This window comes from Coturnix japonica, chromosome Z, assembly GCF_054131305.1.
Source record: "Coturnix japonica strain WE chromosome Z, WE-NBRP24, whole genome shotgun sequence".
NCBI classification, from domain to species: Eukaryota; Metazoa; Chordata; class Aves; order Galliformes; family Phasianidae; genus Coturnix; species Coturnix japonica.
In genome coordinates this window covers 50774461-50835408 of record NC_140702.1, presented here as the reverse complement: position 1 = coordinate 50835408, position 60948 = coordinate 50774461, and the positions used below count along the sequence as shown (strand labels likewise).

At 41.9% G+C, this 60948-nt stretch overlaps 1 protein-coding gene across 1 annotated transcript; it reads left to right on the top strand.

Annotated features, from left to right (window-relative positions):
• The first annotated feature begins 2018 nt into the window (after window positions 1-2018).
• ENC1 (ectodermal-neural cortex 1) lies at window positions 2019-14846 on the top strand. Its single transcript, XM_015848863.3, has 3 exons — window positions 2019-2199; window positions 6732-8543; window positions 11777-14846. Exon 2 carries the CDS (start codon window positions 6743-6745, stop codon window positions 8510-8512), a length of 1770 nt encoding a protein of 589 aa, XP_015704349.1. The 5' UTR covers window positions 2019-2199; window positions 6732-6742; the 3' UTR covers window positions 8513-8543; window positions 11777-14846.
• The last annotated feature ends 46102 nt before the right edge of the window (window positions 14847-60948 follow it).

Below are 60948 nucleotides of genomic sequence, written 5' to 3'. Positions count from 1 at the left end.
TTTGGACCAGGTTAATTTGTTGAGTGTTTATCCCATGCTAACTAGGCAAGCACTTCAGTTATGAATGTGTTCTGAGCTGCATTTACAACCAGAGCTACCTGGTCCTAACACCTCTTCAGGAGGGACTAGAGGTGGTATGGATGCTCTTTGTCTCCTGAGCATGAAAAGTAGTTCCCATAAAGACATGCAAGAGATCCACTGCTGTGGTTTGTAGAGCTTCCAGTTGTGGAACTGACAGAAGACTACTGAGTTCATCTTTTCCTTCTCTCTCTTCTCCCACCAGTAGCACTGTTTCACACAGTGCATGTATGCTGCTACATGCACACAGAAGGGGCTGTCTGGCTCTATGGCTGTTTCTCCAACAGGAAACATGTTGCTTCATCCAATTATTCTGCCCTCATTAACCCCAACAGATTCCTTGTTTTATGGAGGTCGCTCAGAGGATTACTGTCTCATTTCAGTCACTCAGAGCACTGCCCAAATATGCATGCCATGAGCAGCTGCATAAGCCTTACATATTGTCCTCTCTACAGAGTTTATTTTCCCCCCACCATTCTTCATCACTAGGAGCAAAAACAAACTCACATAAAAGGTGTGGCTGCTGAACTACAGCCTATCTAATACTGCCATCCCATTTCTGTTTTTCACTCCTGGTGATTGTTTTGCCTGTGTGGAGGGAGGAGAACAAACCTGACACTGTATGAAATTATGTGACCCCATGTTTTTAGTTGTAAGGGATGACAACACTAGACTATGCAGAATGCACCATAATGGAATTTGTTCTACTAGGGCAGGATTTGGCTGGAAACTCTGTTTTGTTGAAGGAAAAATGGGAGAAAGCAGGATCGGATCTTGTGGAACATGATAGGACAAAAGGAAAAACCCAGATTCATAACATGACAGCCCATGGTGCTAGAAACATCAGCCATGAATCCAGAATCCACTAGTGCTTCTTGACTGAAATGAGCACTAGATCAGGCCCTCGTGTCCATGAATACCCACTGTATAAGGTGATCCGCAGTTTCCAAGGGCTTCTCACACCTAGGCAGCGTTGAAATACACTTTATTACATATAGATATGCAATATTTTTAATCTTGCAATCTACAGAATTTCATGTCATAATCAAACTATTGTAAACATACATACGAATGAAAGAGATTACTCCTTCACCTGCTCTTTGTCTAACTGAAATCACTGTGCTTTGCTGTTATCCCCAGGTTCTCCAGAGCTTCAGATGTGTCCTGCTGTATCCTGAGCTCATGTTTATCTGCAGCATTGGAGTGCAGCAACAGGAACACAAGTAACCATACGCATGTTAGAATTGCTTACAGTGGTGGGTTTTTTTTCTGACAGAAGAAACGGTGATGTTTCCTTATGAGGAACAAATGAACTGTGCAAACTGTTACATGCAGCTGTGAGCTGGTGGGGGTAAACTAATTGTTCATATCTTTCTTGAAGCATCTTTAGACTAACGCCATCGCTGCAAGTAGCAAAGAGTAAATCAGCAGCACAACGCCATTATGTAAACACTGCTGTTGTGTCTGTGTTTATTTTTCACATCAGCCTTTTGCACATGTGTGTTTTTCTCATACTTCGTTAACTAGTAAGTAACTAAAGCCGGGCGCAGTTTGGTGCAGCACCCCCCGCATTATCCGCGGGGCAGAGCCAGCAGCTGGTTACCTGCAGCTGGATACCGGCAGCTGGTTACCTGCAGCTGGTTACCTGCAGCTGGACACCGGCAGCTGGACACCGGCAGCTGGATGCCGGCTTCTGCCCGCACCCGTGCGGCTATTCCTGTGCCCGCACAGCGGAGCGTGCCCACCCGCACAGCCCTAGAGGAGCGGCGCCGGGACACGCTGCACCTTCCCCGGAACGCGAACTCCTCTGACAGCAACGCTGCGCGGCGCAGCCCGCCGCCTGCCCGCCCCCTCCCCGTCCCTCCCCCGGGTGTCACCCATCCGCTTTGCATAGCCTCCCCGCCCCCAGCGCATATACCCCATCCCCGCGCCGCCGACGGGGCAGAGCTGCGGCCCGGCGGTGCCAGCAGCAGCTGATCTTTCTCTCGTCCTTCTCTCCTCCTTCCCCACCGCGGCCCGCCTCCTGCTGCCGGCACCACCTCCGTCGGCCGCCTCTCCGCACGGTCGCCTCTCCCCTCCCATGCTTGGAGGCCGAGGGACGCCCGCTCGGCAGCAGCCGCTGTAAGTCGGTGCCCTGCAAGCCGCGCCATGAGGGAGGTGGGAGGTGGGAGGGCAGCGTGGGGTGCGTGCAGCCGGGGTGGGACGGGGAGGCTCTGCGCCCGCTGCGCCGCATCCGCTCTCGGCACCGCTCCGTCCCTTCCTCCTGTCCGCAGCGGGGAAGCGGTTGGTTGCCGGCACTGGGATCGGGTGCCTCCGGTATCGGCGGTCCTGCGGAGCGCCGGGTGCTGCTGCGGGGCTGCCGGGCTGCCTCGCCGGGCCGGGGCATCCATCGGCTGTGGCAGGAGCGGAGGAAGGACCGGCGCCGCGTTGCTGCCGGAGCTGGCAGCGGGGCTGCTCTGGAGCAGAAACTTTTCCACGTGGTTGTTGCTCTGTAAAGAAAAACAGATGCGCTTTGACTTCTCGCACTGTTTCTGCATCAGTTTGGGAAGAAAACCGTGAATTTTTATTTCAGAGTGGGGGGTTGTTAAGGCACACCGCGATGGAGTGAACTATAGGGAATTTAGAGCTGGGTTTCTTTGTCTGCGTGTGGTGAGCAGCGTTGCATTCCTCGCAGGAGCAGCGTGCTCTGCTTTCCATCTTACTGCAGGTCCTGGGGAGCCGCTAAGCTTGTGCTAGAGGAGTTCAGGCAGGATCAGGACTCGGCTCAGCGAGACCGACAGTATCGCCGCGGGGTTAGCAACTGAAAGCAGTATCAGTCAGATCAATGGGATGTATGGCAGATTTCCTTTTCCCCAGCAGTTTCACTGATTCTGCACTAAAGCTTCACCAGCCCCAAGTAATTACAGACCCGTATGAAAACGAGTCTATCATCTTGGCTGTGTCGGTAATTTGAAAATACTTAATTCTTCATTTGATTTTTAGGTTGTGACCTGCACGCTGCAGAGCTGCAAAGAAGTAGGGCAGGGAGTCTGTTGTTCAGTTTTAAAGTCGTGTTTACTACAGGGCTGCTGTGACGAGCAGCCTGTTGAAGTGTAATTATAAATCAAAGTCTTGGTTGAACCTCTGTTCCTAGATAAAATCTATATCTGTAATTTACTGACCGCTTCTTGTTTTTTACATACTAATACTATTATTTCTAAGGAAAAGCCGCCTGAAGGGAGTTGACTCATTTTATTCAAGATGAACATTTGCTCACTGACTGTAAATTACCTCCGCTGAAGTATTTGAGGCTTGCATAATTTCCAGCACCAAACGGAGAAATCAGAGATGTCATTTATACCATTTAACATTCTTGTATGATTCTGGATGGAGCTAATTGTCAGGAGCTGCAAAAAGATGCATTCACAGAAACACTGCTCGTTAGTGAATTATGATAATTGCTCTTAAGGGTTCATCCATGTGTGAGCTCATCTCAGCAAGCACGGAGGAGGAAAAGATATGTGTAGATACAAATCTTTGTTCTGTTTGGGGAAGTATGTTAACTTATCTTAAACGTGAACTGGCATACCTTGAATTCTTCTCAGTGGATGGCATTGTGATGATAGAGTGTTACCCGAACAGTTAAAGACCACTGCAAGTGCTCCATAAGAAATGGCTTTACTCACTGAGGGACCAAGTCTTCACCTTTAGTGGGGTGAAATGTGACTGCCTTACTGTAGCTGCATTTCTTATTTATTTATTTTTTTTAACAGCAGTGCTTCTTACTGGGGCTGTGGGTGGGCTTGGGCAGCATGCAGCAATCTGTTCCTACCTTCCACAAGCGCTTTTAGCTCAGTACCCTCCAATGTCTGTGTAGTTGCCAGGTGAGTTTTTTTAAGTCTGTGTCTATTTTGTTGTGGTTGTGGTCTCATTCCAAGTGATCTTTGCTAGTGGTTCTTAGCGGACTGTAGGTGCTGAATGTTTGCAGCCTCTGATGTGAACTTTACCTGCCCTAATACTGAACCCTAAGTGCATAGTGAGAGGGTTTCTGCATTGTATTTCCGGATGTACTGTGGAGATCTTGGCATGCCAGAGCTGTTTGTCTGCACCTTCCTTTGGCTGGGACAGGGAGCAGGGGGCATTGAACACCATCGTTGCATACTGGTGGCTCACAGTGAGTGTGTTCAGCTCCCATCCCACAGCCTGGCAAAGGAGGCCTTGCAGGTTTATTTCCTCAGTGTGAGGAAAGCTGAGCTGTAGAGATCCAGCCAGTGCTGCGTACTGCATTGTGATGGCATTTAAAAAGGTAAGACGCTTGGAAAAGTTATAAAAGCTTTTAGGGGATTCTTTGTTGGTAAATGGCTCTTCCCACCTGTCTCCCCACTGTTTGTGTATATATACTCTAAGCCATGACCCTTTCTGTAATCCTTCATTTCCAGAAGGTTTCAGCCTGAGAGTGTATGTGGTCAGTATAATCTTTTTGGTTGTAAATTAAGTTGGTAATTTTAGCCTGAGATTAGTGTTGAAGATCCTTGAATAGCATCAAAGTCAGACACCGTTCTCCTTGCTAGCTAATAGAATTGTTTTAAAGGTAATTTCATTTTATCCTATGAAATAATTTGCATTGAGGAGATGTACCAGCCTCCTGAAGCTGCTCTGTATCTTGGTGCTTGGTATCAATTCATTCTGTAGGCTGGTGACAGGACCAGAGTTTTAAAACACCTTTCCAAACTTTTGTGTGTCAGGTACTCGGGTTGTGGCTCTGATGGGAAAGGATTCCTATGAGCTTTGAAGGATTTTGGACTGAGCACTCTACACTGAACTTTATTGCTTGCTCTTTTCAATCCCAGTTGAAAGGTACCAGGGAAGTCATTTTCCATATTAAAGAAAGTGGGTTATGGTAGTTTTGCACTAAGGTGCCTCTTTGTTTATTAATTCATGTTGGTTTGAAGGTGGGTTTGATTTATTATTAATTTTTCTTCCTCTCCTGCAACTGAAGTGAAAGGTGTGTCACAAACTTTTTGTTATATGTGACAAATTGATTGTTCTGCATGTTATTTAAGCAATGCAGAATAGTACTGGTTGTGCTGCACATGTGGCAGAGTGTGTATATCCTCCATTATGCATAAATAGGAAATTCTGAAGTCTGTTGTCCAAGTGAATCATGTATGGTTTTGATTTTGTTGAGGGTTCTGAACCTAGAAAAACAAGTGCATTCATTAAAGATTTTGTTTTTGGTTGTTTGTTTTTTTGAGGCTCTTGTGTCAGCTTGAAGCATGAAATGTGGGAATAGAGTTGTATGGTTGTGTACTGCTTAAACATGCTCAGGAATATGAAAATGTGCAAGTCTGTGAGAGAGGGAAGTACATCCACATGAAAAACCTCTGCAGGTGGCCCCAGGTCATGCTCTGACTTTGAGCACTAGGAGATTCCCAGGTAGGCTCTTGCCCTGATCCTTATTTGAAGGTGCAGTGAATGGGACTCTGCTTAAGAGAGTATCATAGCAATTAGGGAAGCCTGGTTCTCTTCTTTCTTCAAGCTTCCTCTGCAGTTTGGAGTGAGAAGAGAGGTTATAACAGTAGCAGTCACAGCTATAGTCTGCAATGGGCTCTGTATGCTTCACCTATTCGTTGCAATGTGTTTTTTCAGCCATTAGCTCTATATAACTACCAGTATTCTACTCTTCCTGTGTACTCTGTGCTGTTTGGGCACAACTCTTAGTGAAATCTGGAATCTTACTCCAGTAATCATATGTAACCCTGCATATCATGGCAGATAACAGGAACATTCACCTGATAAGGACTGAGAAGCACAGTGCTTGTCAGGAATAGAACTGTATAGGATATATTCTTTTCATCTCAAAAGCAGCCAGTAGCAGTCGATGGCTTGTGCTCTGAGTACCTGGCTCTTGAAGTAGCCACAGTATGGTGATGCCTTGATGACTTCATCTGGCAGTGAAAACATCTTTCTGCTGACTCTGCCTGTTGTGTGTGCTGTATCACTGCAGCAGGCGGCCACTGGCAGAGTTCAAGATGTAATCTCTGAAATCCAATTGTAATATTATTATTATTTTTTTTTTAAAGATTTTGCAAGTCTAAACTTATGATCCTTGTTAAGTTTTCCTTTTAAGGTTCCCCTTTTCATTCTCCGCTGTTGCATATGGAATTGTTGTAACAAAGCAAAGCTTCCTAATGGGATTAGTAGTTTTTTTGTTCATCATGCCGCTTTTGACATTCCTTAGGTATTCTGTCTGGTAGCTCTTCCTGCTATGATTCAGTACAGGAGAATGTTTCAAGCATGTGCATATGTACATATGTAATGAATCAGCTGGTCTAGATTGGGGAAGGGTGAGAAAATCAGCCCTGGTTCCTTTTCTTTCTCCTCTGACTTACTTGCTTACTGTAATGCTGTGGAAGTTGGAGATCAGGTTTCCCAAGACAAACCTGCTCTTGGGCAACAAATTTAGAGTATGTCATTTATGAAACTCATCTTGCAAAAAATAAACACATGCCAGAGGTACATGCAATTCTCTGTCCAGTCATCTACAAATTAAGCCTTTTTTTTCCTCCCCCCATCTTATAGTGAATAAGATACACTTCTTGTAATGTAAAAAGAAAATGAATTAAACTCTCATTAATGTCATTAATATATATATTTTTTTTCTTTGTTTGTAGGTGTGGAGAAGATGTCAGTCAGCATGCATGAAAATCGCAAATCTAGGGCCAGTACTGGCTCCATAAACATATACTTATTCCACAAGTCATCCTATGCTGATAGTGTTCTGACTCACCTGAACCTTCTGCGTCAGCAGCGTCTCTTTACAGACGTTCTTCTCCATGCTGGGAACAGGTCGTTCCCCTGCCACAGAGCTGTCCTGGCTGCCTGCAGCCGCTACTTTGAAGCAATGTTCAGTGGAGGACTGAAAGAGAGCCAGGACAGTGAAGTCAACTTCCATAACTCCATCCACCCAGAGGTCTTGGAGCTGCTTCTGGACTATGCGTATTCCTCCAGGGTTATCATCAATGAGGAGAACGCAGAGTCGCTGCTGGAAGCTGGCGACATGCTGGAGTTCCAGGACATCAGGGATGCTTGTGCAGAGTTTCTGGAGAAAAACCTTCATCCTACCAACTGTCTTGGCATGCTGCTGCTGTCAGATGCTCACCAGTGCACCAAGCTTTATGAGCTCTCTTGGAGGATGTGCCTTAGCAACTTCCAGAGTATCAGTAAAAGTGAAGACTTCCTCCAGCTGCCGAAAGACATGGTAGTGCAGCTCCTTTCCAGTGAAGAATTAGAAACCGAGGATGAAAGGCTCGTGTATGAATCAGCTATCAACTGGGTCAACTATGACCTGAGTAAGCGTCACTGTTACCTGCCCGAGCTACTGCAGACGGTGAGACTGGCCCTCTTGCCAGCCATATACCTGATGGAGAATGTGGCAATGGAAGAACTTATCACCAAGCAAAGGAAAAGCAAAGAGATAGTAGAAGAATCGATACGATGCAAGTTAAAGATCCTGCAGAATGATGGAGTGGTCACTAGTTTGTGTGCCAGACCCCGCAAAACTGGCCATTCGCTTTTTCTTCTGGGTGGCCAGACTTTCATGTGTGACAAGCTGTACCTGGTAGACCAAAAGGCAAAGGAGATCATTCCGAAGGCTGACATACCGAGTCCACGGAAAGAGTTCAGTGCTTGTGCCATAGGCTGCAAAGTCTATATCACTGGGGGACGAGGGTCAGAAAACGGAGTCTCCAAAGATGTGTGGGTATATGACACCCTTCATGAGGAGTGGTCAAAAGCTGCTCCCATGCTGGTGGCTCGCTTTGGCCATGGCTCTGCTGAACTGAAGCACTGTCTGTATGTAGTAGGAGGACACACTGCAGCGACTGGATGCCTTCCAGCTTCTCCTTCAGTATCCTTAAAGCAAGTAGAACAGTACGACCCTGTGACCAACAAATGGACCATGGTTGCCCCGCTGCGAGAGGGAGTAAGCAATGCAGCTGTGGTCAGCGCAAAGCTGAAGCTGTTTGCTTTCGGAGGGACCAGCGTCAGCCACGACAAGCTGCCCAAAGTTCAGTGCTATGATCAGTGTGAGAACAGATGGACGGTGCCAGCCACCTGCCCCCAGCCTTGGCGCTACACTGCTGCAGCTGTCCTGGGTAACCAGATTTTTATTATGGGCGGAGATACGGAATTCTCTGCGTGCTCTGCTTACAAATTCAACAGTGAGACATACCAGTGGACTAAGGTGGGAGATGTGACAGCCAAGCGAATGAGCTGCCATGCAGTGGCATCTGGAAACAAGCTGTATGTTGTTGGAGGCTACTTTGGCATTCAGAGATGCAAAACACTGGACTGCTATGATCCCACTTTGGACGTATGGAACAGCATAACAACCGTGCCCTACTCGCTGATTCCCACGGCGTTCGTCAGCACATGGAAGCACCTCCCCTCATAATTGTGTGTGTGTTGCAATTAGAAATTACCAGGTAAGGAACAGCAACTTTGAATTCCGCTGTAATAATGCTTTTCACACAGCTTCCAATCTCCGCTCTGGGGGGTAAGTATGTGCAGTCCAGTGGTGCAGCTGGAGCAATGAGGTACGTACTACTGGCCAGAAACCCACCTGTGATAAAGCAGGTGCTTCAGGTGGTTTGCCACACTCCCTGCATCCAATTCTCCTCACAGGACCTCTTGCTGCACAATTTAGATGTTGGAAAATGTTATTTTTCTAGGCCTTGTCCTTGTGGGGTAATGCAGATGATATTTTGGAAACTGATTCGTGCTCTGCTTTTATATGCCAAATGCATGTTAAACAAGGGATCGGAGCTGTTCTCCTGACTGCACGGGTCAGGTCACTCTGCACATCCAGTAGCAGGGACTGTAAATTCTGATTTGAAGTGTGGTAGTGAATTCAGTTGCACTCCCAGGCGGGCTGCATGCTTTCCTCTTTTGGGAAACTTGATGTCTTACATCTGTGAGAAGTGTTTTGCAAGGACTTCACATGAAATTCACTGTCTCATCTAGATAGCAAGGCTGCACCTAGCTGGGCTAAGGTTGAATTTCTCCCACTATTACACTTTGAAATACAGATATTTTTTTCCAAAGTAGTTACGGACATATATGTTGGGCTGCATACAGTGTCAGGAAGACATATAATTAATATTGCTGGCTGAAATAATTACCCGTCTATAGCACATACTGTTCCAAAACAATGTAATTACACATAATGGGCCAAGCTCTTACAGATGCAACTTCAGCATTGTATCTTCTCCTAAGCAAGTCTCAGTTTCCCTGTTTGGATATTGTGACCATCCAGTTTTTAGGAGAAGGGGAGAAAACATTCATTAAAAAATAAAATAAAAAATAATCTAAGTGCCTATATGCATCACCAGTGTTCTTCAAAACTGTTTTCTTTTGCTCCAGACTACTGCTTGTTTCAACTGTTTCTAGCTTTTCCTAGTTTTTATCTTTCCAAGAGTTACATCACATTAAGTTGCTGATATTTTCCAGAACTGTTAATCTGTTTTGCAACGAATCTGTCAGACTCCCCTTAGTGCTGTGTTGCTCTTTCCCCCCTGGCTCCAAGACATCAGGACAGAATCACCATTACCGCCAGCCAGCCGAAGGAACGTAGTGGTTTGCTTAATCCTAAATAATCCGTGTGCCCCATGAATGGCAACTTCTTTTTCGATTTGAACTGTGTGTATGTAATGTAACCACGAAAGCAGTAAGGCTGGAAGGAATCAGGCAAATACATGCAGCTGAAGTAATGACATGAGCTTTGCTTTGGCGTTTTAGTTCCCCACAAGTCCAGACTGAGGTGGGTTCTCCAGACAGCAAAAAGAACACTGTGTTTGGAGACCCCCAGGGTCCTTCTGTCTGGGACCCTGATGGAGAGGGGGGAAGCTTCATTTCTGTGCCATGGCTTCCCCCCTCACTGGTGAAACATCTTTACGTCTCCAGTCGATTTCTATTATTACTTACTTTCAGTGCTTCTCACTGTTACCAGAACAGTAGTATTGAATGCCCGGACTGAGGTCTGAGCCAAGAAAAATATTGACTTATTCTTCTGAGACTGACTTAATAGTTCTAACGTTTACAGCGCCTGAGACAGCGTGTTTTATTTTGAAAGCCCATCCTCAGAATATAGTGGTGCAAAAGCTTTCATTTGCTTTGCAGTATCTTGTTAAAGCCATTACTTTGGCTTCACTGACACACAAGATAACTGGATGAACGCAGCCACAGACTGAAAGTCTCTCCAATTCTGTGTGCTCATCCAGCAAGTGCATTTTTTTTTTCCCACTGACTCCTGCTGCTTTGTCAGTGGGTGGGAGGGACAGAAAGGAAATTACTTCTGATTACCCTCTGTTTTCATGGCGCTGTGTGGCCCCAGTCTGACAGTTTTTAGGAAGACTTTAGTCTGCTTTGTCCCTTTCTTCCAACTTGGGGCTTTTGATTAGGTTGGAAATATATATATATATATTTCCTTTTTTTTTTGAATCATTTATATACATTTTTGTTTTGAAGTTCATTCCGTTACGGGTAAGGTTATTTTGGCTTCAGAGCTGATTTGTGTGTTCTTCAATGGGAAGAATGACAAGCTGCCCTGAGGAATGTCTAGAAAACACTAATCAACACTAAGAGCAGAAGCTTCTTTGGATGTCATGAAGATAGTTAGAAGCCCACAGCTGCAAAAAAGGCACAATTCTTTGGGCTGTTATGTGGGCTACTGCATTTCCAGTGTGTGCTCCCTGTTATACTTAGACATAACAGCTTGAGAAATACGTGTTACCTTCAAGCGAACTGAGTTTACTGCAGCTCTTCGGCATTGTAGTGGTTTGGATTTGACTCTGAAATTGCTAGCAGTGCTGTCAGAAATGACTGCGAAGAAGCTGATGGTGTTCTGGAACCTGCCATTTTAGTGCAGCTTCAAAGTGAAGATGGAGAGCACAATCTCAGGATCCAAAGGCTGAATTTTTCATTCAGCAATCAGTTTTTATAAAAGACACCAGGATGGAATTATTGATGCGTGGTGCGCTGCTGTGTGAAAAGGAATGAAGCAGGTTTCTGCTCTAATGAATAGCAGAGATGTTTTAAGTAAGGGGATTAATATGTCCTTTTCTATACCATGAATAAATTCAATTTAGAGTTCTTCATGGTGAATGGGAGCATTGGGGTGAAACGCCTTCACCTCCCCGTTTGCGTGACTCCAGCCAGGTTTGCTGTGGCCCAGCGACAGAAGGAACTGTTCAGTTGGGCTTCTGTGGGAGAGAAGTTGCACAAACTTCACTTAAAAGAAATCCACAGGCATGTAGGTGGAACACAGAAATGCTCAGGGATGCAGAGCTCATCACGTTAAGCTGTATTTGGCCAGTTTGATGTCACTTTCAAATGACTGGGTTTATAACTGAAGATTTAACTGACCCATTTCAGTAGCTGAGTGGGATGGTTTATTGAAGTGGGCTAGTAAGGCAAATCTGACCCTAAGTAATTGTGTTCATGGATGGTTTATTTATCAGTAGTTGGAGCACTAAGGTGGCAGGGGGTGGAAAAGCGCATCAACTGGATTGCGTCCTAAGCCTAGCTGTTAGGTTTTCTTTGACATCTAACAAAAACCTTATGATACGTTGACTCAGCAAACACTTTTATGCCTTTTTTCTCTCTCTCTCTCTCTTTTTTTTTTTTCTTTTTTTTTTTTTTCTTCTTCCCATGCTTTTAGTTTACTCCACTGTTTGGAGAAGAGAATTGGAACCTTGGATCTGGATAAATGGTTTTAATGAAGAAAAATCATTCAGCATCTCTTGCATTTGAAGAAAATCATCCGCACCTTGTAAATTATCTAAACTAGACATGAAGGAATAGGAGGAAGAAAAACTGTCTTCAGGACTTCAGCACATGATTTAAATACAAATGAATGAACCTATGATCTGGACCTTGTGCTATTAATTGTGGATTAATGCCAATCTTAACCAGTCCTTCAAAAGAGAGAAAGAAGAGACAAGACTTCTCTGAGCAGTGCAGCACACAGCTCCCTGTTTTTGTGTACTCTGCTGTTTGTGTGAGAAATTTGAAATGGTTGTCACTCCCCTTTGTGATGACTCGAAGCGTCAGCGCCAGCTGCAGGGTAGCAGGCTGGCTCAGAAGCAGCGGGATGAAGGGAGCTGTGCTGCTCTGGGGGACTCTGCGTGCCAGGGGTGCTTGTCTGTGGGCAGTGCCTACAGCATCTCCTGGACCCTGCAGCAAATGACCTCCTACTAGTGGAGGAAGAGCACAGTGGCAAAATCTTCTTGCAACAGTGGGGAGCAAAAGTGGTACCCCCGAATGCTTCTTGTTCCCTTTCCTCCCTGTATTTATGAGTAACCTGGACTGTCCTATTCTTGTTACGTTACTTGTTGTAGATACAGTTATTTATTGTTCTGTGCTTGCATGCTGAAACAATGCCTGCAATTGTCTTCATGTTGTAAGGGCTTGTGTGAATCGTTGTATGTTTTGCACATTTTGTGATTGCTGACTTGCTCTGCTGCACAAAGAAAGAAAACTGTTGGGTAACGGTGGGAGGGAGGGATGGCTTCCCGGTCAGAAATGGAAGGATTACAAAGCAGGATCTTACTAAACACACGTACTAAAGGAAGAAGCCATGGAAGTCACTTTCTCATGCCACCAACTCCCCGGGTTGCATGTGGTGCATCTTGTAGGTGGTGTCCTTGCTACATTTCATTTGCTGGTCATGCCTTTCAATTTCTTATCCGGAAATAGCCAAAACCATGTGCAGCTCTCTCTTTGTGCAGCTCCCTGATTGCAATGCAAATACTGTGGAATAGCTTCTGGATACCAAGCCCAGATGAAGTCATTGTCCAAAGTTATTTATTTATTTATTGGATTGGAGAAGGGGATACCTACAGTCCAGCCACATTGACCCTAGTGAGTGGAGTGTGGCTGATTCAGAACCTCAAGATATGTTAGAGATGAAGTCTTAAATGCAAGAGCAGCAATTTTGCACTGACCGGATTGCCTCATCCATCTGGATTTCAGATGATGACCTGAGTGGGCAAGAATCAAAGACCCAAGTGCTCTAGCAAATTGTCATGGGGATAGAAAACGAATTTCAAAGCTCCTAGTCTTAAAAAATAACCCTCAGACTGTTCTGCCTTTTTCTTTTCCATTGCCAGGTATGTATATAAACACTTGGTTGCTCAGACTGTCCGATAGAGCCCTGAGAAACCAATCTTCTAATTTTTTAAAGAGATTTGTTTCTTATCCGTCTGGTCTTGAGAGAGTTTTTGAAGCTACTTTTTTCCTTCTGGATTTCAGAAGCTTATTTTTCACAGGTGCTTTCTTTGCCGGATTCTGTTACAAAGCATGTATGGTACTGTGTTTTTTCCCTAAATGTTTCTGGAGCCCAACTTGACTGGCACATTCAGTAACATGGTTGGTGTGTGCTGCAGTATAAGTAAACAGCTGCATGCGTGCATGCAAAACAAAAATAGTCACATTGGTGATGCTTGCCTTTCTTTGTGACAGTGGTGTAGCTGTAGTTGTGAAAGCTGTGTCATCTGAAAGTATTTACACTGGTCACTGGAAGTTTCTCTGTGCTGCCTTATGTTTGACTTGCTGTTTGGAGTAGACCTTTACATTTCAGAAATAGAGTACTTGGAGTTCTGTGAATACTCAGACAACATTGATTAGCAAAGGCATTAGCAGCTTCTTTTAAGGGTGAGGCCCAGTTAGATGCAAACAGTTATAGTTCTTCTAGTTTAGCTGATCTGTTGAAATGATAGATTAACAAAGTGTTTAAACCCACAGCAATCCCCCCACCCCACATCAGCTCCTTTCTACTACGTGGCTTTGAGCAATAGAAAAATGTCTTAGATAGGATAGATCTCCTTTCCACACCCCTTTGCATGCACGGGATGCCCTGCTGCCGGCTTGAGCCACTGGTGCCATGCATCTCAGGGGTTGTGGGCACCAAATGAGCTGTCACGTTGGACACCTGTGTTTTGCATGTCCGCTCCCAGGTGTCACTGACGGTGTAAAGCATGGGGAAGTGAGGAGCCAGGGCCCCTTTCTTGAATCAGGGCATCCAGATTAGAGACTGTCTTCCCTGTCATACTGTTGAGAGACCAGGTGCAAAGCCTCTCTGCACCTTAATTCTCAGCTTGTGGCACGAATCTGCTCTGTGGCACTACGTGGCTTCCAAAAGTGGGATAAGCCTCCTGCAGCTGTTTCCAAGGTCTGCTTTCCTGCCCTTTGTATTAGTTCCTGTGGGTAGGCTGGAGGAAGCCGGAGTTGGGGTGGGCAACTGGGCACTCGCTTGGAGCTGGTGTGGGAATCCCGGCGGCGTGCTTGGCCATTCCAGTCCTGTGCACAGCCTGCGCTTTGAAGTGAAGGCGGTTCACAGCAGAGTGCGCACAAAACCCTTGGCATAAGACAAGAAGGTTCCTCTTATTCTGTGGGCTGGTTGCTGTAGAAACATGTAACAAAGGACAGCCTTCCTCTCCTGGTATAAATGTGCAGCCCCTTTTCTCTAGGTCTGACACCTGTCTGAATAAGAGTGATTTGAGCAGAATAATGTTCTCTTTCCTGGCTGCTGAAGAGATGTGGTTCGTGTACTAAAAGGAAACTGTACAAGTGAAGAAGTAAAATGTCCATGGTGTGGTTTGTTGTTTTTTTTTTTGTTTGCTACTACATTTTAAGGTTTTGTAAAACTTGCGTTTTTGTTTTGTTTTGTTTTGTTTTTCACAATGTGAAACTGAAGGTCAATAAATTATTAGAGATTTTCTCTCCATGGATCATTTCTTTTAAGCGTTGTCCCTTCCTTCCATCCCCCCTGATGTTTTGAATCCATTATAACATCCTTTTCAAGTCTTCTTAATAAAAAGAGGTCAACAATATGTAGTTTACTGCTTTGGTTTAAGCTTCTGCTTCACTTGCACTTCCCTTCCCTTTGTTCTATTCTGCTGCTGTTACTATGATCAGTATCTCAAAGTTCAGCAGTTAAACCTCCCGAGAGCCTCAAAACATTTAGGAACAGGAAATGCAAGTTTGCTGGTACTTGCTGCACAGTTCAGGCTACTGCCTGATACGACTTGGAAGCGGTATTAAGCATCTTGAATCCTTCATAATTATTTGCCAAGAAAAAATGCTGGCTGTGTATTAAACATTCCAGTTGTTATATATAACATACACACAGAGCCAAACCCTTTGATCTCTTAAGCTCATTTACATTATATATATATATATAAATATATATATATATATGCACACATTTATTTATTTACATATGCTATTGATTTTCCACATTGCCTTAGTACCTCTCTGCCCTCAAATATAACTTAATGTCCAAACCTAATACAGCATTTTGCAGGGGCATTAGTGCACACCTTTGTAGTTCAGTTCCTCAGGTCTGCTATGTGCTGGCCTGCTTTCCTGTGTAATGGAACTTTTGTTCAGTCCATTGGTTTGGAGCAAAGGAACAAGACCTTCTCTCCTTGCTTTTCACTGTCAGCTGTCCCATCCTTTTGCTTACTGAGTTCCAAAGAAGGAAGGGAAAGAGGAGATGTCCATGGGCTGTAGCACAGAGCAGGGATAGAGCTGATGCTACTGGACATCCAGTATGTGCAGTGAGACTTCAAGCCTTCACACCTCTGCAAGACATACAAAATTTACTCCCCTCCATAGTATGAGAGGCAGCAACCTGCAGTGATATCCTGGCCTATCACATGCGTGAACCACACAGGAATACAATGCCTAAAAGGAAAATTTATTGTTTATTCAAACCTTTAAATTTAGACATAGGTGTGGCATGTAATAAAGTGCCAGCTCCCTCCGTGGATAACACTTACACAACAGGGCCATCTGTCCTGAGTGTGCTTCTTTTAACAGCCTGTGAATTTTAAAGTATCAGTACTTGTTGGAAATGGTATATTTGAATATGAGATTCACCCCTGAGACTGAGAAAGTGCATAAGGCACAACTGAGTGGTAAAATAAATGAAAAATCTCTTTCATCACCAAGTTTAGGCTCTGCTTCTGGCAGATACCATGGATACCATGGGAGACAATGTGTACTCCTTCATGTGCCCTATTACCCTAAAAACCTTCATCTATATCTCTGAAGGAGGCAAAGCCACTGGAATTTCTACCAGGACACCTCCTAATATCATTCTTCTGTTATCAGACGTTTCGTAAATTACTTCATACTTGCGTACTCAGTGAAGTCTGTTAGATATTTTGTAATTGCTGTGCAGAATTTGTGGGTCATATGCCATGCTCTGATTCAGAAGCAGAGTTTATGGTTGGCCATACTATTTAAATGCTGTTGAACATTTATGTAAATCAGAATCACACACATCAACTAATATTTGATGCTTATATTTTACAGGGTCTCCCATCAGATTTCAATGCATCCAATCACACTACATCTCAGCAATGGCTTTGGGACAAAACCACTTCTCTAAGGGCAGGGAAGCCTGGCTGGGCTGCAGGGGGCTGTGGGATGTCCCCATGTCCTGTCATCCACTGCATCCTGGCATCTGTCCACAGGCAGAATTTGGGGCTGCTGTGTATGACTGCTTTGGGAACTCACCTTTGTGTTTACAGGGATATTGTCCTGCAAGACTAACAGGAAGGGTCTTGCCACAGGATAGAGTTAAGTGGTTTGACTTTCCAGATAGTGGTCTCAAGCCAGGGACAATGGTTCTGCCAGCAGGAAGGTTGCTGTTTAGCCAAGGAGAATTGATAGGAAGCAGCCAAGTTTAGGGCACAGCTGATATTAGAGCTGAATCATGGTGTTATCCCGCTCTGCAGTGCAGAGGGGTGCTGAGCCAAAGGAAGAAAGAAGCAGGTCTAACTGTTAAGGCAGTCTGATTTCTTATCTCAGAGTAGAGCCATCTTACCTTACAAATACTCAATTTCCATGTAAGGTGCTGTGGATAGTATTTGCTTATAAACTGCTGTTGAATATGGTCCAGGGACTGTATCCACCTGACTAATAACCCTCAGAGCATCTGCCACTGTCTCTCTCTACCTGAATAGGAGAGCTTTAGCCCCTTTTTGATGGGGCTCATGGCTGTCAGCTGTTTGAAGCTGCATTTGGCTCCACTCTGCATCTAGCTGTTTCTGGATAACTTTGCAAAACCCTGGAAATGCTCGTGTCATAAGGTAAGATCAGATGTGTTGTGTTAGCGAGTGTTTTGTCAGCTTTAAAAGAGTTAGTCATCAGTGCTGTGTATGTCCTCCCTGGTTTAGCTGAACCATGCCTTTCATCTGTGATCCTGGATAAAAGGTTCTGGGACAGATGGATACATGTGCTCCTGGTAAACATGGCTCACAGGCCTCAAAGCACCCCCTGTGTCACTGCAGGTCTTTTGTACAGGAAGTGATCTGCTGCTATGCCCTGTCAGCAAATTGGCTCTTGCTGATAGAAATGCCCCTCTCCTCCATCTCTCCTTTAGCCACAGAGCAAGCCAGCCTTACAGCCCTGCTCCAGCGAGTGTTGCTGCTTCTTTCTTGCTTAATTCTCTCCTCCCGTCTATTTTTCCTCACCTGTTGTGAACCTATAAGTGCTTTTTGCACATTCCCCTTCCATGCTCAGTTTGTTGTACAAACAAGGGACTTTTCCCAGGGTGTGACAGGAGATCACCACTCCCTGCACTGGATGCTGGGCAGCAACTGCAGGCACTGCTGGAAGCAGAGAGGGAGAGAGGCAGCTGGGAGAGCTGCTGCCCAAGAGAAGCATGGGGTGTGCAGATGGAGACATTCATGGAGCAGTTTGAAGCAACCTACAAGGGCCATCAGTTCTAACCCCTGGCTCCACACAGGATTGCTGAAAATCAGACTATGTCTGAGATTGTTGTCCAGGTGCTTCCTGAGCTCCAGATGCAGTTTTTCTTTCCAAGCATTATCGCTTTCTTTCACCACACACAATTCATCTGAGTGTTTCTTTTTAAATGATGGCCTTATCTAATATTTTCATGAAATATGACTACTGATCAAAAGCCCATTGATATCTGATCCCTCTTGTTCTCAGGGACGGGCAGGGTGTGCTTGCCTCAAGGTTTTACCCTGTTCAAGGCTACTCCCTGTGCAAAAAGCAAGGAGAGATGGCACTGTCTCTACCAGCTTTGGTGGACAAGCAACTCCCTGGAACAAGCTGGAACTTTACAGCTCCTGTGGGTCCCAGGAAGTCCCACCAAGCAGTCCCGCAGCCAAAACCAACCCAGAGCCCCAGCACACACTGCCCTCTCTGACTGCATTTTATGCCTTGCTCCTTCTTTGGTCCTTGGAAAAGTGAGTCATCCTTCATGCTGCTCTCATTCATTTCAAAGCTGCATTGAAGAAAAACGCTTATGACTAAAAAAATAAAAATAAAGGGATATTTCTATTTATGTGGGCTTTATTAATTCAGAGGTAAAGGCACAGGATGTATATAACACCCAAAGTTATTTTAAACTTAGTTGAAAAAGAAAAAAAAAAGATTCATTTTCATCTTTAAAAGAGAGAAATATTTTTGGTTAATAGCTGTTAACATTTTGGCCAATATAGTGCCATACAGTTCCCTGTCCATCTCAACTGCATCTTGTAACCAGCAAGCATGTCTGCATGTTTCACACCACATGGACCGAGTACTCTTGTTGAATTCAAGTGGGTTTATTAAGAGTGCATAAGGTTAGCATGTGTGACGTGCAGGACTGCAGCTGCACAAGTAACAAACAGGTTGATAATGTAGGGCACAGGGTACTGATGTTAAGGGATTGGAGAAGGCTGAACTTAGTTTTAACCTTGCTTTCAAGGGCGTAAAATGTTACTTGCATAGATTACCTGCTTTTAACAGCACTTGACCTACATTAGAGAAGCAACTGAGAGCAACTCAGATGACTTGGGAAATCCTAATACCAAGGATATGAACATTACAGCTTTAATAGTTTTATGCTCCCATCTTTAGAATTTATTTAGATTCTTTGTGCAGTATTAGTTTCCGTACAGGATAAAATACAGACATGTAATATGGTTAACTCCAACTTACCTTGTCTACATTGATATGTGTTAGAACAATAATGTATAATTAGAACAATATTGTATAAATTGCTTTCCAGCTTGCTGCCAAGAATTGTAGTGGCAGGCAGGGATATTGCATTACTACTTCTCTGAGTAAACAGAAAGGAACTACATTGTGACTTTTCTAGCCCACTCTGGGCTATGATTGAAGCATGAGATAGAGAGACTGAAATTAATTTTTTTCCATTCTTACATTCATGACAATGAGTGATTCACCCACTCTCTGGTGCTCTTGAACACCATCAGCACCTCTGATATAGGTGTGCTTCGCGAATGGTCTGTCAGCACTAATCATGGCTCAGGATCAGTTTTGTGGACAGTGGCTATGGTCAGGTTGGGAAAGACAAATGTTCCTCTGGTTCAGCACTTCTTGTTTTTCAGGTTGTGTCTGTTGCTCCTTGTCCTGTCACTGGGCACCACTGTGAACAGTCTGCCTGTCCCCACACCTTACCATCAGGTTGTCGATTGCATCTTTTCTATTAATTCTGTTTTAAGAGCAGACAAAATTTCTTCTGTCTTCTTTCTTCAGGATTTCTGCTATATGAACACTGGATATATTAACCAGGTATGTGGGCTTCAGAGATGTAATCTGCCTCCATTTAAATATACATTTCCAGAATGTCATAAAGATCAGTCTCTTCATAATAAGGCAGACACATAGAAATCACTACTATTTCATAGGCAAGATTTATCTTCCATGGTCAAGGTACATAACACACTCTTATTTCCCTCTCCTCTCCTCTCCTCTCCTCTCCTCTCCTCTCCTCTCCTCTCCTCTCCTCTCCTCTCCTCTCCTCTCCTCTCCTCTCCTCTCCTCTCCTCTCCTCTCCTCTCCTCTCCTCTCCTCTCCTCTCCTCTCCTCTCCTCTCCTCTCCTCTCCTCTCCTCTCCTCTCCTCTCCTCTCCTCTCCTCTCCTCTCCTCTCCTCTCCTCTCCTCTCCTCTCCTCTCCTCTCCTCTCCTCTTCTCTTCCCTTCTTTCTTCTTTCTTTTCTTTTTCTTGGTTGAGATCTCAATTCTGTATCTTTTTGATAACCTAACACCCCAAAAGAGATTGGCAGGACATGAGTATGTGAAATAGAATGGAATGTACATAGGCTCACGGTCAGCTAAGTATAAAGCCTGCTGATAGTGCACTGTTATGGCACCAGTGTATTACAAGCAGAGACAGTGTTGCTGCAAGTTATAAAGTGACAGTATAAGAGACTTTGTTAGGAAGAATAAGTATATGAGCAGGTGGGTAAATAAAGCATTATGTTTGACATAGAGAGTGACAGAAATATTTTATTCACTAGCCTATAGAGATAAAATGCAGATCACCAAGAAACAATTCAGCCCTTTTGCAAACAATGATTTCAGATCTAAAATGTTCTGTTATGTTTTAGATCTCCACAGCTCTGCTTTGGAGTCATTCTCACAAAAGCAAGAACGTGTTCACATTGCTGCATAGATGGTAAACACCTGTATGTTGTGGGAGCTCTCTTCTGGGGAAACAGCAGTGATGGCGCTGTTGGGATTTTTAAGGCTGAAAGAACATTTTTGTTTAACGGCATAGTTGTAGCCAAAAACTTGATATTTCTCTAAGGATCTGGATTAAGTTCTGTTTGGCCTCCACGTGTTATTAGCTAAATCATCAAACCAAAGCTACAAAAGCAATTTGCCATGCAGGCAGGACAGGCTGTCAGATGGTTAACCACTGGTTTACTGGTAAATTAAAAAGTTAACCTGTGCTATAGAGCAGAGAGAGAGAGAAACAGTTGCTTGTGTTTTTTCTTGTCTGTGCTGCTGGCATTGAGTTAGCAGTTTTAATAATAGCTATCCAAAAAAAAAAAAAAAAAAAAAAAAAGAAGATGGAAAAAATGTGAAATTTGCCTCAAGTACAGCCATTGCCCACACACACTCAATCATATCTCTGAATATAAGATTTCCAGAGCAGAGAGAACTTTATAGAGAACAACTTTTGTAGATTCAGGACACATTTATTATCTTCTGTGAAGTGTATCCACATCCTTCCATTTTTTTCCCCATCACAGTTTTCATCAAAAATTAGTTTCCTCCAAGAACGTGAAGGACATTTCTTCAAGATATCTACAGTTTCACAAAAATGCTTAAAACTAGTCTCCCATTTTTTTCTCTTTGCATTAGAAGCATAAATCATATTGCTATAGGCATTAGCTACAAAAGGGTTAACGAGCTGCAGAGGCTTGGTAGGAGTATCTGATCGGTGCACATCCAATCTCACTTTCCTCCAATCAAATATGGCCTCTATGTGGTCCTCCCAACAGCTTTTCAAATTCTCTGCTAGAGGTATTCAGGAACTGGAATGTCTGTGCTTGCAAGGGAACAATCTCTGACTTGCTGGAAACATTGAATTTGGCATTTAAATTATTTGAAAAATCGGTCTTTATTAGCATAAGAAACTTCAAATCTTAAGCTCTTAAGCTGCTATTTCTTCCTCAAATATTACTGTTTTAAAATCTACAGGCATGTTTGCATGCTCTGGCATTACAGAAGGCCATGTCCACTGGTCAGGGAGACTGGTGCCTGACTGCAAAATCAGTGAGATTCCAACTCTGAATGTTATCACTAAAAATCCTAAATATACATCCATTAGAATCAAATAAAGCGTGTTTTGGTTTTCTTTGTTCGTTTGGTTGGTTGGCTGTGGGTTTTTTGTTTGTTTTTGTTTTTCCTATGAAGACTGGAAGTAACTGTCTGTTCTTATCATAAAATCTCTACAGGACAAGAAGTCTCAACTGTCTGGAGGCAGCTGTAACTATATAATTTAGACTCATTATCTTGTTTGTATCCTGCTATTGCCTTTAGGTGTTTAGTTGTTACAAAGCAATGTTACAAATCTCATGCATCTTCTGTATTTCCAGGAGTTGCTTGGAAAACAGCAAGTGATAGCTGGGAAATGAAATTCATAATTTAAGTGACCCACCCAAGGATATACAACCAGTCTGATGTGGAGCTGATCAAAAAGATTGCACTGTTTCATCAGCAAACAAGCAAGAGCCTAAGGACGCTTCCTGCTTTTCACTGGACTCCTTTCCTTAAGTTTTAGAGGCATTTGTCTGGAGTAGCCCTCATGATATAAACTCTTTTTTTCCCCACAATTATGAATTTTTATGTAGCTGATGCTTAATACTTATATTTTCTAAATGCTGAAAATGTGTTTTGAGTAGAGGAGTGCTTTCTGTTCAGTTCACCATTGAGTTTTGAATTGTCTTGGTGGAAAGTGGCTGCCACTGCTTGACTGTACCTGCTGTCAGCATGGAGGAGTTCAGGCAGTATCTGGCTGCTTCTGTAGGACATCACTTGGTCATACAGAGGGGATGCTCTGTGACCTCTTTGTGCTCCATCTTTGTTAGGCACTGCTGGGAAATGTGGGAGAATTTGGGATGAAAGCGAAAGGGCTGATTCTTTCCCAAAGGAGAAAGAAAGGGCTGAGAAAGTAGTGGGATGAGGAAAGGCTGTGAAAGGTGGCCTTCATCAGCATCTTTCATCTCGTGATTGATGCCGGGCGTTGGAGTGACTTACACAAACAGAGCAAGCTGATGTGAAGGAGTTGCATGGCACAGCACTTCACCAGCTTTAACCACAGTAGGGTCTGCTTTTTGTGATCAGTCTTTGGTCAGTTAATTACAACAGACCATTACCTTAGGAAAGCATGCAATGAAGAAGTAAAACATCCTGTTACAAGCACAGAACCTGTTAACCAATCAATAATGTATATAGATCCGTAATAGCTAGGAAAATGCTAGTTGGCCCTGTCAGAAAGTATGCCAAGACCTGTTGTAATAGTTAAACTCTACAGATTAGTGTTTTAATGTACTGGCAAACGTGTAGCCCATGGGTTGTAGTTTGCTTTGCCGTGGGAAAAGGCTGAGTTGTCAGTCCTTCTTCTCACCAGGGGAGAAGTGACGACAGCTGAAGATTTACTTGTCTGTCACACTTCCCTTGTATGGATGAGAAAGGAGTCCAAGGGGAGGGTTAAATAAGCAAAATGACTGAAAGGAGTTATGTGGGGAGGAGGCTGAGGTAGAGCTTTCCAAAAGCTGACCTGCCTGGAAGCAGCCAGGAGCATGTGGAGGATAAGGAGATGTGCAAGTGGGAGGAGAGTGACATTAGAACAGGTCTGCAGGAAAAATAGATGGATGTGAGATGGCAGGAGCCAGGAGCAATGCAGAGGGACCACTGAAGACCAGGAGTACGAACACAGTCAGCACAGAGCACCACCATATGAGGTGCCTTGAGTCTCTGGAGTACTTTGCATGTCTATTCCAAAATGCTCATCAAGATTTACGCATAAGAACAAAAAGCCGTTTTTATCCTAGTTTCATGGCTATCTGCTTAAGTTACTGCAGTAGTTGAGAGCTATTCTCATGAAACTGTTTTATAACACATGGTTCTTGCAGTGCACAGTGCTTTGACCTTCGTGTGCAGGAGATGGGGCAGGAGACTGCATTGCCTCCTGTACTCTCCATGGAAGGTTAGGACCACCCAAGCAGGAGAGGGCACTTGTGGGAAAGGAAAACTGGTGTGCGTGGGGAGAAGAATTGGGAATGGGGATTTTAGAAAACTTCATTTGAATCAAAGACCCATTATACTCATTTCCTCAGCTTCTCAAATCAAAACATATCAGCCTGTGTGTACATGTGCATGTGTAAATACAGGTGTATACCTACAAAACACTCCCTGCCCTCATCCTTAGCTGTCCTTTGAAACACCTGTGTATGCTCATCACACTGCTTGAACTCTCTGGCTGATAAAGATGCTGTATGAAGCTATATAGGGCAGGACAGACGTGCACTGGAAGTGAATAAATCATTCCAATCCCAACTGTAAGGTAGATTTGTACTATGAAATTAAATATTATGCAAGCCTCAAGAGTCCTACATTCTTGGGAAGGATGCTGGAGATTTTTTTTTAACAGTGGACTGGAGAGAACTGCCAAGTCTCTATAACATAGTGGCTAGATCCTAACTTCTGTTTGTGGCCTGAGCTGACTGAAAGCTGTGTGGGAGTTGATAACATGATAATAAATGTGAGGCATTAAGCCTGGTTGAGGATCAGAGCATCTTAAATGAAGCAGCAGCAGCTTGTGCTTGAACTGTACTAACCCAAGTACTGTGTTGTTTGTTGGCTTGGGGCAGGAGAAGGACTCAATCCTGTCTGACACCCAGCAGGCAGCTCAGCACAGGACCTGCAAGAACTTACCTTTAACTGATTGGATACATTAGCAAAATATTTTAAGAAAGTGGATTTGGAAAGTGTGATTTTGCAGACTTTGCAGTTTAATGTAAAGACTTTAGTATAGCCCAAATCTGTTCCCCTGGCTGAAATATCCATGTGATGTCCACTGAAATGTTTCCCAGAAATCCAATGGTTTCTGATTTACTTGTTCTTGTACCGGGTCCAAAAGGGGAGGATTTATGCTCTGCATTGATAAAGAGAGTCTTATATATATATATACAAGGTAATGTCTTCAGTACAGAGTCACATAGGTGTGAGATTTAATTCGTCTTTTCCCTTACATTATGATCTCAAGTGGCTACAAAAGAAGTCTGTGGCACAGGAAGGAAACAAATCTTTCTCTTCCAGAGCCTTGAATGGCACTCACATTGCTGGGCCACCTTTACTCAGTGCTTAGAATGGAACATAGCAAAATTTATTTAAAGTCAAATAATGTTGACATCCAAAGACACCATGTAAGTATTTACCTCTTGTTCAGCCTGACAGTCATTATGTTTTGCTAATACTACAGATGTGATAATCTGCCCCTTACAGTCCTTCCCCTCATACTTACTGGAGACTTGGAGTACATGCAGGGTTCCCAACCTCACTGACAGTACAGTGACCTACCACGCAGCCTGCAGCCCAGCTGAGGGTAAGCCCAGCTATGACTGAGAGGCCATTAGGAAACATACACTTTCTTTCTCACCCTCAGCTATATCAAAGGAAACAAGACATTTCAAAAATACAGGCAAACGTGAACTAGTGGATAAATTAACACTTTGTTCCTAGTTAGAACCTAACCAATAATTTCAGCCTTGCATTCTCAGTCTTTTTTTTTTTTTTTTTTTTTTTTTTTTATGTCTGTTCTGAAAGGGCTTAAGAAACAGTCTTTAATTAACTAGTAAATAGAGTCTCATGCCACTGAGTAGGAGATTTAGATGATCCCTTTAATTACTGGAACCAGATTTAAGTTTGATTGCAAATACCAGTTTGCTCCCTGTTGGAGCGATGTGAAGGGCTGGTAAGGTGTTACGAAAAGCTTTCATTTGCAACATCCTTCCATTCCAACCGAAGCTGCTATTACCAAAGGGAAAACTTGTTTAAGTTTGTGTATCTGTGTAGTGATGTTTTTTTGAATGGTAAAGGCAAGTGAAGCTGGATTCACATGATGGCTCATGAAATTTAAAGCAGCCTCCTTTTTATGGCCAATTTCTCGTTATTACGTGATTAATGCCTTACAGTGTGTCTTTACAGTTCAACTGTACAAGCAGGAAGTTAACCAAAAGCCCTGTTAGATTGAATGGATGCTCAGGGTCAATGTCTGTAAGTAGTTCCAAAAACTTCCTATTGAATAATATTTTTCTAGGACTCCAGGCGGTGAGCTCCTTCTCTTGCCTCTCAAGTAACCACCAAAGGTTGTCAATGTACTGCTACTTTCCTCCCATGCTTTGGGGCCCCTGCTTAGATGTATAAAGTTATGTTAATCCTTCTCCTCTCTGAGCTCTTCCTTGTTGGAATCATCTGGTTTAAATTTTGCTTACCTGCTTAGTGTGAAACAAGTCTTCTCTGCCTGACTGCATCAGGAAGTCACAAGTCATTAACAACTTATGTTAAAGTACCTGGTGGGAATATGCACTTTGCTTACACTGATATGTTTTTCTTAGGTGGGAAAAAGATTGGACTGAATGTTACAAACCGAGAATGATGACTGAATTGAACAGATAGCTATAGGACTCTGCCCTGCCTCCAAAATAATTTACAGTTGCCTGGAGAAAGTCCAAAATGATGTAAAATCCATTTGAAACACCAGATTTCCTTGAGCAGCAGCTTCCCTGATTTCAGTTACTTGCTCTCAAAGCCAGAAGTTGTTAGAACAGGTTTGACCAGTTACTGCAATTCAGAGAACAGTTTAAATAGTTATATACTAGTGTTGTTAGATGAATCTGTGTGAAAATACCCCTAGTGCCCCAGTGCTCTCACTCCTGCTTTTTCTGTTACTTGTGGGTATCTCTCAGCCAGCGCTGCTTTTGAATGCAACTTGAAAACAGATAGTAAATAATGGTCTGAGGAGAAGAATGCTTTCAGCTCCTACTAATGACCAGATTGTGGAAGGAGAAGAGAAGATCAATGAGTATTGTGGGACAGGAAAGGAACAGAGAGGGGCACTCAGAACTAAATGGTGGGGAGCAATGTAAAAGGAGGAGAACCAGGCCTGCTGGCTTCACATCATAGCTAGAATTAATGTCTTCAGTATCTCTTGCTATTATTAAATAAAACAAAAGCAAGATTTATTTCTTATTGTTCTAATACCATATGTCTAGATATTCTGTCCCACAGAACAAGATCTGCCTGGTGCATGGAGATGTTCCAGCATGGAACAAAAGATGACTCTTATGCCCCAAGCAAGATGTCTAACTCAGAGGAACAAACAGTGAGGACTGTTAGATATTGGAGTGAAATAAATTAATGTAAAGATGAAATGCAGATACATTTGGTGACTGCCTTTACTCTGCTGCAGAGGGTTTATGATCATCAGGACAGAGCTATTGATTCTTTAAGGCTCGTTTTGAAATCTGTTGCCAAGTACCCAGTTGTGTGAGTTTTTAGGGGACTTGATGGCAGTGTCCTATTTTCTATAATCATCTCAGACCCAGCTGCTCAAAGCAAAAGTGCAATAGCATGTGTCACCTTTTTAGCTTAGAGATCTCTACAGGAAACACTCGTGTTTTAATATGTCATTCCACATTTCACATGGCAAATGTTGATGTGAACCTTGATTTCAAAGTAACTGTGATCAAGATTTCACTAGAGGAAGAAAAAGCGATAGATTAAACTGATTTCCTTAGATGAATCATAGAAAGATTGATGTCATAGGCTAAGAATTCATAGGTACCTGGTTAGAACTGACCAAAGACTGCTGCTTATCATGTGGCAGGGACAAGGAAATGATTGTCTCTCTCCACTCTGCCCTTGTGAAGACCCATCTGGAGTCAATGGTCATGTCAAGGCCTGGGGCACCCAACAGGAAAGATGTGGAACTGTTGGAGAGGGTCCAGAGGAGGGCCATGAAGATGACCAGAGGGCTGGAGCACCTCCTCTATGAAGATAGGCTGAGGAAGCTGGGCTTGTTCAGCCTGGAGGAGGGAAGGCTACAAGGAGACCTCACTGCAACTATCTGGTTTTTAAAAGGAGGGGAATCAACATTTTACAAGGGTAGACAGTAATATGACAAGGGGGATTGGCTTTAAGCTCAGAGAGGGAAGGTTTGGATTGGATGTCAGCCAGAAGTTCTTTACAGAGAGAGTTGTGAGTTGCTGGCACAGACTGCCCGGAGAGGTTGTGGATGCTGTCTGTGAAGGTGTTCAAGAACAGCTTGGGTGGGGCCTTGGGAAACCTGATCTTGTACCAGATGTGGATGGTGGTGGCCCTGCCTGTGGCAAGGGGTTGGAACTTGATGACCCTTGGGGTGCCTTCCAACCCCAGCCATTCTATGATGTACAAGCTGAAAATGGATTTCCCTGTAGTCTATCATCCACACTGAAGAACTGCATGAAAGTTCTCAAACCGAGGGTATGTGAAGATGTAAATCAATGTAGAAACAGGTTGCTCCATATCAGCTGGTCTGCAGGTTCCCATGCCTGTTTCTCCTCTGTGCTAAGAGCGAGGTAGTTTGAAATCATGTCCTTTGATGAAAATGGACAAACCAGTTAACATTTGCCAAACGATATTGCCAAACGATGAGAACACGTAGAGGTTCAGTTTCTGTAAGAAAAATGATGACTGCTAGCATGTTATTCAGTGGTTATTTGTAACATGTCCTTGTACCCAGTATCAAGTAGAGAGGAAGAGTTAATGCCTATGGCAGGTGCACTGTGCTGTGCTGCACTGCATTGCTCCCGCGTGTAAAGGAATTGATAGCAGTAGGTCCTTGAGTACTCTATCTTCTCTTGGCTAGAGGGGAGATGAGTGCTTCTTGGGTTATTAACCAAGGTTACTTTGAGAATATTAGTAAAACAGCAGTCCCAACAATGCCTGCTTCTGTCTCATTAACATACTGGATGCTATTACCTTCAAACCTAAGCTTCATATGAGGAAAAACACAATAATTCCTCAGATCTTTGAATCTTTTAAGAAACTGCAACCATTTCCATTTAAGAAATTTGCTCTTGCTCAGCTCTATCCTAATAATCATCAAGCTGGCAAGATAACCTATTAATCTTTCACCTGTATAATATGCTTTTGGCCTGAAGCAAGTTTGAGTTTCTTAGTAATGTCAGGAGAGCCACACTAGAACAAACATCCACTTCTGATGTCATTCTCTGAGGCTTTCCTTTGTGTGTGAAGTATTCAAAGTACATCTGAAAGTTGGGATAACTTCTTTAGGCAGTGGCTATTGCCTTCATGTTTGGAAAAGATGATTACAAGGATTACCACTTGAAGGGACAAGATGTTCACAGAATCACAGAATTATCAAGGTTGGAAAAGACCTAGAAGATCATCTAGTCCATCCAATGTTGATTCTCCTCCAGTTTCCACCAGCATGGATCAGGGCTAATTCTATTGACTTTAAGGATTTAGTCACTAAAAGGGAAGTGTCTGTGTGAAAAGGTGTCCATAAAGCTGTGGCAGCATTTTGATGCCAATTAGCACTGCTGAACACTGGAAATCTGCTGTTGCCAGCAAGTGGCTTTCTAGAATTAGTGAGGGTACTTTGAGTACAGCAACAGTCAAGAGTTCACTTGCATCATGCATAGATCTTCAAATAGATATTTAATAAAAATTATACTTGGGTCTTTCCTTGACCTTTTGAAAATCAATTTCTTCTATTCTATTTTGTTTAAATATTCTAAAAGCATTGATCTTTATACTGGAGTTTAACATTTCACTTCCTATCTGACTTCCATCCTGTCAAATACAATTTCAAATAACTGGAGCCACTTGTCTTTCATGATCAAAGTGATACCAACTTGTGTTCTCAAGCTTTCTTGGCAACTTGTCAAGAACAACCCCTTCTTGTGTGTAATATATAATAATGTGACTTGTATGGACTGTATTTGTTTGAAGAGAGATAACTGTGTAGGTTTTCAGGAGCTGTTTAGATACAGCTTAAAGGATAAGAGGAAAAACTAAACTCAGGGAGACTTTGCCTCACCACAGACAAGCAACATAGATTCATGTATTATAAGGTCATGTAGGAACTTTATGATCCTGTGTTTTGACTGGTTATATAATTCAAGCCACAGAAATGTACTTTGGTATTTCTTCCAGTGAGGAGAGTTACTTATGCGTTTCATGAGCTTTCCAATTAGTGACAATTTCTTAGTGATTTATTTACATTCAATGCAGTCAAGTAAAACACGTAGTAAATTTGCTGGTCATTTTTGCGATTTCATATGCTGTGGAGTTGGTGACCTACAAACTCCTTTGCAATCCCTGTGTTGTGAGAAGAACTCTAGGGCTGAAGTCATGGTGCCCTCTGAGTCTCAAGAAAATCTACAGGTCAATAACCTTTTATTTCTGACCTTTTAACTGGCTCTAGCGGGCCATGAAGGCCTAAATGCCAGTTCTTTCAGATTCCTGGGAAGCTTCATGCCTCTTGAATCTAATTCTCTCTGAGAGTTTTGCTCTCATATATTCAGGTCACTGATATTGTAAAAGCAACTCGCAGCCATGTGTGAGGGGAAGCTTTGGGGCACTGAGCGTTACACAGCTAGTGCTACAGGATGAATTCAAGGCAGTCGTGAAACTCAGGAATTGCACCTTTTTCTGGGAGTAACTCACTGCATGTCACCTAACCATGCCTTTCCAGGGAGAAGAATGATGTAGACTCTTCATTTGTTTCACAGGGGTGAGACCAGTGAATCCATCAGGCACAGAGAAGCTCCTCTCCCACTCTTCTGTGTTCTCATTATATATTTTAGCACTTGCTTCTTAGTCACCCTATCTTTCTCCTTCTACGAAAAGCCTGCCTAACAGTACTAAAATCAACTGACCATTTTGCTAATCATTGTATTAATTTACATGCTGTGGACTTCCACAAATGTTTCAGAGTGCCTTCAGGCCCACTTTGGAGAATATGCCAAACACATATTGACTTTGAGGGAGGGATGATGAAACTCTAATTGCTTGCAGTACTCATAGTATTGGGGACAATCTAATGAACAGAAAAAAAGCCACATGAAAGAATAAACTGCCTTTTTTTTTTTTTTTCCCTCCCAAAGATATCAAGACACAACTCTCTCTTTTTTTTTTTTTTTTTTTTTTCCAAAACCTGTCTTGAAATCAGATGAGACCTATTTGGTTGTCTCCTAGACTCCAGTAAGTGTAATGGAAGTCAGAAGTTATTAAAAAAGGCTAAAAACTGGATTTTACCTGTATGAGCATCAGTAAAGAAACCCTTGGCCTACCATTGGCCTTGAGTATCCCAGAGAATGGAAACAGCTGTATCTATCAGCACCAATTGCTCCTAGGACTTTCAAAGTGAGAGTATGGGGAGCTGTCCCACAGCAGACACCTCACATACTTTCAAGACTCAGTCTTCCAGAGAGTGAGGCTTTGAGCCTCCATGGTAGGAGAGTGGTCTGCAAAGCAAAGAGGAGCCAATGCACTTGAATGCATTCAGGTGTATCGCAAGTACTTTCTAAGTGCCTAAAAACCCTCAGCGTTGGTGTAGAGGGAGAAGTGTTGTTCAGAGCCATGCCTATTAGTTTGGAGCAGATCAGCTGTGGTCAGTTGCTCTGGAAGTTTTCTCTCTTTCAGTAGAAGTGTGTGCGAGAAACTATGCCATCAGCCTCGCATAAATGAGGGCTTTCTTGACATTTGATAAATTGTAACACGTCTGAGTATTTAAAAGCTGATGAATGTCTCATCCTTGTACTTTAAATAAAACAGCACACATGTTGAGCTGAGTGCTGGAACCTCAGAATAAGTTACTGCTAATACTGAAGGAGGCTGTGGGATGTCTGCTGGATGTTTTTGAGAACAGGCTAGACAAACATCTGTCAGGAATGGTTTGGTTAGAGCTGAGCCTGCCTTGGGGCAGGGGGATGGATGAGGTGACCCCTTGTAGTCCCTTCCAGCACTAATTTGTACAATCCTCTGTTTCTTTACTGGAATGCAGGCAATGTCCATTTTGTGCAGAAAAAGTCATGAGTTCAGTGTTGCAGAAAAACCTGAGCTCCCGAAGCACCAGGGTACACGTTTAGGTGCACTGTGAAACTCTGTGCTCAATTCCACTCTGAGGAGAGATTCATTCAGCGTAATTACTGCTTTCAATGCCATTATTAATGGTGGCTTGTAAGGAAAAAGGCAATTGGCTTCACTAGGAGTGTTAGGAGCCTGAAGTCAGACTGACAATTCTACACACTATTAAATCGCCTCTCATGGTTATTTGGAGAATCTCTGGTCATGAAGCTCAAGCAGACCAAGTTTCTAGGGTCGCAGTTCTGGGTTCTGGGTCGCTGGAGAATGTAGCAGGCTAATGAATTGATCTTTTCAGGTTTGACTATTTGGGTCATTGGAAGTCAGTTAGTATCTAGGGAGTGTTTCAGGGCCATGGGATCCTAAAGCATCTATGGCCCTTTTGTGATGGTCCATTGCACTAACAGCCTGAGGGAGTCTCAGCTATGACAGCTCTACCCTATCCTTCCTCCCTGTTCTGAACAGAGGACATGCTGGCACAGGCTAGAATGGGCAGCAGCCTGTCCATTGCTGCCCAGGCATCCTTGGGCGAACTCAGGTCAGTAGATGTTTGGATTCATCCATCCTCTTCTTGTAGGTGCACAGATCACCTCATTTTGTTCCCATGAGGAACAGGTCTATCTTGTTCTTGCTTTCAGTGCAGTCTCAAGGTTTGAGTCTTCTTGTGAACACTCTTGAAATAAGCTGAATCTAATCTGTGTAGGTGCCAAAGTAAAATAATCACTAAATACCATTTGATTTAAAATTTTAAAATGCTACAATTTCTATTTTTTAATACAGATAGGTAAAACTTATGCTGGTCTTGTCTGATGCTTATGCAGACAGAATCTAAACCAAAGCCTCCTGAAATTTGCAGTAATTTCCATGGGCTTTGGTGGGATGCCAGGAACTTTCCTACCTGACACAGACCACTGCCTCATAGGAAAGAGGTAGTGTTTTAACTGTAAGGGCTTGCAAACCCAGTCAGTTAGACTTTATTTGCATGACAAGCTAAATGTTGTCAGTGAAGTGTAAGGATAAGCTACTGCCTTTCTCAGTGGAAATTCTTAGTAAGGCTGAGAAGGATGAGAAAAAGAATTTCAAAACCATGTAGCTTCCCAAGAAGTGGGATTTGCATGCAGTGGCCAGCTCTGGGCTTGTTCCAACACTGCTGTCACACGCATCAGTCTGTGATCTTTCTGATTCTGGTGGCAGGGAGCTTTGAACAGCACTGCTGTCTCCCTCATTACTCTTCTGATCAGATCACCACACAAGCTTTTTCTATGTCGCTCTTGGGTGTGGTGGAACAATATGAAATTCGACTATTAGCACTTCTGATACAAGGGCAGTTTGTCAGTGAGAACGACCTGGGCAAGAAAACAGAACCTGTTAATGACAACTTTTGGAATGAAGAATTTATCTGGAATTACAACCACATCACACTGTGGCCTAATTATCAGATATCCTTCACAATATATGATCCTTGTTGATATTTCTGTGCTATGTATCACATAACTGAAAGACACAAAAAGAAAAAGCATATTCCTTTTTCTACCCAAAGTGTACTCAACAGCAAAACAGTTCACAGTACAAATCTGAGAAGTGATGTGTTACCAGTCATGCAACAGCATGGATCTATATGTGTTTGCTTTCTAGCTGGCTTTGTAGTGACACCTTAAAACACAATATTGATGGGCCCACAGCTAATGATTTATCATTCCCAAGTGTATCTTTTTTTCTGATATCAAATAATAGAATAAAAATGGTAAAGTCACAGTCAAATGTATCTTTGACATATTTCTGTATATTTCTCTTCTTGATAAAATACCTTTTGCCCAAAACACTTCTCCATCATTCCAGGTTTAAAGTACCACAAGGCTCAGCAGTACAAGAAAAGCCATGAGAAATGCATGGGAGAGCTTGTGTGTGGTATACATGTTCACACCGTATGGATGACTTTCCAGAGCACTGCAGGTCTGGTGGGAGCAAGGGGTGGGAGTTAAAACAGGACCAAGAGAGCTGATGCTTTGCTCTGGCCCTTTGACAGTTTAGCATGAGCAGGTTAGGTTAGACATTTAAACCCAAGTTAAGTACCACAAATGTTATTGTCTAAATTGGGTTCAAATGAGAATGGGAATAGAATATGCATGCAATAGAGTGCTGTGGGGAAGGGAAAAAGGAAATTGCTTGCTTAGATCTCTGAGCCACAGTTCCTGCACTCTTTGGTTGTAGGGGCTGGAGAGATTACGATCCCATTTCTCCCACTATTTTGCTTCTTCTCTAGGGAGAACTTCTGAGCGAGGACTCAGGAAGAGAGAGCTTTAATTCTCCTCAAATACTACTGCCACAGACAGACAAAACAGCAACAACAACAACAAAAACAAACATCAAGAATGAAAAAAGAACCCACAATTTTCCTCCCCCTACCCCCTCCTAAAAACAAACAAACAAACATAAAAAGCTATCCCTTTTATAAACAAAAGAACATACGACATACTATAATTTTTCTAGTAGCTTTGGATAATTAAAATGGACAAAATGGAGCTCTACTCAGCTCTGAAACTGTCTGTTTTATTGTCTGCAGGTAAATTAGAAACTCCAGCCCAAGTTACTCACAGATTCACTTGCCTGCAAGATGTGTACTATAGGATCATCAGATGTGATGTTAAAGGACAAACTATTTCAGTCATCGTAAAAACCCAGTATGTTACACAGTGTGCCCTTTCTTCCAAATCACCTGATGGAGTGTAAGATGTCACCTTGAAAAATTTTCAGAGATGAAGATAGTAACTTGTTATTATCCGTGGAATGCAGGAAGCACAATGTCTAATCCTTTTAAAAAGTCTTCAAACCCGTAACCATTTCCCATTATGTCATTCTTACTAAGACAGATGTGGCTCAGAGATAAGCCTTGGGGAAGAAGGTAAAATTGCAAAATGAACAGTCTCAAATGCACAGAGTCACCTGTAGCCATTGCCTCTTACTCACAGTTTCTGTGATTTATAATAATAGATCCTATACATTAGATCTCGTATCCTTAAGATATGAGGGCTGAAAGAAATGAAAACGTCATTTATTTCACATGCTGGTGACTTATGTATTTTAAAGTGGGTTCTTCTGCTCAGAGAAACAAGCTTTCTGACAGATTGCTCTGCTACTGTATTTGATTTCAATTTCCCACTGAAAAGCACCAAGTGAAATCTGTTATGCTTTAAGTCATAAAATGACTTTCTCCAGCACTATCCACCTATCAATCATCCCAGGCCATTTTTTTCAGCTAGATGCTAAGAACAAGATGAATCCAGGGCACATATTTCAATCAGTTGCAGGCAAAACTCTGCTCTTCTTAACACCAGCAAGGAGAAATCAGAGAATATGAATTAAAGCAATTTCACCATGGAGACTCAGCACTTTTGTGTATTGCAGATACTCTGTTTGCTCCCAGTGAAATGGCTTGTGAGGCAACCATTCACCATTACCTCACTGCAACTGGAATCATCCTGTTTTCAGAACAGAAACCCTACTCTCTGGAATCATCTGTCTTCTAGTTTGCCAGAATTTTTATTTGTTCTCCTCAGACTTGTTTGTGCATCAGTTTGGAGAAAGTTCAGATAACTTTTTACTAGTAGAAAGCAGCAGGAAACCATCTTCATTTCAGTGAACCCAGCCCGGCGACTGCTGGAAAGTCTTGTTGTGTCGCAGCTTGAGGGCTGCGGAAGTGAGTGATCATACAAGGCATAGATTGTTCTTGGCTGCTGTCTGGCTTTGTTCACACTGGGAGATGGATAGAGGAGAGCTGCCAGATGACTGCAGCGGGTCAGCCCTGCAGACTTACTTAGTGCATGATGGGAACAAAACTTGGGGATGTTGCATAAAGCTGCAGCCATCAGCTGACATGATTAGAAAGTGTCAATCGAAGGCACAGAGCTAAAGGAGTGATGTTTTCCTAACCTCAGATAGACTCTAATTGCCACAGTTTACCAGAGTATTCCTGGGGAGGAACAATCCACAACACATACCACTGCTCTCTACCTGTCCTCCGACTTCTAGTGAGCCTCGGTGACTCCAGGCTGAGCTTTGCTCTGTCAGCTGGGATACATGAGAAGTGATCTAGGATGGTCTTGCTCCTATCAGTGGCTGTCTAGCTTCCCTGCATGCTTTCCTGAGAGAAGGATATCTTTTTCAATATGGGTAAACAGATGCAGAAGCAGGCAGTGAAGCAATGCTTTTCTCAGATGCAGAGATTATTGCCATTGAGCTAATCAGAGTGGAACAGGAAATTTCATTTGACGGCATTAGTTCTACCAAAATTTACCCATAAGCTGGTTTATGAGGCAGCTGAATCAAAAGATTAAACATCTTGTCATTTGGCAACACTCACTTTTATGTTTTTTGCTATTCTTGTGTTAAAACACTTGATGATTTCAAAGTGTCTTGAAGTAACTAAAGAAAAAAAAAAAGGTTGCTCTTTTATTATTAGTATTTTTATTATTATTATTATTATTATTATTATTATTATTATTATTATTATTATTATTATTATTATTATTATTATTATTGAGAGGGGAAGCTTTAAGCATTTTGTTCCACATTTTTCTCCTTGCCTTTTACCTACAGCAGTCTTTGCAAATATTCTGCAGCTGTCAGAAGAATCTTCTAAAATGTTTCCTGCAAGTGGCTTATCTGCTCAGCAACCATTACCTTCAGCCACAATTCTCTTTCCATTACCATATATATGTATATTTTACTGTATCTCATCCTTTCTGTGTTAGTGTAAGTACTGTTTCCTTTGGAAAGGACTCCCTGTTATCCTGTACTCAGAGTGAGTTGATATAAAACTTAAGTTTCACAGTTCTATTTTTCTTCTTCTGGCCTTGTCGCCCCACTGTCCATTGAGTGAAATTATTTCCTTAATATTCGTTTTATCCACTTGGTAGTTTCTGCTTTTCCTGGAAAAAAACAAAACAAAACAAAAACAAACAAACAAAAAACCCCAAACCCCCACAAAAACAAAAGTAAAAACCAAACACTTGCTCTATATCTTACAACATATTATGACTTGAATGTGAGTACATTCTGGTTTTGTGTTGATCCAGTAAATATCTACTATCCTGTCTTTCTTTGCACAGTTCTGAACGTAAACAGGCAGCTCTCAGAAAAGGCATGCATAAATCCTGAATAATCTTCATAGTTCTTCAAGGAGCTAGTTATAAGCCAAAGGCTGGTAACAGTACTATTCCGGTGTTTATATCACTGTGCTACCTCAGCTCCTTCTGAAGCCAAAGAAATCTTTTGGAATATCCCCATAAATTCTTGGTACAATGAAGGATTCTCACTGAGAATCTTTTACACTGTACAGTTTTGGCTTTTTATCCTTGCTGCTTGGTTTGTATTTTTGCAATGCAGCATTTTCAGGGAAGCTGAGGCAGAAATGCATACATGGGACTTCCATATTTCTCCACTGCAATCCCAGGGCATGAAACATAACCAAAAACACTGTGCCACCAGAGTGCTGAGAGGTATTGTACACTCTTGCAGTTGTTTAATGCAGGCATAGTAACTTTCATGTGTTTAGGGCATGGGATTGCTGTGCAGGCCTAAATGCACTGCATGACACACCTGCTAGGGGCCTGGATGGATGTGCTGCACAGACCATGAATACAAACTGCATTTCTAAGGGGACTTTTATGTGAGACTTCTAGACTCTGACTGAGTATGTATTGTATTCTGGCAGGGCTGAAGGATATGAGAGGTTCTAGACAGAAGAACTGTTCTTGTCCTCTAGCCAGTTCTAGGTTGCCATTAGCTAATTCCAAACGGATCTGGTTGTACCATCTCAGTGGGTTTTGTGGTGTTCTTTGTACAGACCAGGGCTGGACACCAGAGTCTTTGTGGCAGCAAAGTACAGTTTGCAGGTAGATATAAAAGCCGTTTGACACAAAAAGTCAGAAAGTGTTCAAACTAAATACTTGGCAATGGTAGTCTGGAAAGAATTGTATAATTTCTCCTCTTATCAAACGGATTTCCTGAGAACTAGTCTGATCTGAGGCCTCTAGCAGTAGTTGAACTGATTATTCTGTGATCTCGTACATGTTTATGTAGCTGTGCTGGCTCATGTTATGGATATGGGAGGGGCGATAATAGACAGCAGAGCAGATAAGAAAAATCATTCCTATCTGAGCAAGTCATTCCATGTTTTCTTCAACAACTAAGTCAGCTTGAGAAATCTCTCTTCCTCTTCATTCATTATTTCCCATCCTGCTCTCCAGCCACCACCCTTCCAGCGGTGCTGATGAAACTGGTTGTGGTTCATGCTGCAAACCAGGCTGCTGAGATGGCTCCATGCACTGACGGCACACAAGACTGTGGCATGGCAGAGAAATGAGTAGCTCTTGGGAGGGGTAAGTGAGAATTTCCAAACCAGCTTTGCAAAGAAGAAAATATGTTTTGAACTACATCCTTCAGCATTGCTGACACAGCCATTCCCATGTGTATGTGGCTGCGTGAGCCATGAAAAGAGACAGCTTTCATCCACAGAACACACAGGGCAGAGAGACATTTTAAGTGGACAGAACAGAGGAAGCTGATCGTACACTTGCAGAAGATAACAAAGTAGAGTGCTGACTAGTTATCTCTTTGGCTGGTATGGGCTAGGACTTGGAATTTTTAGCAGGAGTACTTGGAAGGAATTTGATTCATTAGAAAGCTGCATCTGGTGTATTGCCTATGCATTTAGAATCAGGGCAAAGGGAATGAGTCAGTGAATTGGCATGATTATAGTGATAAGGAAGATACTGAGGTCGGTCAGCAGCACTAATTAGTCTAAATGGGACTTCTGTATGATGGCTTCTATACAGAAGTCCATAGTGATCCTGAAATATTTACCTGTTAACACGCATGATCTGGTGCAGATGTGCTGGGCCACACACAGCCTGAAATATTAAAAATTTAAATAGGACTTCACAGGATGGCTGTCCCAGCAACAAATATAAACATTAACTCTAGGGAATTCATTGTAAATACCTCCTCCTAGGAGAATTCAAACTTCTTAGGTGCGAGAGTGCTTGCTTTCCAACCAGCTGTTAGAGGCAAATTGGGCATTCAACCCTCCAGCTTACCCAGTTTGGCAGGTAACTTCTTTCTCATGGTTACTTGAGATAAAGCAGCTTACAAGGAGGAGGGAGATTAGCTTTTTTACATGGCCTGATAGAGACAGGACAAGGGGGAATGGCTTTAAACTTGAAATAAACAAACAAATAAATAAATAAATAGAATAAAGAGAGAGATTTAGGCTAGATGCTAGGAAAAAATATTTTACTTAGAGGGTGATGATGTGCTGGCACAGGCTGCCCAGAGAAGCTGTAGATGCCCCTGCCCTGGAGGTACTCAAGACCAGGTTGGATGGAATCCCGGGCAGCATGAACCGGTGGATGGTAGCCTTTCCCATGGCAGGGAAGTTGGAATTGGGTGATATTTAAGGTACCTTCTAGGCTAAACCATTTTATGACTCTATGATTCTATTTTTAGATAACACAGCTGGCACGTTTCTAAAGGCCCATTAATGAGTTAGCAATGCTCACCTCAAGAATGTGTATTTGTTCTTTTTTCAAGGCAAGCAAAACTGTCAGAGACCAACAGAGATTTATGAGCCTCCCTGGCAGTGGTCGTCTCCCCTGCATTGTTCTCACTGGGGATGATGTAGGAAGGGACAGCTCTGCTCCCTGTGTGAGCCCTCAGGGAAAGACTTTTACAGATAGTGGATATGGGAACCAGCACTCTGATACCTTCCTGTCAATAAAATATTCAGTATTCCCTTTGGAATGTGCCTGCAGATGATTCCTTGAGATTTAGGAGTGCAGAAGATGATAACAGAAAATCAAAAAAGCCATCTCATTTTGGCAAGGGCAATGTGCTTTCACCTCTGTGGAGACAGAGGTCTTCCCACATGCCTTGTGAAAAGTTCTGAATCAAAACCTCTTACTGACAGTTGGGAAAAGAGCTCACTGCCCATAGCTGCTGCATGAACTTTCTTCCCCGTAAGCAACTGACTTGAAGTGTGAAACCAAGCTGAGTGTGCAGTGGCAGAGATTCAGCTTTTAATATCAAACACCCATATCTTTGTAAACTGAATGTCTGGCAAGACTTCACTGGATTGTTTACTGAACTGTTTTGATGGCTGTGATCCTGACATTTTTCCCAGGATCACTGAGTTCGAACCTTTACAAGAACAGTGTGAAACATAGTTCTTGTCTCCACAAAGCATGCAATCCAAAAGGTAGGCAAGCAGTTGATACATTTAAGTGAACAAGTGAGGACAAGATATACTCCAGAAGGACACTCAGAATGAGAGATGGAGGACTTGGCCTCTCCATACTCTTGGTTTGAGACTGTTGTTTGCATCTTGAGAAGGCAGACTTTTTCAAGGTGAATGAAGAGCAGGCTCTTTGGCTTTGCATGAGGCATCTTCTAAGCACGAAAGATGAGAGAGAAGAGAGGGAAGGTGGTGGTGACTGAGCTGTCATCAGAGAGCTGAAGAGACATCACGAGAGAAGGAGGCTGACATCTGCTCACTCAGGATCCAATCCCACTTTCATGCAAACAGCCATCAAAAATTCCAGTGAGCTGAATGGCACTTGGCAGGAGCAGCAGAGCTCTGGGGACCAGATGCCATCCCTGAAGCCATTTGTTGGACCTGCCTGGCATCTGGTAGGCAATGTCAGCCTGGTTGCCTGAGAGGCAACAGGCAGCTGCTGGTACATGCCTCATTCCCATTCTTGAATTCCTGGGTGGTCAGGCCTACTGCTACACACATACCAGCTTGTGCTGGGTGGCTCTACACCAGCTATGGAACACAAATACTTGTTGGAAAATACCTTAGCCAGAGCTAGGGAGGGCACTGAAGTTTTAGGACACTGGGGAAGAACCTTGAAGATGCAGTAGACTGTACTGAGACTGTAGACTGAGAGAGATGAATTGCTTTGGCTACTGCTGTGGGAGGCAGGAGAGGAACTGAGAGGATGATGGAGTGGAGTAGGTAGAAGTGTTGGGGGACGCTGGTGTGCTGCACAGGGTATGCAGGTGAGTGGATCTACTGCAGTGCAAAGGTGACCTGTATGTGTAGGAAAAAAAACAGTGATAAGACAGGGATGTGCCAAGGGCACGTCAACAAAAGGGAAAAAAGCATGGATAGGACATATAAAAAGATGGGGAGGTAGTTATGAAGGTTGTGAGGACACTGTGAAAAGGAAATAAGGAGGGAAAAGAGTGTTTTATGGAAAGGTTCACATGTTGGAAAATCAAGGCTCTTAGTGGCCCATGTTCTGTCTTGAATCTTGGCATTATCCATAGAGCCTGTATTCAATCTTACACGTTGTCTTTAGAGTAAAATGGGTTTATTTCCTCATTTGAAATAACTGTGTGCAGATGAATAGCCACGATGCAATCTGCAGGCTTTTAGGGAATCAGAAAGCCAGTTTGAACTAATTCAATTATCATTTATTTTTCAAAGATTTGTCTTAATTTACAACAATGGTGAATGTCCCCACTGCCAGACCCATCTTTTTCACTTGCACTTCATCAGAAATGCTGAATTCATATCCTAGCATATGGAAGTATGAGAACACTTGAAAAAGAGGAGCCTGTCCTTATGGATTTTAAACTGATTTCTGAGCATTTCTCCCTTGAAGTACAAAGAGTAGGTTATTATTATTATTATTATTATTATTATTATTATTATTATTATTATTATTATTATTATTATTATTATTGTTATTATTATCCACATTCTTTTCAAGAAGAGTGGCTTGAAAGAATGGCTTCTTCATTTCAGGAAGATCACATGGGAAGGGCAGTGCTCTGTTTCCTGAGATATCTGCTCTGCATGTCACTGCTCAGTCTAAGTGACACATACTGCACCAGCACTGCTAGGAATTTAAATGCACTGCCACCACCTTTGTAACTGCTCGTGCCTTTGTTTACTGCTGACTCTGATCAGCAGTTCTGCCCTGGATTCACTCAGAATGCCAAACAACAATTCATAAAGCTCAAGTTAGTAAAAAAAACGTTCTGCTGCAAAGAAACATCAGTGCTGGTAAGACCAGACCTGAAAAGAAGGGTGAGAACACGGTCTGATTCAAGTGTGTGTTTGATGTTGAGCAGATCTCATACAAAGATTGTTTTCCCACAGCCTTTGTGAGTGACACCGAACTATTGTTTACACTCTTTGGGGCTTAGTTTCCTGCCTCAAATTTCTACCTCTGTACACGTTCTGAGAAGATGAAAACACTGAAGATTGTTAAGTACTTTACTATGTTACAAGTAGCCATAAAGTGTATTATTCCCTTGGATTTATTATTATTATTTTTAATTATTTTATTTTGTTTTTTTAACAAGTATGGTAAACCCAGCAAACAGACAGAGGATGCAGTACTGCCATCATATGCTCCGTTCTTCAACAAAGAACTCCCAAGCCCCAGACACAAATGTGTGCTAGTTTTGACTTTGACAGAGTTGTAAAAGTGGAAAACCTGCCTTGGTTACTTCCACTCCAATCCAGGTAATCACATAATTTTAACCTGAGTGTTCATGTGGTAATATGAGCTTCAGGGTTCAAGCAGATTGCTTGAAGTGCCCAGGTAAGAAAAAATGCTGTGACGGAATTTTGCAGACTCTTAGCTTTTAAGGGGATGTTTATGTAAGGTATAGAAGGGATCTGTACTTCTAGCTAAGAATTACACTTTGAAATCAAAGATGTCAAATTTTGTCCTGTCAGCTGTCATAGCAAAATTTTCACTCCTTTTTTTCAACACCCAAACTCATTGCTAAGCCTACATAATCCTGAAATGTAACTTTTAAGTGTGATTTATGATTATGATTAGATTTATTGTGTCAAGTTGCTCTTTTAAAACACCCTTCTTTCCCTGGGAGGTGGGGCTGCAAATATCCCGCAAATGGCAAAACTGAGATGGCACTGTATAGTTTGTTCTAAAAGCATTATCACTTTAAGGAAACAACACACACATAAACAGCCAATAATTGTCACATAACAAAATCCCATTAAATGTTTGGTTATCTAATGTCAGTAGTTGAAAAAAATAAACAACACAACCATACTAACCCCCAACCAAACAACAACAGCAAAAACACCAACAAAAATGAAATCCAACAACAGCAAAACAAAACAGCAAACCCAAAGAACAAAGAAAGCTGAGCACAAAGCATTGTGCAGGAGCCAGAAAAAGAAGGCACAGATTCAAGTTTTAACTGTGAGAACAAGAAGTTTTTAGAGAGATTGTCAGCTTCCCCAGATGCAAAATGCACAGAAACTGAACAGCAACATTGCTGGGAATTCAAACAGATCCTTTGCCCCTTCCTCTTATTCACAGGCGGCACTGTGATAAAACGAGAGTGCTGCAGATATTTTACAATATAAATTTATCAGCGCCTGATATCATGGTTTGCAGCTGCTGAAGGTCTGGATTATATTCAGGAGATTGTAGGAAGCCATGCAAAACAAAAGTGGAAAAGTAAAACAAATGTTTTTTTTTTTTCCAATGTTTCCTCTTATAGCAGTGTTTTTGTTTCAGGGCTGCCATTGTGCCATAACCCTGGGATAGGAGCCTGCTATTGAGTGTGTGTGCATGTGTGTAGCAAGAAGCTAAAGCCTCTGCTGGTGGACAAGCATCAGTAAATGCTCCTGGGCTGCATATGCAAAGTGGTGGGAGAGTGAACTCCTTGCTTGCAGCTGAGGAAGAAGAAATGTTGTACTTCTCCCAGCTTGGATCCTGTACACAGGTCACCCAATTCCCACCAAGCTTCTCTGGCTCCAGCCTGGACTTCACTTCCTCTCTCATAACTGATATTCTTCACGCTTATGTGCCATTTTGAAGCCATCACGGCAAAGGAATTCTGTCTGCTCTTAACAGGCTTAGAGGTATTTTGAGTGCACTGGGGAGACACTGTGTAGTATGGTCCATCTACAGAGATAATTCAGAGAATAAAGACTCAGCTTGTCTGGAGAAATCAGGAGTTCAGTTGGGGTTCAAGAGTTGTCCTCAGTCAGCGGGGGCTCTCCTGGTGTTTTCAGTGAGATTTTTTGAAGTGTAAGATTCTGAAGTGCTCTAATCACAGGAAAGGACAACCGGAAACCTCCCCTCAGGAGAACTGGTCAGTGGGAAGGGCTGGACTAGCAGAAGCAAACAAAAATGTTTTAATTGCCTGAGAGGGAAAGAGGGAGGGAGAGCTGGCAGTTTGGCGCTCATTGAGACTGCTGAATGTCCCTAGGAGGTCAGAAGAGCGTGGTGGGATTCTGGTGTTCTGTGCCATTTTCATGTTTATCTTGTGAGTAATCTTTTGTTGAACAGCCGGATCCTCTGCACTCCAGGAATATGTAAGCTGAGCAACAAAACTGCAGTTCTGTCTGGTCCTTTTGTCATTGCGCTGAGAAATAGCCCCAGGGCCTGACAAAATCAGTTTCAGTGCCTTTCCTCAGCTACTCACTTCTGTTTCATATGTCACTTCTGCTTTATTTTATTTTTGAGAGATGGGCGTAGTATACTTGATGGTGATCAGAACTTAGTGGTTATATTAAAAATAAGGACCGTATTTGTGTAAGTCAAAAACCAAGCAAGCCTGATTTTCCATTGGTAACGCCCATAAATGTGTTAGCACAGTGACTGCTTAAAAGCACATTGTGTTCCATGCAGACAAATAAAATACATGGCCCTGCCTTGAACGGCAGAGACCAAAGCTTGATTTTCTGTTGGGAAGGTGTTCTCTATCCTGGCTATGTTATAAAACCAGCCAATTTAACAATAAAACAACCTCTTGAAAACCCAGTAGCGCAGTCCAAAATGATGAGCAATTTTCATTAGTTTGAGCTTAAGCATTTTTTCAGTATAAATTTCTTGGACTGCTGAGCAGGAGGTGGATCCAAAAATGAAACAGAATAATGCTTCTCCTCAGCTCTATGAAATCTCTGTCAGGGCCAAAGGTTTGAGTGGATGCATTATATGAAGAAACAGCTTTCATCTAGCACAGAGGCTCTATTGTGCTTCAGAAAGAGTTTGGAGTCATCTAAATTTTTACCTCTTACCCATGAGTACACAGCCTCAAACAGCTTCTTGTGAAGCTTGTAGTCAGTAATCACAAAAGGCCATGCCAGAAATGCTCCACCTATATCGATATATATTTATTTTAATTTTAGTTTGTACCCTCAGCCAAAAAAACCGAGAAGCCTGCCTAAAAGGTTATCAGATCTAATGCACTTTTACTGGGATGACTAGGAAATATAGCAGTGGTAAACAAATATAAGAACCTATTGTGACTGCGGCTTAGAATCTCCAGGAGACCAATTAACACCTTTTTGTTAGGATTAACCATTATGATGTTTGCAGCAAGAGCCTTAAATTGGTACTTTCTTGTAGTTCAAAGTGTGACTACATTGCAGTTACCAGGGAAGTAGAGATCAAAGCTCCCAGAACAAATAATTACATGAAGGTAAATTCCATCTGATGTAGGAAGCTGCAGAAGCTTCCTAAGAATAGCAAAAAGTCTGCCAGGGAGCAGCGTGTAGGAGGAGTGTGAGCAATACAAAAGGGAGGCTTTCAAAGAGAAAACGCCTCTCCTACAAATGATGGAGTCAATCGGCTGGTCTAAAACTATTTCGTTATACAGGCCTGCTCTGTGCTGTGTCAGCAGCTCCATTATGGAGCTTTATTTTCAGAGGTTCCTCACCCAGATGAACCAGTGCTAATACGTGGCATAGAAAATCTGTGTGGGGTCTCTTTCTTCAGTTGGGAATTTTTAAGGTAATTAGTAGGAAGAGGCCCATTGTGCTATATTTGGTGACTGTTTTATTTTCTTGATGTTGGTCCTATGCCCAGGAGAGGAGGTTGGAGGATGGGAATAATGGAATTCCCCCTCATTGCCTCCATGTTCCTCTTGAGGTCCTTCAGCAGTAGTTTGCCAATGAGAAACTTCTATTTAAATAAATAACTCTGGAATTAATTGAAGCCTCAGCTTTGATGTACTATGTGTAGATGATACTGTCTCTAGTTTAGACACTGAGCCTAAAGTAGAGAGGAAATTCATTCCCCCCCCTCACCCCCCCATCTAAAATACTGAAAAGAACAAGCTCCAGGCCATAAGCAAACAGTTATGGTGGTTTGGTGGTTTTCTTAATGAATCGTTGTTTTATTTATTTATTGAATTTTGCTGAAAATCACCAATGAATTGGGTGTCAGCTAAAGAAGTGAGATGAAGTTTGCATATGAATAATGGATTGTGCAAGAAAAGGGGGGGAAAAAAAGTAAAATTTCAAAAAAGTTCAAATTTTCCATTTTTCAGCTTCAACATCAGTTTCAAAGCACAGTATTTCTTCATTATTTATTTTTTTCCTTGCATGAAAGGCATAAAATATTCCTTAAAATAAAGGATTAAAGTGAAGAGAAACATGTAGTGCAAAGAAAAATATAATAAATGTGTATATGTATGAATGAAAATTATACAGCACAAATGTACCTGTCCTGAAAACAAAATAAATTATTAAGATCTCTATAAATGATGCAGCAATTACTCTCCTTCTAATTAGAAGCTGGGAACCTTTAATTCCATAAGCAGCCTCCTCCTTATTCTCCTAGGTTATAAAAGATGTGTTCCTTCAAAGGCTGGGCGTCATGGAATAATAAGTTAACATTTGAGTATGGCATTGACTCACCTGTTTTCTCTCAGCTTGCACTCAATTGACCACCTGTATTCCTGTCAGCCTCCTGAGGCAGATAAAATATTTGTCATACAATTAAATATTTATTGTGCCCTGAGGGTATTCTGGGTGAGATCTTCACTGGCTTAGAAAAAGGTGTTTGTGTGTGTTAGGTGAACTGGTCCAAAAAGCTGCACTGACAGCTGTCATGCAGCTCAGTTCAGCCTCTCTTCAATTTAACTTAAGCTGCCAGGCATCATTATAACTACGTACAGTGCATTTTTAATGATAGAGGTTTGAAGCCATTTAAATTATAAGCTAGTTAAGATATTGCAACATTTTCCCAAAGCATTGCTTAAAAGAAAAGAATTTAGACCTACGTATTTTTCTCCCCTATCATGGGCTGCTCAGGGATTAACCATCACCTTCTCCATTCCGAAGCTACGATCTGGTCCATTAGTTTTATATGAAAACATCCACATGGGAACAAGAAAAATTATTCTTACAAAAGCAAAAATATTTCTGGGCAACTTCCACTCTTCTTTCCCCCACGCACATTCTTCTTTTTGTCTCTACTGGAAAACTCAACAGCACTGAATTGTCATTTTAAATCTGAAACCATCAAAATGATTGTATTATTAGAATGAATTGAACATTCTAAGGGGATTACTCACCTTTCATTTCCCTCCTTGAGCTGCTGGTGTTCCCCTGGGGCTGAGTGGGTGCCCACTGCTTGGAGGATGCTTGGAGGTGCTCCTGAAGGAATGTCTGCACCTAAGTGTGAAGGATGGTGCTTGCCCTGTTTCCCTTCTTCCCTCTGCTAGCTACAAATTAAAGGGAGAGTGTGAGGTCATGTGTCAAGTCCAAACCCAGCATCTGTCAAGTCCCTTGTCCCATGGCTACTCCAGCAAGCACAAAGCACGTTCTTTGAAAACTAGTGTACACACCTGCCTGTCACTTAAAAATGCATGGGATGCTCTTGGGACAAAGGTAAGAGAAGGCACCTAGCATCATGCAGACTGCCTGTGGCACCTCTTGCCCAGCCTGACATGGTTGACTGGGCTGGGAGATGCACTTCCCAATGGTGTGTGCTTGTGAAGCCTCAAGCGGAGGGTGCATGCATGCGTGCATCCATCCATCCATCCATCCATCCATCCATCCATCCATCCATCCATCCATCCATCCATCCATCCACCCACCCACCCATCCATCCATCCATCCATCCATCCATCCATCCATCCATCCATCCATCCATCCATCCCTTGTTTCTGAGTGCAAGACCATTTTTAAAACCAGCAAATCTGATGTTTAGGTAAGGCTGATGTTTTGACACCAGCTGACAAAAGCCAGGAAACGAGCACTTTGCACTGACCCTGGGCACCTCGGTAACTCCCACGTGTTTGTTTTCACAACAGCGTTAGCTAAGGACTGAATTTATCTTATAAATTTCCTGGCTCTTGTCAGTTTGCCTTACAGCTATAACCTGGTTTGAGCCTATTTCTTCCTGTATTTAATATTAAGGCTGGAAGTGCTATTTACAGTAGCCATCTTCTAATGAGTGGGAAAGAGTACAAAGCCTTACTGGAGGGGGAACATAAAGTGCTTGAAATTAGTAGCAGGCATGGGGGCTGCTGGCAGAGGATCACTTACAACAAGAGATCTTTTTTTGTTTTTACTCATAAGGTCAGTTCCATTAAAAAAAAAAAGAAGAATACTTTCTACTGTTTTGGATGTCCTTATCACAAAAAAAGGCTATTATTTTACTCGCTGCTTCAGAAAGGCAGAAAGAAAATTATTTGTATCACAGAAGGATTGTGAAGCATGTCTTCAAAGAGCATGTAAAAACAAAGAGTACAGTTGTTGGAACATGTGAAGGAGAGGCTCTTGCTGGGTTCACTTTGATTAATTTGACCATAGCATCACTTGATGGCTATTTTTTTCCCCTTTTGTTTGAGGTCTGAGTATAAAAGCTTGCAGTCCCCTTGGAAGTTAATGGGAGATTAGTTCTCACACGAGTTTTTGCAAAATTCATGCTTCCCTTGAAGCCAGTAGCATTACTCACTGGTGATGATTTCCCAACAGTGTTATTATCACGGTACTCAAGCAGCATCTAGCGCAACAGCTAGAGAGACTTCATTGCTCATTCTGGGGCCATTGTCTTTAGTTACAAGTGTGGTTATCCAGGAATTTGAAAAATTAAAGGGAGCAGGCAGAAAAAAAAAATGTGTATGTCATCAGAAAGATGCTGGAAGAAGGCTCAGAATGACTCTGGATCATGGTTTCTCAGAGAGTCCCGAATGCCATGGCAGCTGAGTCATGGGCACTGTGACCTTTCCCTGCGCTCTGAACCAGGCCCTGGCATGTTGTATCAAGTGCATTTGGCATCCACTGTGGTCTTTTCCTTTTTTCCATACAGCACTGGAAGGAGCTGGTACGTGTGTAAAAACAGCTTCCTTCCCATGCAAGTCTTGCACCTTGAGGCCTTCTGGCCCCTACTGGGGTGGTTTTGATAGAGCTGCTTTGCAGAGAGCTGACTTCTCTCCTCCCAGTTGATCTAGAGGAGCTGCCTGGGAAGCTCAGAGCTGCCTGCAGCTGTTTGCAGAGCACAGTGACCTGCCTCAGTGCAGCCACCCAGCTTCCCGGGCTTGTGCGTCCTGCACGCATTCAGGTCATGCTTTCATCTGGCACAGACCTGGCATTATTTTACAATATAATGACTGTTAGCACAGAACACGATTCCACACTGCTTTGCCTCTGCCTCGATCGGTGCTGGCCCTTACCAAGGGACGGTATTGTTGAAGCAGGGTGTAAAGCCCGCAGGGTTTGTGTTCAGACCCTGGAGATAGAAATTGTCATTTGCTTGTTAGCCTCCTGCTGGCAGAAGCCGAATTCCTCTTTGTTTTGCTCTAAAGGCTCCCTTTCTCCCTCACAGCTTTTAAAGGTTTCTCCATAAGAACGAAATAAGGGGTTTCTCCCTACAAGAAAAGGGTTTTTGAACAATGGGTGGAAGTATGAAGGGGTGAATGACAGGCTTCGGCTTCCTGACAAGCAGCTGGAGTGAGGGGCCTTTCAGTGTGCAAATAGGAATCATTGTGATGGGTGTTCGCGGGGTTACTTATTCATTAGATCTCTTTTCACTAAGTTAATGAACTTACCACAGACTGATCCTGCTTCTGGTTTAGTTGGTGTCACTCATAGTTCTGTGGAGCTCTGGACAGATCTCTGGGTTTCTGAACTAATCCCAAGTGTTAAGCAAGTAGCTTACCTTTTACTTGTTCAGGCTGAGGTAGATGTCTTTCAGAGTGCCCTTCAGAAAGGCATTTGGGCTTGCCTTAAAAGCGCCCAGAAGAGAATCACTCCTTCCTCATGTAGCTTGTTCCACAGGTTAACAACCCACATTCTGAGACATTGCTTTATCTGGTGTAACCTTTTATCGGCTGCTTCTTGCTGTGCTATTTCAACCAGGTAAGAAAGTGTTACAGAATCCAGCATTACTCACACTCTCTTAGGGTCTTTTTTAAGTTGTGTATCTTAATCATGTTTGTCATTCCTTTCTGCTTCTCTTTCTGTTTTCCTGTGTTCCTTTCACTCAAGAACATCTGAACACCGTGCAGTATTCCAGGATATTGCTACCGACCGTGCTTCATACTGAAGGAAACTTTAAAAACAGATATTTACTCAGCCCTCTTTGTAGGACTGTGAAAGCAGCTCTGGAGGTAAGAAAAACCCAACTATTTGTGAAAGCTAATATATACCTTTAGCATTTGAAGTTACTTCATTGCTGCAAGCTGCGAGGTTCCAAGAGTTTACTTTCCTCCTTCCTCCCTGTCTGACACTGTCTACACAGAGTGTAAGTCAAGCAGGAGGATCTAAGTCAGCCTTCTTTACAAACTGGCTGTCTGCATTCACAATTTACTGTATTATGGAAGTAACTTGGACACTCAGATACCTCCACACAGAAAAATTGTGTGCTTGCAATTTGCTGTTAGTTTTAAGAAGGAAAAGAAAAAAATAAATAAAACGGTGCCCTTATTATTCTGATTTCCTTTAGGCACGTTCACGTACAGTTTCTACTTCAAAAATGCACCTTTTTTTTTTTTTCCCCTCAAGCATCATGAAATTTGTGACTAAACCATGAACCCTGGGTTGGAAAATCTTTGAAACAATCAAAGGTAACTGTTATGGGGTGAACATTCATCTGGAACCCTGCAATTGGTGCTTGCATCTCACCGCTTCATCTCTTTGGGTCTGGGTTTTATTTTCCTTTTGCACAGTTTTTCTGCTTTGTTTTCTCATTTCATGAGATGTCTGGATTGCTTCTGTGGGTGTACAGAGTCTTCTAGACAGTCAGGGACTTCCTGGGGTGGTAATGTGAACACATGGGATGAGATCATGTTCTCCCTCTGGTCTTACAGCTTCCCATAGGGCTGCTGCACCTGGAAGTTTCAGGGCTGGATGTGTCAGGGGTGTGCTGAGGAGATGATGCAGTATTCTGCTGCACTAATCCCTCTCCAGGATGATACCAGAGAAGTAACTTGCTAGAGTGTCTTAGACTTCTTGTGCACTGGAAAGTTATATTAATCACGCTGAGGTTGTTCAGTTCCTACAGAAATATGGGTATAAGGAATACTTCCCCTGTAACAGAAGTTACTGATGTACTTCAGGGACATTGTACATCCAAAATAACACAAACCAAAACAAGAAGAATGATGTTCAGATCAGAATAGGACTATGTAGGAGGAGGCTGTGTCTGCCTGTGTTCACATTCAGCTTATATCTGTGCAAATTTCCAGTGCTAACAAGTGAACTGGGTTGTTACACAAAAGCTGATGTAAATAATCAACAGAATTGGCTATCAGTTCTGCATTCTGTTCTCTCAGTATTTAAAATACAGAGAAATACAGCAAAATATTTGGAATTGGAGAAACCCTAATGCCTCTTTGCTGTCTTGGCAGCAATTATCTTAGCACATTGTGTATAAGGTTTTCTAGAAATATCCAACTGTTAATGATATGTTTAAGCTCCTGTACTTTGTAATGTCAAAAGATCCATCAGTTAAAATGGGTAGATTTTGATCCCTGTAGTGTCAGAGAGGAATAATTAAAATAGGTGACAGAAGGCTTGTAGCACCTAAATGGTGTGTCCAAAACCAGTACTAGCCAGTGAAGGGCTACCAAAGGCCTGTAAATGAAGTCAGTTCAGCTCAGCTGTGGGCTTATTGGAATAGGACAGAGGCTTGTCCCTGCCTTTTGCTGGGCTGAGTGTTGTGAAGTAAAGGCAATGTGTGTCTTATCAGGTCTTTTCTGTGGCAATATAGACCTGGAGTAGGGGAATCTTGTTCACCATATAATGTGTGTTGGTCCTGTAAAATACTGATGCAGCTCAAGCTGAGTGTTACCCATGTGTTACTTCTGTCTGGAAGATCTTTCTTCCTATATACCTCCTTCGTGGCTACATACATTCTGTCCTTGCTTTGTCTATGTCCTCTTGAGTTAATTTACTTCATTTATTAATTTAGTTATCCCTCACCCACTCCAGAAAGAAAAAGGAGTTTTCCACTGAATTAGTGATGTGAATCAATTCAGGAAGGACTCCTAACAAGTGTTGAGGAAGTGGCATCCAGTGGCCAAAAGCAGCAGGGAGAAAAAAGGAGGGTGATAGAGGGTGTTGAGATTCAGCTTGTAGTAATAGCTACTTGAGAGTTCTGATGAGAGCAGTGTGACAAAAATATTAAGAAGATGGTCCAATTCTGATTTTAATTATGTTTTATTTTAGCAGTTGGCATTTGAAAGTTCTCAGAGACCTACACATCTGTGGGCATAGTGTAGGTGAATGCACGGGAGGAAAACTGTGGTAAGGTGAACACAGCTGTGAAATTACAATGGGATTTTATAGAAGCTGAACTCAGTACATGTAGGTACCTGAACTCTCTTAACAGGTGCTTAATGGATGTCTTAACCCTTGAAGACATGTAGATGAAACCGTCTAATGTATAGAATACTAACTTAGTTAAATCTTACTGCTTCTCTTATTTAAATAGAGAATGTAGCTGACTAACTTTGAAATATTTTAAAATCTAAATATAAGATTTCTTCTGATGTCTAGATTAGTAAGTGGCATGATGAAATACAGAGTGTACTGAAGTGCATGGTTTTAGGACCCTAAATCCACACTGTGTGCTTTTTATGATAATTTCCTCTCTGCCTGCCATCCTTCCTTTCTCTACAGTTTGGACTTGTGAGCTAAAAAGAGCACTAGATGTGCTCTCAGAGTGCATTGTTTGGTTTAGTTTCATCACAAAGGAATCTAGTTTGTGTGCTCACATACCATCTACAATGTAAGTCAAAGTACTGTTGGTGGGTACTACCAGATTTGTTCCTAATATATGTATCTCATCCAGACTATATTGCTAATGGTGGCATCAGAACATCAGAAATACGGTTGAAATAAAAATGCTTTCTTTTTCTGATGCATTACCATGTCTTATTTTGGAGACAAGTGAGGAACCCTGAGTCTGTTTATCAAAGTGTGCAAGTTCTGGCAATGGAGGATTAATGTTTGCTTCCACAAACTTCTGGCAACATTTGGAATTTGTTGTAGTACATGGTAACCAACAACATATGAGAAGGTCTCCAGGCTTGGCTTCCAGAAAAGAGTCAAAGCAGAGTTTAATCATCACCTTAAGTTTAGGGAACTGGAAAGAAATACAGCCCTGAAGAAGCTTTTCAGAAGTCTCCAGCAAAATTGGTGTTTTAAGAATATAGATCAATTGTCCCTTCACTGTGCAGTGTTTTATAATGATGTAATTACATAATGCCTGATAGAATACAATGGGATTTTTTGCCATGACTTGTGCTGGAGTTAGCTAGCCTCTGGTAAAGAAATCTGGGTAGAATTACCCTATTTCTTGTCATTAAAGGCAAATCTCTCTCTCCCTCTCTCTCTTTTTTTTTTTTTTTAAAGTTATCAAAGAAGGAAATGATGGGTTCACACTAGACATTATAGAGTTGCTACAGTGCTGCTTGTAGAACAGATGCATTTGGATCAGTAATTTCAGTGTAATCCTTAATGTGCTTTTTTTGTCTAAACCAGCAGAACAAGAACACATTGCTGAGACCTTGGCATAAACTGCTAGCTCTGGGGGGGTCTACGATTCTTTGTTTTTTTCACAGTTTGACATACTACTGATGTCTTCATGGTATCTCATAAATTCATCTTCATTGCCACTAATGCAAGTAACTGAGTTTCAACTTCTTATTTTCTTTTTAAGTTTTAAGTGTAATGCTGTTTCCTCTTCTCTTGGGCTGACATGAATTACTTCAGGAAACACTTTGCTTTGTAGCCTGAGGCCCTTAGTCTTGCAAGTGTTCATCCAGTAGTGATCTGATAAGCTTAGTGCTGAAAGTACTCAGTGAAAAGAGATTTCATTTGTCTTGAATATTGGGTAACAAACTGTCAAGATTTCTTTTCCTTTATAAAACATCACTTCCAAACAACTTAAGCATCAGACAGAACTCATATCCAGACTAAATAATTGGCAATGTATGAAATGCACTACTGAGGTCTTATATTTTTTTTTGTCTGGAAAATGCAAAGGAAATGCTGTATGATTAGGTTATCATGGTTTCACCAGGTCATCCAAACAGTTCATTACTATGTGATTTCTTTAGATAGGCTTTCTATGCAGCAGCACAGTATTAGAACTGAGCTTAGTGGCTAGTTATGATGTCAAAGCAAGAGGATGAAGGTGTAAAAATAATGATAAAGTTGCATGGCTTGAATTCAAACATGGCTTCAATTTGAGTAAAACCAATATGTCCCAAAGAAGGCTGAAAGAGAGAACATGGTTACACATGAATTAAAAAGTACAAGTGGCTCTTGCCAACCAAACATTTAACATCTTTGAATTTCGTTGAGTCCTGTTTTTTAAGGCTTTTGATGAGTTATGTTCCCAAACCTTCAAGTTGTTTTTAATGCTCAGATGTTGAGACAGTGATTACATGTTCAAGGAGCTCCAAATCAAGCACCTGAAGCCCTGTTTTTGTTTTTTTTTTTCATTTCTGTGATCAACCCGTTTCTTTTTCCTTGTTTGATTTGATTTTTAATTCACTTTTACTTAAGTGCACTCACTGGCAGATACCTGACTCATTTCTGGAACCATGTCCTTGCCCAACAGAAACCTTACTGGATGTGTGTGGAAGGACTGTTCTGTGACTCAACATAGAGGAGTGGGGAACTCAGGGCTATAATCCTGCTTTAGTCAGAGATGTTCCCATGAAGTCTAGTTTCATTAATTAACTAGACTAGTCTTTAAACGGGATTAATTACATGGCTCTAACTTCTAAGGCTTGCTGAATGTGAGAAATAATATGGCGGGTTATGGGAAATGCATTGATGGGCAGTGGTTTAGGATGTTCACGAACCTTTCTCTGGGCTACAAAGCAACTCTCATATGAGAAATTTTAGCACAGCACTCTGCAGTTCCTTTTATGTCTCAGTTTGTCAATAAATGGTCTGGCTTTTTCTGCCCTCTGTTTTCAGTCTGGTGTGCAGTGGCTTATATGTGTATCAGTAGGAATAGTAGGAAACATTACTTGTTGAATTGGCATCAGTGTAGGGTGACAATGATGAAAATACAAATATGAGGAACAAAATGACTGTTATGCAGTGTGCTTTTGAAATAAAGCCTCATCTTCAGGTCTGTGGAGGGGATGAACATGATGGTTTGGACTTCTCTGTTAATAGACGGTCCAGATCTTGGCAAATTAATTCACTGTAAATTTGTTCTGAGAGATATTTGGATAACCAGACCATCTCATTAAGGCAAGCATAAGGCAAGCAAATAGATGACCTCCAGGCTTTTCATGTATTTGGTAACCTACTATCAGATTTAACTTACTTTATTGTCCACATTCTCAGTGGTGTCCTATTCTTAACTTGGGTTGTTATGCAATTAATATTCACTTGCTTCTTTGACTGTACTCATTTATGAACTGTGAATCAAGAGGAATGTAGACCAAACAGCATCATAAAACTGACCACTGCATTCTCATTTAGGCTTTTGGTAGTAGGCTTCAGTGCTGATTGCAACAGATGTTGACAAGTTACAGTTCAGTCCTGTGATGACAGCCAGTGAACAAAGTGGGCCCTATAAAGTGTGCATTGAGGGCAGTATGTTACACTAGAGAGACAAGGAAGAATCTGATTGAATCTGTTGTGATTTTCTGAGTAAAACACATCGCGTGAGGAGAGGAATTTTCTAATTAGTGGCTTATCGTCATACTCTTTTAGTGTTAATTATGCAGTTGGTTTTGATGTACCTAGACAACTTGCAAGATGTGTGATAATCTTTGTATTTTGTTTCTTTGCTTCTACTGTAGATATGTAGCTACAGATTCCAGCTGGGTCTTAAAAGACCTACCTGTCTTTCACATGCACAAGAAAAAGCAGCATTTTAGAAGAGCAGTTCCTATTCCTCTTAGTACTTCTAAGTGTTGCTGTATTAGAAACAAACAATACCACTGGGCATAGGGCTTGCAAATCTTGCTCTCGGCTGGTCCAGCTGAGGGATTACTCACCTACTGATGCTGAAAGAGCTGTGTATTGCAGAGTTTTAATAAAAGCTTTCTTCACTTTATATAGCATTCTCTGTGCAATTGGTTCACGATCTTACTAAGCAGGCAGCTGGGTAACAATATTTCATAGAGCTTTAATAAAGAAAAGCCAGGTCTGAGAAAAATTAGTGTAGTAATTTCAGATGTTTTAATGAGATACAGCCTTTTTTATGAGCTCTGTCTGATGAGATTTGAAATTTATTTTATGAAAGAACAGTAAAGAAAATATTCAACAGGCCAAAAAAAGACCTTGAGTAAAGCAGGCTCTGATATTGTTTCAGTTTGTTGTAAACATTGCTGGATATTTCTTTGTAAATTATTTGCTTTAAGAACATAAGTTTATTCAAAATGGAACATGAAAATATTTTAAGTGCCATTTTGGAGAAATATCCCTGGTGTTTTCCTGTTGTACTAGATTTGAACTACGGGAAATAGATTTGCCACAAACTGTCTATGAAAGACTCTGCTAATTTTAAATGGGCAGACCCCCATCCCAAGATTTTAAACATGCAGAGTAACATACTTGCCACGGGGAAGGTTGTTTTTTAAAGGATTACCAGGGTATGCTTTATTTTGCATGCAAAAGATGTGGACAGGTGGATTGAATTATTTATTACTTTGGAGGCTTAGCTGAGCTGCAGTTTAGATGCATTCATGTATATTTTCACCCACTGGAAATCTTTTTCATCTTGCAGGTCAGGAATATACTCTAAATACTGTTGATTACTGCATATATTTTCTAAGTTTGAAATCTATGGCTTATCAATACAACTATTTCTAGCCAAGAAAACCACTCATTAATTTTAGAAGTTGTTTTTTGGCTAACAAAGTCTGGCAGTGTTAGCAGCCAGTGGGAGGCATGTCTCCCTGTGGTGCTCAGATGAGACACACACAGCAGAGGGTCAGTCCATCTCAGGAAGGAAGATGCCAGAAATGTGGCATGCATGAAATTGCTGGTCAGGACAAAGAAATACATCATTCAGTAAAATGTTGGGAGGGATGGTTTTATAATGAACATGTTTATGGAACAGCATGCATGTAAACTGTGAGCCATCTTAATTTCCCTAATCTGTTTACACACTTTTCTAAAGCCCAATTCAACTTGATGCCAGCCAAAGGCAATGGAAGTGACACGTCCTGGAATTCTTCAACCTGGGAAGGATTTCACTTCATCTGTAGCTGTACGAAGTCAGAAAATAAGAGTCATATGAGTTACGCTGTAATCGAATTTCATGGCCCACAATCTTCAGACTGTTATTGGCAAGCATCTTCGTGAGAGAGAGACCAGAACAACTTGTCTTAAATGACCTTTGCACATAGCTCAAACTGCCTTGAATTCGGTGAGCTGCTGTCTTGCATAGCTTGTACTTTTAACTGAGATACAGGAATACATTTTATCTTGCTGTTCTGAGTATGCTGCTGGTGCCTTAACTAGCAAAGGTTTTGTGGGGAAGAATGTCTTAAGCAGACATGAAATTCCAACTGTCTTTCTCAAACTGTTTTGTTTCAATAGGGTAGCATAATGTTTATTTTTCAGGTGTACCAGCTAAGGAAAACAAGGATCATAGAGTAAGTGATTTGTCCAGTGTCATCCACGGTGCTATAAAATTTGCGATTCCCCACTTTTCAGGTCCTAGACAGACCCCCCCATCACTGAATAGCTTTCTCCTTTACTGCTGCTTTTCACTGCCAGCAGCAACTCAGCTCTGCTGGATTTGGCCATGTTAAGGTTATACAGTAAGCAAGAGAATAACTGCTCCCTTTAATACTCATAACAAGTACTTCTAGTCAAGTTAGGCCCAATTGACAAGATGCTAGAAACAGTTCTGGGAATCAGAAATCTGACTGTGGGAAGAGGAGGTCCCTCTACTGTATGGAAAAAAATGGGAATGTTTAGTGAGCTGTGGAACAAGATATTTCCCCTTATCTCACCTTCCACAATGCTTGTGTTACATTATTTGTGGTGTATGCCACTTGCTCAGTTCTGTCATTTGACCTCTCTATGTGTACTGGGTTGTATCTTGGCTCTGTGGACTCTGTTCACTACACTGTGACTGAATTCTGTTATTTGTGTTATTGCACATTGTTGTGTGTAGGCAAGAAGTTGTTTGGTCATTTAATGCTTAATTATCTGAGTAAAAAACATTCTGGAAAGGTGTTGCCCCCACTAACAAATGAAGAGCTACTTACAGAAGCAAAAGTTTTTTTCTTTAACAAAGAGCAATGTTTCCAGCATGCTACAGCACAACTCTGTGTTATGCAAAGTTATCAGGCCAGCTGTTTTATTGCAGAAGCTGCAAAAATGATGTAGATAGAGTTCTTCCACATTTTGGGAAACAATAATATTGTGAATCATACCGGTAAGAAGCCGGAACCTTCACAGCCGTAATTTTCAGTAGAGCCATACTAGCATTTGGAATTCCATAAAGCTTTGGCTTATTACTCATAGTTTGCATGGTATTTTTTGACCATGGTGATATACTTCTGAAGTAAATAACATGAAAAATGTAAAGTTCTCTTGAATAAGGTACTTAGGGAGGGGGGAATAAAGAAGAGGGAGTCCTTTTAAATTTTAGGCTATATCTGAAAGCTCTTCTTTGTTGGATGATATTGATGAGGTCCCTTTTTTTTTTCCTTCTTTTCTTATTTTGTACTAATGCTCTTCTGAAATCAGTCTAGAATAAGATTTCTGGAATAAAGTGCTCTGCTCTATATCCAGACTGGGTGTAAAATTTGTTTGGGAAGGACCTGGCTTTTCTAGACTTTGCCAGGTAGAAATCATCCACTTCTTAGCAGCCTGTTGTGAGAGAGCAGTAGGTTGCTGATACTTGCCTGATTTGATGATTGGCTTCTGATAAGAAAACTTTAATAAAAATTAACAGTTGTAAATTGCTGACCAGCTTCAGCTCTTACTGAGGTCAGTGGTTCTGCTCACTTGGCATTTGGTACAAATCTTTTCTAATCAACAAAAGTACAGTGATTGGGAGATCACAGTCTGGGAGAATGATTTAATAAGAACACGTGCTTCAGAGACCGTGAGTTCTCGTTAATTCTGAAGATAAATTTGGCTTCCAGTTGCAGAAAACAGAGCGCTTCTCACTATCAATTCAGACATTTGTATGTTCCAGTTAGGATGTTTGCCTGGGTGTTGTGAAAGTGCTCATTAAATTCCTGGCTGAGGGTGGTGTCTTCTTTAATGAGCTAAGTCTGCTCAGACTGTCTAGACCAAGACTATTTCCATAGAGTGGCATGGTTTTGTGCTTTGATCAGTATTCATAGTGTCACTTTCTTTTTAATATGGCACAGAGTTAAATGTGTTTCTATTGCATCAGTGTACCACAAAGCGTGTATGTATTATGAGTTCCTCCCCACTGTCTATGCTTATGTGTGTGGTATAATTCAACAGGTCATACCATAATCCTTGAAACTAATGAAGCCTGATTTCCCAAAGGATTTGTGCTGTGTTTGTCCCAAGTACTACTCACCCACTCTTTGTATCATCTCAGCTTCTTCCCATGGCCTTGATGTTGTTCCACAGTGCCATTCCTTCCCAGATCCCCTTAGTCTTATCTGGACACATACTGGCATACATTACTGCAGACTGGAATCTGGTTTTGTACAGATTACCTGGCTTTAACTTCTGCATATCTTGAACAGTTATACCATTCATTCAGATATTTCTACACATGGATAAAGATTCTCCTTGAACCTTCTCTTCTCCAAGCTGAGCAGTTCCAGCTCTCTAAGTTTCTTCTAGTAGGGGAATCATGTAGTCCCTCCATCATCTCGTGGGCCCTATGTAGTGCCTGTTCCAGTACAGCCAAACCTGTCTTTCAGAGTGCTTCTCATATTGCTGTATGGCAACATATGTGACAGTATCATGTTTTGTCATTGTGCAGCACATATAAACATGTTGATTCTGTACTATGTCATCATGACATCAGGCATGAAGTAATGACCACAGCTTCCCGAGCTATTGCAGTGTCTGGGTTTGTGTCTGTGTGTATGTGGAAAAGAAAGACCTGTGTTTTATACAGCTGCTTTGTTTCTCTTGGGTTTCTGGCTCATTCCCCTTTCCAGATTTTCCCCAAGGTGATAATTCTGTGCAGCAGATTGAATCCTGCCCTACCCTAAACTGCATCTGCCTGTGTCTGTTGGGCAGAAGTCCAGCAACTTGCAATTGGAATAAAAGTAAATATCAGCTGAGTATATGGTTTCACATTTAGCCTTAACAACTGAGTCTGACCTGTATATGCAGTATGCAGCTGTAAGTGCAATAAACATTGCAGACCAAGTATGACTGTACCTGAGAGGTTCCTGATGGCTTCAGCCAGGCTTTCAGACCTCTGAGAGCTTCCCACACTGAATGTATGCAGAAATCTCTTCAGATCTCCCCCACCTACAGTGCCGCATTGTTGAGATGAGTAATATGTCTGCTTATTTAGTTGTCTGGAAGGACAAAAATTGGATGTTTACATTCTTGGAGGGTTATGATCTTCACAGAGACAGGAACATATCTTCTACCTGTAGAATATATTAAGATGCTAGACTGATTTTTGTGCCAAAATGTTATTCTGTACAGACTGTAGGTCAGGATGGTTTTGGAGTAGCTTTAGAATGCCTCTCAAGAGAAATGCATCAGCATTTTGAAACCTGGAAAAAAAAAATCCTGGTGATTTTTAAGTTCTGGTGGCCAGTCAGGAATTAGATGTACATATTTGTAAAATTCACAGATTTTTCTATCAAGAAAAAAAAGTTAGTTAATGTTATAGAGAGCACTATTGTGCATTCTTTAAGATAGTGACTTGACAGATAAAAGAATATGAAGCTGGGTACAAATACAATATTCTGAAAACACCACTTAGATCTTTAGTATCATCCTCATTATTGTTGATGTCACCTCACACCCATGATGCAAGATTTCTGTCTGTGCTTTTCTATTGAATAATATACTGCACGCCTTAGAGCAAGAACTTGTGTGTGTAAGATATCAATGTAAGCATGGTTGGCACAAACAGTAATTTCTCTTATAAAAAAAAAATGCTGATGAATAATAATCAAATTCTGTGGGTTTTCTTTTGTGTTTGTTTGTTTTGTATCTTGC

Bases quoted from the DNA above. Each gene is read 5' to 3' on its own strand.
- ENC1 (XM_015848863.3), top strand. From the start codon at position 6,743: ATGTCAGTCAGCATGCATGAAAATCGCAAATCTAGGGCCAGTACTGGC.